The following is a 72,089-nucleotide window of genomic DNA, read 5'->3' on the forward strand; positions in this document are numbered from 1 at the left end:
TGTTTCTTTTTTATTTTTTACCTTTTGAGGCTGCCTGCGGTGGTGGTGCTGCGGTAGCATTGTCGCCTCACAGTAAGACGTTGTCCCGTTCGATTCTCAGCTAAAGCGTCTTCTGTGTGGAGACATGTGTGAGTGGGTGTACCTTCATTGAAGGTTGTGCATCAGAGCTGGCATCTCGGCATGTAAAAATCTTATGCCAATCATTAGCGGTCCGGAGTTCCGCTGTGGTGACCCCTAACTGGGAAAAGCCGAAAGACACAAAAACAACCTTTTGAGGCTGCCTAACTCCTTGTGCAAGTACTTTTGAGAGCATATAGGGGGAGCTGCCATTTGTGATAAGAACTTCAACATCACATGAATTTGTGTGCTTTTGACTTTGGGGCAGAGGCTACACTTTGCACTTACAATGACTTCTACAAGTTTTGCACACTGCTGTAAGCCATGTTTGTGCATTTTTGAGCCTATATTATAAACTACTATAATAAGGTCTGTAATATTCAAATATATGTAGAACCTGCTCAGTAACTGTGATTAATTTCTTCTTTGGCCTATATCATTTGTTTTCCTTACTGATTTGTCTTTATAATTGTCTAATAAGTATACTAATGAAGATTTTTTAATAATATAATTTACTTCTTTAATTATTATTGTTGTATATGTAATTTTTGACTACTCCCAATATTCAATATTTAACACATAAGATTCATAACTCATAAATATTACAATACATTGTTAATTATCTATAAAAAAAGTTGTGTTGACAGTGGTGTAGATCACTGAGTGCATTGTTCCTATTCAGCCACTGTAGCTAGCACATGCATATTTATTTTATTTTATTTATTTATTTTGCATTTGTTTACCGGGAAAGTCTGACTGGAATGAGGTTCATTTACAGCGGAGGCACGAGGAGAAAAGCCCCACATCAGACATTATGTACAGTGGTAAATGTACAATCAAAAAATATATATCATGCAATGGTTTGTTCCAAGCAAGCTTAAATTACACATAGTAGACTCTGGATGGCAGTATTTGGGAGAAAAGTCTCACATTAACTGATTCAATCAAAAGACACATCACACAAGATATAATAATTTACACATAGTAGGCCCTGTATGGGAGTATTTGAGTACTGTATAATAGAGATAGTAAGCAGTGAGGACAGCAGGAAAGCATTTATGTGATGCAAGGACAGAGCCAGGATTGCAAGAGGTGTGACTTCAGTGACTTTTTGAACAGTGAGATAGGTGGTGCTGAAGAGATATTTGGGGGGAGGTTATTCCATTTCCTAGCGATGGTATGAGAGAAAAGAGCTTTCCCTGCATAATTGTTGGCTTCGGATGTAGAGAGCAGGGTTTTGTTGGATGAGAGTAGAGGACAGTTTGCTGAATATTGGTTTAGTAGTTGGTTTAGGGCTGGAGTTTTGTGGGGATTCTTTAGTATGTTGAAGGTGAGCGCTAGTTGGTGGTAACCAATTATTTTATTTATTTATTTATTTTTATTTGTTAACCGGGTTAGTCCAGCTGGACTTGTGGCCCATTTTCAGTGGAGACCTGAGGAGAAAAGCTCCGATACATAGTATAAAATCAGCATTGCAAATATAAAATTTTTAAAATACAGACATTTACAACATTACAAAATATAAGTACAGAGTTTTGTAAAACTTGGAATAGGCAAAAATACAGAAAGCTGCCACATTAGTGATAGATAATGTTAGTATCTTATGTCAAAATTATTATGTACAGGAAATAACAGTTTTACATTAATATATACACTGCTTAGCAATTAAGAGGGTGTCAGTTTGAGAATATGTGTAAGGCAGGCTAGAGGGTGGCATGCAAATGAAATAGGAAAGCTGTATAATAATAAGAATGTATAATATAAAGAATAATTTGGAAAGGTGTAAAGAGAAAGACCTATGACATATTGTTAAATTTTTGCAAAGAAAAATGATTTAGGAGTGTAGTTAGTGGTGTGGGTGTTTTAGGTGGGAGCATGTGAAGGACATTCCCATTTGGAGGCGAGATGGGAGAGAAGCATAGATTTGTAGTTGTTATGGTTTGGTATGTTACATAGTGGTGTGGGGAGAGCGTTCCACAGTTTGGCTATGGTGTGGGATAGCAATAGTTTGCCAGGTGGGTGTAGGGGTCTGTGTACATGTAGGAGGTTTTGGCCTTTGGTTCTCAGGGTGCGTCCAGGTGTGTAGGGTGTTAGAGATTTGGAAAGAGAGGGGCATTCTGTTGATTTAAAGATGAGTTTGTGGGCTGTTGTAAGTTGTAGGTATTTTAGGTGGTTGTGGAGTTCAAGCCAGGTCAGGGTGTGAAGGGAGTGGCAGTGATGGGAGAAGTTCTTAGAATTGGTTGCAAATTTGCAGATTTTGTTGTAACTAGGCCAAGTTGTAGGTTGGGGAATAGGGGAGCACCGTACAAGAGAGAGGGGAGAAGGAAGGTTGATGCAAGGGTTTGACGGGAGGAGGGAGTAAGGTAGCAGTTATGTCTGTAGAGGAGACCGATTTTCTGGTTGGTTTTTTTTGATTGCAGAGAGGATGTGAGAATCGAATTTTAGGTTTTCATCAATAGTAATGCCAAATAGCTTGGTACTAGGAATGATTTCTAGAGGGGAGTTATTGTGGCTTTTGATGGAAAATTGGTCCTTGTTGAATTGGGAGGTTTTGGTAGGAGTGAAAATCATTAGTTTTGTTTTGTTGGAATTTAGGGTTAGGTGATAAGACTGCATTCATGATTCTATTTTGGAGAAGGCTATTTGGGTATTAAGTAGAAGTTTGGAGGGGCAGGAGGCTGAGCAGATGATGGTGGAGTCATCAGCATATTGGATGACTGAGGCATCAGGGATGGAGTGGTGGAAATTGCTGATGAATAAGTTAAAGAGGAGTTGGCCCAGTACTGATCCTTGAGGAACTCCTGTGGGTGTAGGTAAGAAAGGGGAGGTTGATTCTTTCCATTGTACAGCCTGTTGGTGCATGGAATAGTAGCTGGAGAACCAGGCTAAGGCTGAGGGAGATAGGTGCAAGTGTGAGAGCTGGGAGAGGATTAGGGAATGGGAGATTGTGTCAAATGCCTTTGAGAGGTCAAGAAATAGAGAAGATACATATTTGCTGTTGTCACGTGCTAGGTTGATTGTTTCAAGGAAGGGGAGGAGGGCTGTCATGGTGCTGTGGCCGGTGCGAAAGCTGTGCTGGGTGGCAGAGCGGAGTTTGTGCTGGGTTAGGTAGGGCATTAGCTGAGAGTTGATGGTTTTCTCAAGAATTTTTGAGAGAGGAGAGAGTATAGCTATGGGTCTGAAGTTGGTAGTGTCTGTGTTCTTACCACCTTTGTGGAGAGGGATTATAAAAGCATGACGCCAGATGGTAGGTACATAGGATTCCTGAATGGATCTATTTATGAGAATGGATACGGGATAGGCTATAGATTCAGCTGATATTTGAAGAAAATTTGCTGGGAGGTTGTCAGGGGCATTGTGGCATGATTTTAGTTTTTGGAGTAGACGTTTAATAGTTTTGGTGGAGACAGGTTTAAGGGAGAACACGGGGGAGAAGGAGGGTGAGAGGGAAGGTTAGGGGGCAGGGTGGGGGGGTAGCATTGTTGGGTGGGTTGGGGAAAGTGGAGGATAATTTAGCTATGCAATGTATGAAAAATGTGTTGAATTCAGTGGCTGTTTCAAGGCTTCAGAGGTTAGGATTGGGGCTGGGATTGGTATTATTACCAGGGCTGAGTATAGAGGAGATGGATGTCCAGAATTTCTTTGGCTTGTTTGAGTGCTTGGATTGCAGGTTGCAGTAGTAGTTTTTGCGGTCTTTTGTTATTGATTTTTTGGCTAGGTTATGTAGATGTTTATATTCTTGGAGGGTGCTGGTGTTTTTGTGTTTTTGGTATAGTTTCCACTTTTTGTTTCTTTGATTCATTATTAATTTAGTTTCTTGGGATAGCCAGGGGCAGGGATTAGTTTTGATGCATTTGGTTTGGAGAGGGGCTAGTTTATAAAGTAAGGTAAGGAAAGTTTGGTTAAAATATGAGACAGCGTTGTCTAGTGGGAGGCTTTTTAGTGGAGACTAGTTAGTAATATTAAGACATTCAGAGAAGATTTTGGGGTTGAAGGAAGCTAGGTTATGGGAATGCTTGAATAGGTATTGTTTTTCTATGTGAGAGGGTAGACGGTCTATGAAGGCTGGTAAGTGGTTGCTTAGGGGGTCTTGTATTAAACCGGCTTTGGAGATATTGTTGGGGTGGGTTGTTATTATCCAGTCTAAGATGGTACCAGAGGTACCTTGTTTATTTGGCCTGGTTGGGATGTTTATTAGTTGGGTAAAATTGTAGAGGTTGATTGATTGAGTTGGGGTATCTAAGAGGAAGGGGGCCCAGTTAATATTTATGTCACCTAGAATGTAGGTTTCCTTTTTGATGCTTGAGCTAAACCATGAGAGGATGTCTTCTAGAGTTTTGGTATTGTCTCCAGGTGGGATGTAGATGGAGCAGATGCAGATGAATTTGTAGTTGTTAAGTTTTAAGAAACCCACGGTCAATTCTGCATTGGAAAAAGTTAGGATGGAGTTGGTCAGAGGAGTAAAAGTGAAAGTGGATGGGGTAGATAATAGCTACGCCACCTCCTTTTCTATGTGGCCTATCATTGAGTATGATATGATAGCCTGGGGGGTTCATTATCTCTGATGGTGGGTTTTAGCCAGGTCTTAGAGACTGCAGTTATGTCTGGCTGGTTGTGATAGAGCCAGGCATGTAGATTTTATTACGGAGGCTTTGTGCATTTAGGGTTGTGAGGCGGATAGCCTTGAGTTTGTGTGGATTTGAATTTGGATTAGGGTGGGTAATGTTGGGGCTTGGTCCTGGGTTAGGGTGGATGTCACCTGAGAGAGAGAGTGAGATATGGGGGAGGAGCTGACTGAGGAGGAGTAGAGAGGATAGAGAAATATGATTTTGCTGGGGGAGGGTTTTCTTAGATAAAGCAGTTAGAGTAGGGTGAGGTGTTGGTGGAGTGGGGAGTATGGTGGGCTTGAAACGATGGGATGGGTTGGAGGAGTAGAGTTCTGGGGAGATGTGTGAATATGGGTGTGATGTATGTGGAATGCTTAAGGTGGTAGTATGTGTGGTTAGAGGTAGGTGTGTATTGATGTGGAGGTTAATTTGGGTAATATGGGTTAGGGATAATAGAAGTGTAGTTAATAGTAGAGTTTGTAGGGGGAAGGTAGGCATTGTTGCATGGGTGTGTGAGGAGTGGAGTGTGTATGGGAGAAGGTGAGGTGTGTGTGAATTGGTTTGTGTATGGGAGTGGGAGGGGTTTGGTATAGGGTGTTTATGATTGGTGTAGGTGATTGAGAGGGTGTGGTGTGAAGAGGTATAACAGTAGGAGCAGTGCGGGTATGTGGGATTTGGGGGTAGGGTAGGGGAGCGGAGTGAGCCCATAGCGTGAACGTAGCGGGATAGAGCAGAAGGAAAACCAGAAAAAAAGTATCAGCAACTGCTGTTTAAGTAATAAGGTAAGCAGTGGTAAGTGGATAAGAAAATATAAGAGAGAAGTAATTTACAAAGATAAATGTTCTAATTCAAGTAGTTTGTGCTTTGCAGGGGGGGGGTGGATTATTACCAGCCTTTTTGAGAGTAGTTGCTGGGATTTGAGATATTCAGTCAGTTTCAGAGAAATGAAGCCCTACTGAGAGTAATGTTGAACTGACTTGAGGTTGTTAGGTGCTGCCACCTGGTGGTAGTAGGGAGATAGCAGGCAGGAAAGGTGAGCAGGTTTTATTAATGGTGCACTATGAAATGTCCTAAGACACTATTAAACTATCTAGGACATAGAAGACCTGGGGGGAGAGTAACTATTGGTCTGCGGTAGGCTGCTGAATCACTCACACAGGAAGGCAGACATATAAGGTGTAGTAGGTTGTTACATTAATTATTATAAGGCAACATACATTCATAAAAGTTAGTCCTGGGGAGTCCTCACAGTAGCTCTATTGGCTCAGGCTAGCAGGCAAAATCCAGGGAAACTGCTGATGTTTTGCAGAAGGTAATCCTTTGATAGATTTAGAGGTAGGAAGGGAGCTTCCCAAGTGAAGAAATTCATAAAAGTTAGTTCTGGGGAGTCCTCACAATTAATGGAGGGAGTTCTAACCACTGAAGCGCCTTTAGGGCAAGACAGTGATGGCTTCTAAAAAGTGGAGTTATTGGTGAATTTTGCAATTTTATTGTAACATGATTCTAGTTTGTTTAGGTCTGTTTTCCTGATGTGGGTTAGGATTGTTGATGCATACATTAGGGTAGACAACAGATGGGTTTGGGCTAGGGTGATTTCTGCTTGGTCTGATAGGAACTGTTTGTGTTTGTATAATGTTCCTAATTTTGTATGTACCTTTTTAATAGTTTGAGAGATATGGACATCAAAGTTAAGATCCTTATCTATTTCAACACCGAGGAGCTTAGTATGGGGGGAGGGAGAGATTGTGGTGCCATTTTTGGAGGCGATAGTGAAGGAAGGAGGTGTGGTTCTGGAGTAATTTGGTCTTGTTGGGGTTTAGAATCAGTTGGATATCAGTAATCCATTTTTCCATGGAGCAGAAGGATTCTTGGGTAAGCTTTTGAAGTGTGGTTATGGATGGGGCTGAGCAGATTAGGGTTGAGTCATCTGCTTATTGTATAAGTGATGCATGCAGGGTGGACGTATGTAGTTTGTTGGTGAAAATGGTGAATAGTAGAGGACCCAGTATTGATCCTTGTGGAACGCCTATAGTACTTGGTAGTAGAGGTGATAGTACACCTTGCCATTTGACTGATTGTTTTCTATCAGAGGGATAGTTTTTGAACCAGGAAGTAGTGGAGGGAGCAAAGGACATGGTGGTTAGCGTGTCTAAAAGTAGGTTATGTGAGACCATGTCAAATGCTTTAGATGGATCTAAGAATATGGCTGATACGAAGTTGTTGTTGTTTCTGAGTTGGTTAACCTGGTTGGTAAAGGAGAGAAGAGCAGTAGTTGTATTGTGGTTTGGATGGAGAAGTACTGAGCGCTTGCAACAATAGTGACATTTTGTACAGTCAGTCAGAGTGAATGCAGTCATGACTGGAGGTTATTGTATTTGAAATAATGAGTGAATCAGTTAGCTTAAATACAAGTTCTAATTACAGTTCATGACATGTTTATATACAATAAATGTCTTGAACCCATACACCACTTCATTGTCTCTTTTGAATGCATGAGACAAATGACATGGTGCCAGAATGAGATCTGAAGTTGAAAGCAACAAACAAGCCTTGAGGCATGCAGTTAAAAAAGGAGGACTATACCGGAGTGAACTCACAAACAGGTCAGTGGTTATTCAAAGGTAATTAAATTTGTTTAAATGATTTTTCAGTCGCCAAATAAGTGGCGTAGCATTCAAAACATTCAAAATAATTACCAAGATTAACAAAATGTCTGAAATTGTGACATACTATTAAAAGTATTCAAAATATGTACAAAAGTGTTTCAAATAATTTCTGAAGTACTAAAATGTATGAAAAGGCTAAAATGACCACATTTCTTCACAATGTACTACTTTCTCACATTAATTAAACCTATTCAAAGTGTCCAAAGTTTCTGGAATGTTTGCAGTGTTTGCAGTGTCAAAGTGAAGTCTTTTCAAACTCTTTGTTGCATTCAAACATAATTACAAGTACCAGGTCTATGCTTATGTTCAAATGTATTTTATTGTTATGGCAGAGGGATTTTGAAGACCTGTACCACTGGTGTTTGATAACGATATTGCTGAGAATTGGAGAGTGTTTGAGCAAGAATATATTTTCATACAGGCTGCTTTTTCTGATAAAGACACATGCACAAAAGCCTTCATATTTCTTAATTTAGCAGGCTCAGAAACCATTGAGAGAAAATGCTCATTTGTGTATGCATCTGCCACGTATGCAGGGGAAGGGGAAAACTGCCATATTGTGATACAGGCTGAAATGCAGGAAGACCCTGAGTGCTTAAAACATAAATTTAGAGAAATGTCTAAACCTCAACGAATATTACAATGGAAAGGCATATGTTTTACAAAAGAAAGCATAAGCCTGTTGAAACTATAGCAGCATATATTACTGACGCTAAATAAAGCAAAAATGTGCAGATTTGGTGATTTGCAAGATGGGTTGATAAAGAACAGTCTTGTGCGTGGTGTTAATAAGGATGCAGTGAGAAAGATTTTGCTTTGAGATAGTGATTTAACATTGAGCAAAGACATAGAGATTTGTCAAATATATGAGTTTATAGAAAAGTACTCAAATATGGCTATGAATGAGAACAATGAGCTTGCATTAACTAACAGTGTGAATGTTGATAGTATGCAACTTAAAACTGGGTGCAAGCGGAGATATAAACCAAAGGGTGTGGCAGCTACTAACTCTATCCATAAACTGAGCATGGCCGCAACAAACAACCTTATTTTTAACTGTTGTAATTGTGGTGGCTACATTGAACCTAAATGAAAAAAGTGCTTAGCTTTTTGTCAGCAATGTCACAAATGTAAAAAATGGAAGCATTTCAAAAGGCTTTGTAAATCTAAAGTGGCACATACTTTTATTAAAAGAGATCATCCAGAGAAGCAAGTAGATTATATAGAAACCAATGATAAAGATGTATGCAAGTCAAAAATAACCAAAACCAAAACTATAGACTTGCAAAGAGTGCCGAAATGAAGGTCGGAAACCGAGACCACTTGTGTGGTAAAAAGCTCTTTAGTCACGAAACACCGTTGGTGTTTCGTGAATAAAGAGCTTTTTACCACACAAGTGGTCTCGGTTTCCGACCTTCATTTCGGCACTCTTTGCAAGTCTACAGTTTTGGTTTAGATTATATAGAAAGCCGTGAGTAAACTTTCAATGTTGATGGTGTCTCTGTGATTGATGAAATTGTTAATGCAGTAGATTATCAGTTGGCAGCAAAGAGTGAAAATATTTTGTACTGTTCGAATTAATGGGAAACTTGTAGAACTTAAAGTAGACACTGGTTGCAAATGCAATGTTATATCAGCACAAATGTTTGCCAAGGTAAAAGCTGGTGAGAAACTTCATTCAACAAAGTGTGAGAACCTTGCTGCTTATGGTGGTGAAGCGATTCAAACTGATAGCGCAGTAGTTCTCACATGCCATTCTGCTGGAAACAGCTATGACTTGCAGTGTTATATAGTCAAAAGACACATTCACTCACTCCCAGGCCTCAAAGACAGTTTGAGAATGGGGACTGATTTCATTTAATAAAGAGGTCCAGCATATATGACTGAACCACCAGAAAGTCTTACACAAAATATTTTTTATGAATATGCTGGTATTTTAAAAGAGGAGCTTGGTAAACTACCAGTCACATATTCCATGAAGTTAAACCATGAAGTAAGTCCAGTTGACAGACCAGCTAGAAAGGTTCTGGTATCAATGCAGAGCTAGACAAAATGGGGAATTTAGGTGTGATAACTCCAGTAAAAGAATCAACTGAATGGGTATCTTCCATGGTTGTAGCTGATAAGAAAAACTCAGATGATATTTGAATATGTATTGATCCACAAGACTTAAACAAAGTGATTAAATGTCTTCATCATCCCATGCCCACAGTAGAAGAAGTAGCAGCTTTTATGCCAAATGCCACTATTTTTTCAGTCTTAGATTCAAAAAGTTAATTTTGTCAAATTTCGCTGGATCACAAATCTTCATTGTTAACCACTTTCAGTACACCGTTTGGTAGATACAGATTCTTGAGAATGCCATTTGGGATAAATTCTGCCAGTGAAGTATTTCAGTGCTCCATGGTACACATTTTTTTCAGGTTTTCCATGTGCTATTGTAGTAGACAACATTATGGTAGAGGGCAATGGCGAAGACGAACATGATAGAAACCTCAAGAAAGTTCTAGACTGTGCATGTGAAGTCATTCTTAAATTGAATCCTCAGAAATGTAAATTCAAGCTCAGAAAAGTTACTTATGTGGGTCATGTGTTTACTAGTTCTGGCTTACAATCAGATCTATCTAAACAAATTCTTCAGATGCCAGTTCCAGACAGTGCCACATCTTTGCAACATTTTCTAGGTATGGTCAATTATTTAGGAAAGTTTATCCCAGACTTGAGTGAGTTTTCAGCTCTGTAACAAGAGCTGACACACAAAAATGTAAATTGGTCCTGGTTAGCACAACAACAAAGAGCATTTGATGTTCTGAAAGAGAAAATTGACAGTCCACCCACACTGAGATATTATGATGTTCACAAACCAGAAACTCTTTCATGAGATGCAGCATGCCTTCAAGAAGGCGTACCAGTAGCCTATGGTTCCAGAATTTTAACCCACACTGAGATGCAGTATGAGCAAATTGAAAAAGAGCATTTGGCAGTAGCGTTTGCATGTTAAAAGTTCCATGATTATATTTATGGCAAACCTGTTCAAATAGAGACTGATCACCAATCTCAAGGGACAATTCTGAGAAACCCAATACATTCAGCCTCAGTACGTTTGCAACACATGATGTTAAAACTGCAAATGCACAATTTCAATATTGTCTGTACAAAAGGCATGTATTTATACTTTGCAGATGCTTTGTCAAGAGCACATAGGCAAACAACTGAACAGCATGCTGTTGAGAAAGCAGACTTTGAAGTCATGGAAGTCAAAAATTTTTCCTCATCACATCTTGATGAACTCAGAAATCACACAGCTTTAGACCCTATTCTCCTGAAGCTGAAACATTTTATCAGTCAAGGATAGCCAGTGCGACAAACCAGTTTACTATTTGATGCACAGAAGTATTTTTTTACCGAAACGAGCTCATGATGGAAGATGGAATCATCATGAAAGGTCTTATAGTGGTAATTCCTAAAGCACTACAACAGGAATATATTCAGATTTTGCATTGTGGTTATCCAGGTACTGATTCTACAAAAAGAAGGGGAAGAGGCATAGTATTTTGGCCTTCTGTGTCAAAAGATATAATGTTCGATTTGCAATAGTACTAGATCGCACCAACAAAAAGAATGACTTCAGCTAAACCAGATTCCTGAATTGCCATCATTGGCAGTTGCTATTAATATCTTTCAATAGAATGGTCAGCATTACTTAATGTTGTTAGTCTCTTACTTTAATTGGTTTGAAATTGACCTTTCTCTTAATATCTAGCACTGCCATCACAAAATTGAAGAGACATTTTTCTGTCAATGGTAGTCTGCACAAAGTTGTATCTGACAATGGAACTATGTTTACAAGTCAGCAGTTCAAGACATTTCCTGAGTCTTGGCACTTTGTCCATGTTACTAGTAGTCCAGAGTATCCACAGTCCAATGGATTAGCTGAACGTGCAGTTCAAAGTGCAAGATATTTGCTAGAGACATCCCAGAGAGATGGTAAAAATGTTTTCTTAACCTTTTCAACCTCAGAAACATTCCCTGAGATAATTTGCTTGGTTCACCTGCTCAGAGATTAACATCTAGACAGGCAAGAAACACCTTGCTGATCAGTAAACAATTATTGATTTCAAATGCTAAGAACAACAGAGTGATCAAGACTCATCTTTTGAAAAAATGTCAGTCACAAAAGTTGTACTACAATGACTCTAGTAAACCTCTTAGGCCATTAAGACACGGAGAGATCGTATGGATGCAAATATCTAAAGGATATGACTGAGTGGAAATTATCAAAAATATTTGTGAATAACCAAGATCTAATGTTGTACAATTGGAAGGAGTGGATTTCTGAAGGAACCAAAGACATACATTTCTAGTCTCCGAACCAATGATGCAGCAGATTGCCTGTGCCAAAGACTGTATTTCTCAGAGTGACCCTACACTTCATCATGAAGTTCCATTTGTACTGAGTGTGAATAAAGGGAACGAAAGCTCTTATTACCTTACCCTGCCTGGTGTCTGGTTCTTTTCAAGGATAAGGTGAATCAGACACCAGGCAGGGTAAGGTTATAAGCACGATGAAGTTCCATTTGTACTGAGTGTGAATAAAGGGAACGAAAGCACTTATAACCTTACCCTGCCTGATGTCTGGTTCTTTTCAAGGAGAAGGTATCCTGTGACATTTTTGTTGAAACAAACAAACAAACAAATAATTGCAAAAATGAACACATGCTTAATGGGGCACAGTTTTTAAGTCCATGGTAACAACCATACAGTACTGGTGATTGATATAAGAGTGAAAGCAGATAGTAACAGATAAGAGGCTCCATATAATGAAGCAACACATTTCTAAGCATGCAATGAAGAGATCTTCCTGACTACATTGTACTATATATACAGCATTTTGGAATTACCTGAAGAATACTGGTGCAGACCCTGTCCCAGGAAACATTACAGTTTCAAAGTGGAAAAATACATAAAGCCGTGTGTGAGAAAAATAAAGGATTTGCGTTGGTCTTGATAACTTCCTTAAAAAAAAAGAAAATGCAAACAGGTTTGAAAATTGCCTGGAGCACTATATGTCTCCATGTTGTGTAGGCATATGTCTGTGCTCTGTCTAGTAGAGTGAGTGAGTGTGTGTGTGTGTGTGTGTGTGTGTGTGTGTGTGTGTGTGTGTGTGTGTGTGTGTGTGTGTGTGTGTGTGTATGTGTGTATGTTTGTAAGCATGGATGTGCTCAGTGCATTTATGATGGACAGACTACTACATTGAATATTGCTGTTTTCAAAGGGATGAAAAGATGATCATCCTTCAGTCCTTGGTATGTTTGCTCTGCCAGAATTTTTCAATAAAGGATGCATGTTTATCTATGTATGTATATGTACATGCATATATATATATATATATATATAGAAAGAGAGAGAGAGAGAGATATATATGTATGTGTGTGTGTATATGTATATTATGTATACATATGTGTATATGTATATGTATATGTATTGTACGTATACTGCAAGTTTTATTATTTTATTTTATTTTACATTTGTTGACCGGGCTAATCTGGCTGGATACATGTCCATTTTCAGCAGAGGCCCGAGGAGAAAAGCTCCACTAAATACTAAGTACATTACATAGAAGAATCATTACTCTTAAGAAATAGCAAACATTGGAAGTCAAAAAACCATACAGAGGGAAAGATAATTTTAAAGAGAAACAAGTTTACCATTTGCAGTTCATTTACTGTATGCAGTTCATTACATATTAGCATTACATATTAGTAATTACTTATTAGTAATTATACATAAATTATGCATAGTTAGATTAGAACAGTTAAAAGAGGGGAAAAAGAGACAGGTAGAGATAAGAAGTGTGTAAGAGAAAAGGTTAGTCAGGTGTACTGCAGGAACAAAGCCAATGGTTTAGGTAGTAAAGTTTGATTTTCTGTTTGAATTGAGGCAGGGATGTAGTCAAGGTTATGTCACTAGGTAAGAGATTCCAACTTCTTCCTATAGTGTTAGTGAATAGAGAACCACCTGCTGTATTGTTTACCTTTATAGATTTAGTCATGAGTTTACTAGAGGAGCGAAGTGAGTTGAGATTGTTGTAAGGGATTAGAAGTTGAGAGAGTATAGGGGTGTTGTCAGGAAGGTGTAATATGTTGTGGGCTATAGTGAGTTGAGGGATTATTAGGTAGTTTTGAAATTCGAGCCAGCCAATTTGTTTTAGGTTTGTACAATGGTGGGTCCTAAAGGGGTTACCAGTGGCGAAACGAGCTATGTTGTTATAGCAAGTTGCAAGTTTATTGAGATTGTTTTTCTTAAGGTTTGTATAAATGGGGGAAGCATATAGGAGAGTAGATAGGAGATGAGATTGTGCAATTTTGGTTCTAGTTGCTGGGGTTAGAAAAAGGTTTGATGCGATATAGGGATCCAATTTTCCTGTTAACAATCTTTATGGTGTTGTTAATGTGCTGATCGAAGGAAAGATTATTGTCAATGGTTATCCCTAAGAGTTTAGTGGTTGGTTCAGGTGAGATGATAGTGCCATTATTTGAAGAAATGGTAAAGTTTAAAGGAGGGACCGAGTGGTGGGGAGAAGAGGAGGAGTTTAGTTTTTTTGGCATTTAGTAGGAGAAACCGTTTAGAAAACCAATTTTCTACTGTGTTAAAGGTCTTTTGGGTCAATGAGGTCAGTTCAGTAGAGGAAGGGCTGTGCAGATAAGGGTAGAATCATCTGCATATTGTATGCAGGTAGCTTGTGGGATAGCAGTCTGAAGGTCGTTAATAAAGAGGGAGAACAGGAGTGGACCCAGAATGGAGCCCTGGGGAACTCCGATGGAGATAGGCAAGAGTGAAGAGATATGGTTTTCCCATATTACTGCTTGTTGTCTGTTGCTAAGATAGGATTTAAACCAATTAGTTGCTAGTTTATCACAAGGGAGAGATTCAAGAATGTGAATTAAGAGTGAGTGGTTGACCATGTCGAAAGCTTTAGAGAGATCAATGAAAAGAGCGGAAGAGAGAGTGTTGATGTTTCGATTTTTGTTGATAGTATCTACAAAGGATAGAAGGGCAGAGGTGGTACTATGGTGGGGTCTGAAACCATGCTGGCAGTTTGCTATTATGCTGTGAAGAGAGAGATAGTGTACAAGTTGTTGATGAATACATTTTTCCATGATCTTTGCTAGAGGTGAGAGAAGGGCAATTGGTCTAAAGTTGGAAAGGTCAAGGGAGTTACCGCCTTTATGCAGTGGGATAATATAGGATACTTTCCAGATATCAGGGATGGTTCCTTCTTGGATAGTTCTGTTGATAAGTAAGGATATAGGATATGCAATTTCTTTGGCAGCTTTCTGAAGGAACAGAGAAGGGAGCTTGTCAGCAGAAGGGGTACATGGTTTCAGTTTTTGAATGAGTTTATAGATGAAAGAGGTAGATATAGGTTTTAGAGAGAAGTTGAAAGAGGAGGTAGTTATGGTAGTTGGTATATGAGAGTTGCTAGGGTTCATTTGTTTGGCTAAGGATTGAATAGTTTCAGAGAAAAAAGAGTTGAAGACATTAGCAGTCTGGAGAGGGGTTTCTGGGTCAGCATTTAGAGGGGAAGGAGTTTTAGCAGTCCCTGGGGAGAGAAGTTTATTTACTGAGGACCAGAACTGTTTGGAGTTGTTAATATGAGTTTCCTGAAGTTTACAGTAGAAGTTTTTCTTGTCAGAGATTATTGATTTTTTGCAAGGTTTCTAAGCTGGCGGAAATTAACTAAATCAGGGTTTTGTCTATCACATCTCCATTTTGTCCATGCTTTGTTTCTAGCATGCATAAGTTTTTTAGTACTGGAGGTCAGCCATGGGGCCGGTTTGGTCTTAATTCTAATAGAGCGCTCAGGAGCATGTGTATCAAGTATGGATAAGAATGTAGTATTAAAAAATAATACTGCTTCCTCCAGGGGAAGTGATTTTAAACAATTCCATTTACATGCTCTCAGATCAGCTTTAAAGAGGTCTATGTTAAAATGCTTTTGAGATCGAATTAGTCTTGTATTTGGGAGGTTAACATATCCTGATTTTAGTCTAGTAATGTAGGTTAGGGAGTGGTCGCTGATGTCATCTGGCAAAGTACCTACTTTATATTGTTTGTTAACTTTATTTGTGAGTATCCAGTCTAGTATACTCTCTTTCTTACTGGGCTTATTGACTCTTGTAGTTGAGGTAATAGTTTGTGAGAAACCATGTAGGTTAATATGAGAGGAGGGATTGTCATTATTAATAGAGTTCCAGTCTATGTTAACGTCGCCAAGAATTATGGTTTCTTGGGGGTAGGTGGTAGAAACCCAACTTAGAAAGTCTTCTAATATTGGGATGTTATTACCAGGGGGAAGATATAAACAAATAATGTAAATAGATTTTTTGGTATTAAGTTGGAGTTTAATAATGATAGCTTCTGTTTTGCTATTTTGGTTTGGGCATGCTGGTTGAGTAGTGATGTTAAGTTGATTTTTGAAAAGTATTGCTACTCCACCACGCTTATGCTTTTAAGCGGTCGTGTCTTACTATGTTATAACCTTGAGGAATAATCTCTGAGTCTTTAGTGCCTGTGTTTAGCCAGGTTTCAGAGAGGCAGAGAATATCAAATGAGTGGGTATCTAAGAGGGCATGGATGAAGGGTATTTTCTTATTTATGCTTTGGATGTTAAGGTGCCCTATAAGGAAGTTATTATTGAGGTTAGGTGAGTGGTTATGGGGAGGTGGTGAGTTAGGGCCAGGGTTTGGGTGGATGTCTCCATCTTGTAGGGTAGGATTAACTAGTTTAGTTAAGTAGTTCCTCTTTGACTTGTTAGGGTTTTGCTATTGTGTTAGATAGTTAGGGGTAGGTAAGGTGATGTTGCCTGTGGTATTTAGGTAGATGATAGCTAGGGGTGGAATTAACATTAGGGTATGGCGTGAAAGTGAGTATAGTAGAAGTGTGTGTTTGTGAGGAGATAAGATAGTTGTTAAGTGAAATTTCAAAAAAGGTGAGATGGTACATTGAGATAAGGGTAGTTATGATTAAGACTGATAGTAAAGGCATAGTTTGTGTGTAGGGAGTCATGATTTAGAATTTGAGAAGTGAGGAAGCAGAGAGGAAAGTATAAGGGGAGAGATATGAGGGTAGAAAGAAATAGGGGGGGTAGTAACTTAATTTAAAGCAGATGGTAAGTAGGAATAGGTTCTATAGGGAATAGAGAAAGGAGGCTAGAGAGGAAAGATGATGTATAAGGAGAAGTGTAGGTAATGGAGAGAGGTAATAGTACTAGTAAGGTCTTAGGGCTAAGAAAGAGAAGGGCGGAGTGTATGGGGTGTGTAGAGGCTAGACAACAATTTGGCGGGAAGGAGAGGAATAGGCCAGGACGGATAGGGGTGTGGCTAAGGAGCTATAAGAGTAGGACCCCTGGGGGTGGGTGGGAATGGGGGGTAGGGGGGGGAGCGGAGTGACCCCGCAGGGCGAACGGAGCGGGTAGAGCCAAAGAAGAGAGGTAGAGTGGAAAACAATCAGTAAGATGCTGATAGGACAGGTAAGTAATCCGAGGACATAGAGGATTGCTAGGAGAGTGAGGACTAAGTTGGGCAAGGCTGAGACAGGCAGAGAAAGGAAAAGGGTGGAAAACACAAAAGGGTAGCAGAATAGAGGGAAATATAGGACTTAGTATGTGGAAAGAAAAGTCTGCAAGGATAAGCAATTGAGGTGGTAGGGAGCCACCTAGTGGACTCAGCAGGTAATTGCTACCAGGGCTATTGACTGGGCTAGTGGACGTGGAGAGTCAGAGAACTGTAGTTACTAATGGTTGCTGGTGATCAGGGGAAGGGAGAAGCTAAGGTTGGCTGCTGGCAGAACTTGCTTAGAGATTAACAATAGCTGAGGGTTAGAAAAGCTTACACAATGTTGAGAAACCTTGAAGAGCTGAAGGACATACTTTCTTGCGTCTTTATGGGAAGAGGCGTTTTCCAAAAATGTTAAGATTTGGTCCCTAGGTAGGGTATGTGGCGGGAGACTTAGGTAGGGTACTCAATCCCAGACCTACTGGTGGTCACTAGGCAGAAGAGCTTTTCCTTGTTGATGTCAAATTTAAGAAATATAGATGGACAACAGGACCTTGTTTGCGAAGAGATTCAGGCCTCTGCTGCTAATCTTGATATAGTAATCCATTGTGTACAGGCTGAGATGTGTGTAAGATAGTACCTAAGAAACATCAAGTGGGCTCTTTCAAGAAACCATGATGGTTTCTTCATGAACAATGAAGTTCCAGTAAGACACTGCAGGCAGGACATATGTAATAACACAGCTTTATTCAACATCCACGAGCCAAAATAGCAGCCCATTCAGGTTTGCAGTTTCACAGTAAACAGCACCGTTATGACAGTGTTCAGCTGATGCAGTCATCCCAGGACACAGGCTGTCTTTTAAGTAAAAGAAACGGCTAAGGCCACAGGCCTCTCCCAGCCCAACATTCAGTAGTGAAAACAAATACTTCCACTGGGCATAATCTACATGTTATACTTCACAAATTAGCCCCATTTAGTCCTTCTTCCACTACATGATTTCAGGTGTTCCTTTCTGTTGAACCTCTATGTAAGGAACTAACTTGTTTAATTTAACCCTCTAGGCTACACATTTATACTGCTACATTGACAGTTAAGACCTTAGAATTTAACTAATTGCTATGAAGATATTCCAGCATTCCATAGTGGCAGAGTGTGAAGGCATATTCATATTATCCATAATGACAGCTGTGGAGACCCTTCCTTTAAAGCAAAGACAAGTAGAAGGGAGGAATCCAAGGAAATAAGGGTGGAGTAAGCTGAAAAACAATACTTCTGTCCCTTTAAATAAATCTGAGTTTCAAAATCTTTAGAAATGGCTTGTATATGTTCCCTTGTACTGTATGTGAATCTACAATGGCAGCAGGATTCCCTTGGCAGAAAAAAAGCTTAGATTTGAGACTGGTCTCTACCTCTTAGCATACTGTAGTTGTCTCTGCTGGTGTCCACAAACAAACTGAAATGCTGCTTGAGACTTTGATAAAAAACTTTCACTTGCTTTCCTGGATTAATGTGCATTGACAGACCAGCATCTAGTAAATCTGCTGCAGAAACTTAACAATCTAGTAAGCTAATTAGCCATTTCTCCAAAGGTTTATTTTATTTATTTTATTTGTATTTATCTTCCATGGTACATCACTGATCCCCATGGACAATTCTCAGACTAAGACCCCCTAATCTGGGCGTTTCATTGAAAAAATTCAAATTCAAGGGCAATGCTAACAAGAAACAGAAGCAGAACTCAAACAAACAGAGCAGTATGAAACTATTACACTAGGTAAAACAAAGCTGCTTGCACTGCATGACAGAAGAAAAAAAATGACTTTCATGAAGTGCCCTATTTTTAACAAGGATGAATTAGATGAAGGGAAAAGTTGTTCCTGTCTTTGTAGTTGAAAAGCCTACACCTTCCACTTTACATTAGGTTACTAATAAAAGTAACAATGAGCTGGCTTAGTTACAGATAATTGCATAACTTTTATGAGGGCCTGGTAGGACGACAATGACCTAAGTTGTGTTTCAAACAATATAGCTAGAGAAGAGAGGGATTGCATTAACAGAGCCCTTCTTCATATCCAGACTTTGAACTATGAAAAGACTTGCTGTATAGGATAAATATAAAGAAAAAAAGAACTAGTAAGCTATTGGTTTGTGACAAAGTGTTTTAGAGCACTAGTAATGATGCTTAGAGATAGCCACATTCTGGGCCGCTAGGTCTTGATGGATAAGACAAAGGACAAGATGTTATCCCAATTTTCTGGCCCAGTATTGTGAAGGTAATAAAAATACTTTATACTGCTTACCCAGAAATTAAAAGGCAATGCCTTTCCATGAGTTCAGGAGCATCTTGATGTCATTTCCTAAAGCAGAAATCTCCACATAAGTGAATAGCAATAGGCATTGTTTGTTAACTAATCAAGATGAATTAGTGCCAACATTATATACTGGTAATAATGAAGTATGCGATAATATTTCCAGAAGCAATATCCTTAGGATGAGCTAATATCAATAACCACAAAAAGTAGCATATGCCCATGCAGTAGGGCTGCCACCTCTCTGTTTTTTTTTTCCTTGACTATCTGGAAATCACATTGATTCTCCAGTAGTCTGGAAAACGCTGTACAAACTCCGGTATTCTGTTTCTAAAAAGGAAACAAACTATCGGAGTTTGTTAAATTGGCTGATTTACTATTTTTTTTTTTTTACAGAAAAGCATAGTAAATTCGCTGAAAGAAGGCATCTGGAATGGAAAAAGAGGGTGTTCCCATCCGCTGCTGCAATAATGATGTCACAAAATGGGCAGAACATGGGACGGAGAGGGTTGGGAATGGGTGGAGTTATGGGTGATGCAAGGGGTGTGGCCTTATTCCGGTTCTAGCCACAACGAAAGGTGGCAACCCTACCATGCAGCAAAAATCAAGTAACAACCGAATAAATCAAAAACCCTCACTTAGTGTTCTCCCAGTCTTGGTAAATCACTCAGCTGATGTTAAGAAACAAATGACCATCAAGGAGCATATTAAAACAAAAAGAATAGTTTTCATTTGTTCAAGAAATGTATCTTTCAAACAAAACAGTTAAAAGTTAGTCACTTTCATCCTTGTTGGTAGGACTTCATCAGAACTAGTTATCCATTACATAATGTAGTTGTTACATAACATTGTTCAGTTGTCACATGACTTTAAGGAACCAATCAAAATTTAGTTGTCATGGAAAAGTGGTGGAAGCATAGGATGTAATGTGATCTCAGTAGTCATTCAATTGCCTAACAAAGAAATCAGTACCCTCCACTCACATAAGAAATGAAATAAATATGTCAAAAATATATGTTAGTCATACCAATAATGATTCCTAATACTGAAGTCTTATAACTGTCTTAAAATCTTATATAAAGCTTAAGAAACAACCTTAAAAAAGCTTGCAAAAAGCTGATAAAAAACATAAAAAAGTGTAATAAATGTGACAGTGTTCAAAGGATAGCACTCTTCATCTTCAGTGTAGATGTAATGGAAATATGTTCATTGCGTCTGGGAAGTTGGCAGCATTTAACTTAAGTTGCCATTTTAACTCTATATTCTATAAGGTTTTAGGTTCATAGGTTTATAGATTAGTACTAGGCTAACTGCTCTTGTGGGCCATTTTAAGCCTAGCTAATTATCACATATGAGAATCAAACCTTGCACCTTGTATTTGTAAGGTAAACATCTTAACCATTATGCCAACCTCCCACCCCAGTTTCCTCCTCTTTCCCAGTTTCCTCCTCTTTCATCAACAGGAATGATCTCTAGGATGTCAAATACAAGTTTCTTAAAACCTCAGCATGCCACAGAATGTTTATACAATGTATTGTTAGTGTTTTTGTTTTTTATATTGTAGCTGTGTTCATACATCATGCGGTAGTGGTGCTGCAGTAGCTTTGACGCCTCACAGTTAGACGTTGTCCTGTTCGATTTTCAGCTAAAGCTTCTTCTGTGTGGAGACATGCGTGAATGGGAGTACCTTCATTGAAGGTTGTGTGTCAGAGCTGGCAACTCGGTACTTAAAAATCTACTGCCAATCATTAGTGGACCGGAGTTCCGCTGTGGCGACCCCTAACCGGGAAAAGCTGAAAGACACAACAAAGCTGTGTTCATGCATCCTTTTATGTAAGGCCAACTCAGTCTTTCTGACATAAAATAAAGGACAATTGGTGCACTTTGATAGATAAATCACCCCCTTGGTGTGATGCTTCCCTTTAACTAAATTAATCTTAATACATGTGTGACAATCCAAAGTGATATTGGCGGTATCCATAATACAGCTGCATTGATTACAACTCCCACATTTATTGGTGGCAATATCAGTATTATGTCTACCAGATTGATTGTGTTCTAGAAATTTCTTAATGTTCATACCAGTTTGGAGTATGAAGTTGGGTTTCTGTCCAGATTTATGGCAAACATTATCATATATCTGAAATATACTCCAGTTGTTCTTAATAATGTCTTTAATATGCTTGCTTTGTTCATTATATTGGGGTATAACAGCCTGTGAAAATTTGTTTGCAGAGTTAGTTTTTGACACAGTGGTTTCCATTGTCACTAAATGTCCAGAATGGATGATAGGTTTGTTTTTGACCCCCCCCCCAGATCTCCTTCAGTATTTGTTTCCCAATGTTAGATAATAATTTTGTCTGGATAACCCCTCTTTATAAGCATGCTGTGAATCCGCTCATGTTCTTGCTTAAAAAGCTTGAGGATAGAGCACATTGTGGCGGTTCTAACTAACTTCCCCTTAAATAAGCTCTTTTTAATATGGCAGGGGAAAATAATCTACTCAGACTGCTATCCTTGTAAATGGTCACATCTAGATAGTTTACACAGTTCTGAACAGTTTGGTATGTAAACTTTAAAATAATCTGTCATTTCATTCAGATATGTGATAAACTCCACTATTTTGTCGGGGGGGAGGGGGGGGCTGTTCTATACAATAAAAATGTCATCCAGAAACCTAGAATAAAATTTCCACTGTAAATTAAAACTTGAGTTTAAAATATATTCATGTTTCCAGCTATATGTCACCAGGTTTGCATATACTGAGGCACATGCTGAGCCCATAGCCAGTATTCTCCAGGTCTATATTAGAACATTTACTTTTTAAAATGTCGAATGTTCTAATATCGACCCCTATTCAGCAAACACTGACAACATCGAACATGCAGAACAGCGAATTCTTTCCCAGGGAAAAAATTTGCTGTTCCGACACACATACACACAACACAAGCACACCAAACAAACATCAATCCACACACATACACCTAAAATCCTATATCTAACCCTAAACTAAACTGTACATACACCACTAGCTATCCACTTACCTTAAGCCAAACCCTAACCCTAAGGTCCGTCACTATTGCACACTCATCTCACCCGCACCCTAACCCTAATTCACCTACCCCGTTCTAAACCGCACGTCCACACAATCGCACACTTACCTGACCCACGCCCTAACCCTAACTCACCTACCCCGCGCCCTAATCCTCACATCCACACAATCGCACACTTACCTGATCCCGACCCATAACTTTCCACCACAGTGCTGAAAATAGTGAAGCCACAGGAACGGCCAACCAAATTCCTTCCCTAGGAAGAAATTCAATGTTCCGCAGCTTCGCTATTTTCAGCGTTCACTGAATAGGGTCAATATTAGGACATTCAAAGTTGTGAAACTTCGATGTTCTAATATAGACCCATATTCTCTTTTGAAAAAAAATAAAATTGTTATGTAGAATAATTTCCATTAAATCCATAAGGAGGTGTACACTTATTTTATACACTTGTAAGTCTTAAAAGAGCTGAGTGAAACTATCTGAGTCCCTGTATATGTGGTATGCAGCTGAATAAATCCATTACATATATTGTTACAAAAGTAACACTGTCACTGTAAAATTCTTGTTAAATCTTGTGTAAAACATCCCAAGAATCTCTTAAAATATGGTTTATAAGTGAAAATATCTCTTTCAATGTTCTGTCCACAAAGATGGCCAAGGAGAAAGTTTTGGAATCTTGTGCTGCCACTATTAATCTTAAGGGGGGCTCTATGTCTTCATGTATTTTTGCGATCCCAAAGATGGATGGTATAATGGGGTTCTTTATTCTATGAAATTGGTGCTCATGGGGTAAAATGTTTCCTTGTATCAAACAATCATCTAAAAACAGGACAATCTTACTGTATGCCATAAACATTTTGTTCTTTGATACTGTTTCATATTTGTCATGGTCTAAAAGCATGTTCGAAACTTTAATGGAATAGTCAATCAAGTCCATGAAAACCATGACCCCTTCTTTATCTCATTTTATCTGTTAAATATAAGAGTTCAAAATATTGTTCTCTTCCCTGGATAGGTTTTGTGTATGAGTGTTTGAGTGCTTTTCCAGCTAATATAAATCCATTTCACAACACTTTTCAAATGTTGCCACTAGGAGGTTTAAGGGAAGGTTAAAAGTATTGTTTTTCTTCCATAGTCGATCGTGTTCCTTTAGTACTACATCTAATTCATTAGTGTTAACGAAAAAGTAAAAATTTTTCTCATAAAGAATTTCAACTCTAGTAAAGTGTCTCTTATGTCTATATGTTTGTGGGGTACAAATTTGATACCCTTGCTAAACAAAGAAAAATGGCATTCCTGTATATCTCCAGAACTGTAATTAAAATGTTAAAACCTTTGAAGGTGTGTAAAATATTGTTGTCTGAGGTATCTATTCTGTTGTGTGGATTAATATCAATTACTTTTGATTGCTTTGGTTTTTCTAGTAGTTTTCTCTGGTTCTTGCTCCCCTTTCTTGTTTCACCCTCCACATGTTTAATGTTTCCATCTGTTGTTGTTGTGTCTTTTGGCTTTTCCGGGTTAGGGGTCACCACAGCGGAAATCTGGTCCGCTAATGACTGGCAGTAGATTTTTACGTGCCGAGTTGCCAGCTCTGATGCACAACCTTCAACGAAGGTACGCCCATTCACACATGTCTCCACACAGAAGACACTTTAGCTGAGAATCGAACAGGGCAACGCCTTACTGTGAGGCGACAATGCTACCGCAGCACCACTGTTAAACTTGCTAAAAAGGGTGGGCTTCATGGTGGGGTATAGATGGTTGTAAAAAAGTATCTGCTGATATGGTTAATTATGAATTCTCATTAGTTTTGAAGAGTGGGGGAAATTCATCCAAATCCATCTCTGTAGCTTGTGTTATGTTAGTATATACTTTGTGTGGAGGGTTAAGTGGGGAATGTTTGCAGGTTTCAAATCTAGAAGGAATGTAATTTTTGGAAGCATGCTTAGGTGCCTTAGGTAATGGATGTGCAACATTGCTGTGGTAATCGTAATCACATATCAGTTGTTTCTGTTTAATTGGCCTTTAACATGTTAAACAGCAAGTCATTTGTAATTCTTTGCTTTAAGGTATTAATTTCATCAAATAAATCAGAAATAAAATTTGTATTTCTCCTTATAATAAAGCCAATCCGTTCACAGCCATGTCTATTGAACATGGTTCTAAATCGTCTTTGGTTCCTGAAAATATTCCATTGTCATTTTTTTGCCAAGGCAGTACCATTCCTTCTGCTATCTAGTAGAGAAACTGATTCCTGTTGGTGTCCATTCATTTTGGGGCATACTACTCCATCTCCATTAAACGGGATGGTGGAAATTTCTTCCATTTTGTTGGACAGGTCCGCCACTTGTTGGGTTAAAAGTAGTATCAGTTGAGTAGGGTCTACTTGACTAATGTCCATCCTATTAATATTGTTTAGTGGAGCTCCTTCCACCAGTGGAGCACAAAGATCAGGTTGAGAAAAGGATTCTACACCAAAAAAGGAGTGGTTTGCTCTAAGAGAAATCACTGCCACACTGGAAGAAAGACCAATGACCACAAAAAGTAGCATGTGTCTATGCAGCAAAAATCAACAAATAAATCAAAAATGCTCATGTTGTGTTCTCCCAGTCTTGGTAAATCACTCAGTTTAAGTTAAGAAACAAACAACCATCAAGCAGCGTATTAAAACAAAAAGAACAGTTTTAATTTGTTCAAGAAATGTATCTTTTATCCAAAACAGTTAAAAGTTAAACGGTTTCATCCTTGTTGGTAGGACTTCATCAGATTATCCATTACATTATATAGTTGTTATATAACACTTTTTCAGTTGTCACATGACTTTAAGGAAACAATCAAAATTTAGTTGTCATGGAAAACTGGTGGAAGCATAGGATATAATGTGAATCTGATCACAGTAGTCATTCAGTTGTCTAATAGAGAAATCAGTACCCTCCACTCATATAAGTAGTAAATGAAATATATATGTAAAAAATGCATGTTAATCATAGCAATAATAATGTCTAATACTGAAGTCTTATAATCTTAAAAAAAATTATATAAAATTAAAGAAACAACTTTAAAAAAGCTTGTTAAAAGCTGCTAAAAAATTAAAACTATTCTTTTGTTTTAATATGCTCCTTGATGGTTGTTTGTTTCTTAACATCAACTGAGTGATTTATCTAGACCATGATAACACTATGTGAGCATTTTTGATTTATCTGGTTGAGTTAATATCAAGTCTATTGCTAACTAGTACTGGTTCTTTTCACACTAAGAATTCTCTGAGCAATTCTTTCTGACTAAGGCACCCTGCTTATATTCAGAGCAATGAATGAACGCAACAATTTTGTAAAGAAAATCAGCTAAGGACCTCTGCACACCAACAGCAGGCAGATGTTATTAATTCATCATTTTATTGAAAATGTGATGTCTTTGTTAAGGAAGTACACAAAGCAGGATGGAAACAAATGAGAACATTTCTTTCCTGACCAAATCTTTAACATGAGGAAAGTACCATAAGCCTCAAGTAAATTGATACAATTTGAACTGATTTATGTGTGCAATCCCTGATGCTTAATAGATACATCATTGGAAGAGAAAAACAGCATCTTAAAACTGTGATAGAACATTTCCTGGATTACAGGAAAGGGTAAGAATAAGTAATATCTATAGTTAAACAGCATATAGAAAAAGTGAAGGAAGCACAGCAAAAAACATATAGAAATGTATGGCTTCTAGAGTCCAAAGCAAATGAGAAAGTGGTTATGATAGTGCTATAGCTGAGAACTCCTTCATTGCAAAGTGGCAAGGAACTTTAGAAGTTATTCAAAAAAAAGGATAAGTGAAACACATTCTAAAGTGAGATAACCTGGGAAAAAAGAAGCCAGAGCATATACATCACAGAAATCTTCTGAAGGCTTGTGTAGAAGCTAGTGGCAGTCCAAGGCTACAGTGCCTTCCATACATTTAGACCAACAACAACATGGACAGGGAATAATGGTAGAAGTCTTTCAATCTACATAAGCAACAAATGGAACTCCAGGTTAGCTAAACAGGATCATACTCTAGAGTTCATCCATGTCCAGGTCTCCATAGTCAACATTCCATACCAAGTCCTGGACAGCTAAAGGTCACCTTCTAAGACCAATGAAGCTCATGGCTTATACCTGGATCTACAGGAGGTGCTCAGTATCCAACTAAACATCCTATTTATGGAGACCTTAACCCTCTATACACTGGGAAATGTAAATGTACACTGCCTGTAACTGACATGCACAATGTTTCCTGGACTTTGTCAGCACAAACACCCTGGACCAGATATACTGGACCTGGTATTCAACAACATGGTAGTACATTGCCCCCCCCCACCCCCACCAAATGTCATGTCCTCACTGCTGATGTCATATCACAAAGCTTACTCCCTAAAAAAAAAATCAAGCCAGAAAACCCAACCAAACCTGTAATAGTTAGGAACTATTCTAAAGGTAATTACATCCTATTAAGCAATGGTTTGTCAAAATTCAAAGCACATGCACACATTGAGAACACTGCTGCCTATGCAGAATTGCTCACAGAAACTCTGTACAAATGTGAAAATGGTTGCACTGAGGCTGCTGTACCTACCAGAAGCAAACCCAGATATAACACAAAAAACAAACTCCACTGGTAGAGTCCTAATCATAACAGGGTGTATAAAAAAAGGAAAAAAGTTATTGCCAAAATCAGAAAAGGCAACTCTTACACAGACAAGAACTCTCTGATTCAACCAAACAAGAAGAGAGGTCTAATAAGGTCCAACAAGACTAATTACAAAGTCAGGATACATCTGAGGCTATGGCCAATCACAAGGCCTTCTTTAGTTATGTCAGGGATCTTAAAGGTAGCACACAGCAGTGTGCAGAACCAGCGGTAAATGACACAACCCTCACTGATCAGGTTCACAAAGTGAATCTTTTAGCTGATAAATTTAGATCTAACTTTACCCACTACCCTCTGAGAAATCCCTTCTAGCATATCTCCTGCCCCCAACTATCAACAGGAAGCAGGTCTTGGCAGTGCTTTCTACGGCCAATGCTGCTTCAATGAGCCCTGACAATATCCCTGGATGCCTTCTAAATAGCTACAACAAGACATAGCAGAACCACTACAAGCACACTTCAACTACAGCCTCAAAACAGGTTATGTGCTAAGTGAATGGAGGGCCACAGTGGCCATCAATCTCCACAAGGGTTGACTATCATGTCACCCCAGGAACGACCTATAAGTCTGACAAGTATAATATGCAAATCCACGGAACAAATTATCATGGAAATGATTAACAAGGACATTGGCAGCATATGAACACTGGACCCATCCCAGTTTGGCTTTGACAGGGAAATGTCTTGTCGACTCAGATTGGTAGATTTCTTCAAGAACATCACCAAGGCTATGGATGATGGGAAAATAGTGCACACGGCCTACCTCAACCTGGTCAAGGCATTCCGTATCTCACTTCAGATATTACTGACAATCTCTCCGAACTAGGCATAAATCCCTACATAACTTATTGGATTGCTGGCTGGCTCACAGATATAACACAAGAAGTCAGGATTGGTGAGATCACTCCCACTAGGAGACCAGTCAGCAGTGAAGTACCCCAGGGTTCTGTGTTAGGCCCATTCCTGTTTGCCATCTACTGTTCAGAAATCAAGGCTAATGCTGAAGGCCTTTTACTTACTAAATCTGCAGATGAATGCAAATTAGGAGCTATCATAGATTATCCCCATGACACCGACATCCTACAAGAGTGTCTGACACAAAGAAATTATTGGTGCCAGAGACACCAAATAAAACTCAACTTGAAGAAATGCATTACAGTTCCCTCTGGGAAGTCATTCGTCCAAGTTAATTACTGCATTGATAACCCCCCCCCCCCAAGAGTTGAACTGGTAGTTAGTGATTTGTGGCCATATCAAGACAGTAATTTCACCTTTGACCAACATGTATACAAGATAGCAAGGAAATCATGCTGTGTCACCCAACTGATAAGCCAGGTTATGGCATCCAGGTCCAAGGAAGTTACAGTACCACTCTACTCGGCCCTTATTACACCCATCAATCCCCCGATGGCATGTACCTGACCAGGCACATGCAACAACTGGATCATCTTCAAACGTTTCTCAAAAAAGGGAATAAATAGCTTCATAGATTAGTTCTAAGCTAACCGCCCTTGCAAGCTATTTTAAGCCTAGCCAATTATCCCTTGTGATACTCAAACCCTGCACCTTATGTTTGTGAGGCAAACAACTTAACCATTAGGCCCACCCTCCCAACCCTGTCCTACACAAATCACCTTAAGCTCTTATTTCTTTACTCATTCTACTGCAAGTTAATGAGAAGTAATCTTTGCCTGGCATAGAAGGCATCCACAGACCCGTTCTGATGGATCTCTTGCACATCCACAAAACAAAGAGCACCACCAGCACTAGATCCAAGGACCTAAACTTTGCCTGCAACATAAAAAAAAGATGTTGGAGAAACCAATATGTGTCTGAAAGAATACCCACACTATGGAACAGGCTCCCCATCCATGTGAAGCACAGTTCATCCCTTTCTCTTTTCAAGTGAAACCTTGATCACTGGATGGTAAATTTGCCCCCAGTTTGACCCTATGTTTCTGATGGACAGAAGCTGACAGTAAGTCAACTAATCCCAAACTAACGTACCCTCCTGCATAACCCTTAGCTACCTGCTTACTAATATACTCCCACCATATAGGCATCCAATGTACTCCAGGATAAAACTGGGCTTGGTTGTACAACTAGGCTTATAAAGAACTGGTGGTCAATAGCCTAGTACAAACCTATAAACCTATAAATATGGGACTGGCCTAGAACAATTACAAAAAGCCAGGTTAAGGGTTTAATGGGCTTCGCAAGCTATTACCACAAGTTTTTTCTAGACTTTTTCTATACTGCCTGCTCCTTACCTGATCTAATCACATATAGGGCCTCAATGAATAGCAAATTATTGTCACTAGTAATGGCAGATTCCTGAAGGATTCTTGAAGGAGATTGTTAAAAATAGTCTGCAAGGTCTGACAGGAAACCATATTCATTGTAAGGAGGATAACAATCTTTGTTGAAATAACTTATCCTGTGCTATAAGAAGTTGTCCTCTTGGATAAGGAAAGAGAATTGCTTGTGTGAGAAATCCTGCTACATGATGGAGTAAATAAAACAGTATATGTGTTCCTTATGTACTGATTGTTTTATCCAACAAGTAAAGAGAAGCTGCATCATCTGTATCTGTCTGTGTGCATGTGCCTGTGTGTCTGTGTGCATGTGCCTATGTATAGGAGCAATTTCAGTGGTCAGTATATGTTTAACCAACTCAGAACTCAATGAACAATTTGCATTGAGTCCAAACTCCCAATGTGTTAACCATACAGAGAAGGAAGAAGAGAACTGCCTAAAGGATTCATTGTAGTGTCCATTTTAGAATCACCAAAATGGGACAACTAATCGTGAGTTAGTTGTTGCTGTAATAAAGAAATGATGATGCATGATATCTGCAGTTCAAGCTGTCAGACTATTTTTTGCTACATGTTGAACAAAGGTATCTCTCTTTTAATTTCTCCAAATTTTTTATGTTTCTAATACCATGACAGGAATAGACCCCATTCCTAAGTCAAAGTATGATTAAAGTTCATGAAATTGGTTTTGTTTCAGTCTTTGATATCAGCCAGAAGCGCTGACGCCAACTGTACAAAATATCACAAAAGGTACTGTGTGCTTGTGGTGGTGGTGGGGCAGGTCAAGAGAGCAATGTATGTTTAGTTGACTCAGAATTCCGTTTTCATTGAGTTCTGATGCATTGACCATACAGAAGAGGGAGAAAGGAATCACCCTACAAAATTCATGATAAAGCCTATTTCAGTGACTCTGATTTATAAATCCTCAAACTGAGACTGAGACAATTAATTGTGAGTTAGCTGTTGAAATAAAGAAATGATGATACACTCTTACCTATGTCTCAGTATAGAAACAGCTATAGTATCTATCTATCTATATATATATATATATATATATATATATATATATACATATGCCTATATATTTAGATATACATCTATATGGATAGATACATATCTAAATATGGGTCTACCTTCTTTGAATGAAAGTAAGTTTTATCGACTGTTACTTACACAACCCCACTTCTCCAAAACTGCATTCAACCGAAAGCATGGACTGCCAAAATCATGGGGTGAGTGGGTTTACATTTGGTCCATTTTGATTTTTTCTCCTGGTGCCTAAGTGGTTCCCTTCACAGGGGAAGGGTTTTGCAGTCCATGCTTTTGGCTGAATGCAGTTTCGGAGAAGTGAGGTCGGGCAAGTAAAATTCGATGAAACATACTTTCTTTCAAAGAAGGTAGACCCATATATATATATATATATATATATATATATATATATATATATATATATAGATGTAGATATAGATAGATAGATATAGATATCTATATTTATTTATCTTTTTTAATTTCTCCAAATCTTTTTGGTAATACCATGGCTGGAATGGACCCCAATCTTAAATCAAAGTACGATTAAAGTTCATGAAATTAGTATTGTTTCAATCTTTGATGTCAGCCAGAAGTGCTCTTCACAGCACCCGCAATGTGCCCAGTATCTTCTGCAATTCATACAGAGTTACATGCATTGGTAACATATCTAAATATGATTGTAGATTCTCTAAGACCCATTGCTCCTACTACTATTAGAACTATCTGGGTATCTTTTTTCCACATTGCTTTCATTTCTGCCTGCAAATCCTGATATTTTATAACTTTATGTCTCTCTATATGCAATACACTGTAGTCACTGGGTGTGGTGATTTCAATGATCAGTGCTACTTTTGTCTTCTTTTCATGGACCACTATATCTGGTTTTCTCGCATCTATCTTTTGAACTGTTGGTAATGGATTATCCCATGTGATGTAGACTTTATCATTTTCTGTGATGCTTTGTGATGTTTCCAGTGCTTTTCAGACACTTTAATACCATAATGTTTGCACAATCCCCAGTGCAACAGTCTTGCCACATTATAATGCCTTTCAGTATACAGTCCTTCTGCCATTAGTCTGTCGCAACCAACAAGGAAGTGTGCAACTGTTTCCAATTCTGTTTTACAAAACCTACATTTGTTGATTTTGCCCACATGTTCAATGAACTTTGTAGACCAACATGTACATAGCCTACTATCTTGTGCTGCCAATATTAACCTTTAATCTCTTGGTTTTAATTCCCCTCTCCTTAACCATTCCTGTGTTCATTCCTGATCAACATGAGGTTCTTCCAAAAGTTTTCTATACTTTCAACTATATTTATGCATTTTCCACATTTCTTGCCTTCTCATCTGGTCCTTCATAATATATTCTTTCTTTTGTTTTTTGGCAGGCTGCCTGATTTTTATCTACATTGTGCTTTGGTTTCTATTCCTGCTTGATGCCGATATGCTTCTGTTAGCCTAAGCAGGGAAGTCATCTTAGATTTATTCTTCTCATGTTTAGATAGATGAATAGATAGATATAGGTCCATAGGTTTACACTAGACTAAAGACCAGCAGGGCCCTTATTTAGCCTATTTATTTTATTTTTTATTTTACATTTATTTTATATTTGTTTACCAGGAAAGTCCAATTGGACAGAGGTCCTTTTTCAATGGAGGCCCAGGGAGAAAAGCTCCAGTACAAACAAATTAGAGTTTAACAAACATGCAGTAAGAATACAGAAATAGTCATTACAGACAAAGCATAAGTTAACAAATATTTGGGAAATACTACATTGATATCAAATAACAGGTACATAATGGAAACAAAGCTTTTTCTCAAAGCATTCACACTTATACAGCATGAGTAAAATACACTTTTTTGTGAAAGACATTAGTTGGTAAGAAGACTAAGGGATTTCTATCCTGGTGAGCTGCAGGAACACAGCCAGGTGTCTGTTAAGTGTGCTTTATGGAGCTTTATGAATTGTACGATAGAGCTGATTTATGTTATCTGGGTTGGCAGCTTATTCCATATTTTTGGGATGTAGTTAGAAAAGATGGAATTCTCTGCTGAGCTGTCAGCTTTGGTGGTGTCAAGAAGGGGCAGGCTGCTAGAGTGAAGACATCTAGAGGTATTATATGTGTCTATAGTATTTTGGGGAGCAGAGGTTTTCTCAAGTTGGTGGAGAAGTTTGCTTGCAAAGGCAAGTTGATTAAAGCGTCGAAGTTGAAGGTGTTCAAGACAGTTTAGTTGCTCGAGATAAGTACAGTGATGTGACCTATAGGAGGCACCAGTAGCAAACTTTGCTAATTTGTTTTAGCAGGATTCCAGTTTGATTAAGTCTTGCGGAGGTTAGTTAGCATTGGGCAGACATAGAGATGATACAAGGTGTATGTGGGCTACAGTAGCTTTTGTATTTTTAGTAAAAATGTGTTTGTTCCTATACAAGAAACATAGTTTCTTGTGGACCTTCTTGATGGTTTGTCTTATGTGAATGTTAGATTTCAAGTTATTGTCAATTTCTACTCCAAGCAGTTTGGTGTGGGTTATTGGGGTAATCATAGTTTGATTTTTGGACATGATAGTAAAAGACTGGGAAGATAAGGGGGATCTAGTTGGGCTAAAAAATAGGAGCTTAGTTTTGTTGGGATTCAGAATGAGTTGGGCGCTAGTGAACAATGTTTCTACAGATAGAAATTAATCTTGGGGTATAGTATGGAGGTCTTGTAGAGTGGGGTCTGCACATATTAAGGCTGAATCATCTGCTTATTGCACTACAGAAGTGTGGGGTGTGGAGGTGCTGAAGTGGTTGGTGAATAGACAGAATAGTAGAGGTCAATGGATAGAGCCTTGTGGAACCCCTAAGGCAACTGTGAGCAGTGGAGAGAGGTGGTGTTGCCATTGGATGGCTTGCAGTCATCCTGCAAGGTAGCTTTGGAACCATGTGATAGATGAGCTGCTAAGGTTTAGGGTGGTGAGAGTGCTGATGAGTTTATTGTGATTTACCATGTTAATGGCTTTGGAGAGGTCCACAAATATAGTAGATACATATTGTCCATTGTTTCTATGGTGGTTAACTGTATTTGTAAAATACATTAGTGCAGTGGTGGTGCTATGAAAGGGATGAACACCATGTTGGGTATGTGACAGTAGTTTGTGCATGAGAAGGTAGTTCATTAGTTGGGTGTGTACTACTCTTTCTAGTATTTTGGATAAGGGGGAAAGGATGGCACTTGGGTGATAATTTTCAAGTTCAGTGGAATTACCTATCTTGTGTAGTGGCAAAATATGGGAGGTTTTCCAAATAACAGGGATCTGTCCTTCAGATATTGACCGATTGATAAGTATAGCAACAGGATAGGCTATTGCTTCAGCTGAAATTTGTAGAAAGTCAGATGGGAGGTTATCTGCAGCTACAGTGGTTGGTTTCAGTTTTTGAAGTAGTTTTTTATGGATTTAACAGACACTGGGTGTAAGTTAAAGGGGAGGTGTCATCTTGAGAGCTGGTGCTATGCTGGGGTGCAAAAGGGGTAGATATGCTGTCAATGCCTTGAGAGTTTGGTAGAGTTTGAATAGTTTCTGTAAAGTATTTATTGAATTGCGTTGCAATATTGTCAGAATTATTAGTCAAGGTTGGATTGGGGGTAGCTGATTTACCTGGATGAAGTATGTTGTTAATAGTGGCCAAGAATTTTTGAGAGTGTTTTGCTTGTTTATTCTGGATATTGTGATAGTAATTGATTTTGTTTAATCATACTATTTTTTTTGTTTGCTTTGTTACACCTAGCTGTACAAATGTATATTAGATTTAGCTATATGTATCTATATACATAGTTAGATGAATAGATATAGATGTATCATATATATATATATATATATATATATATATATATATATAGAGAGAGAGAGAGAGAGAGAGAGATAGCTATACAGATGTAGATACAGATATATAGAAAGCGAAAGAGAGACAAAGCTTCCCTGCCTATGTTAATAAAGCATGCTAACCCTAACCCTTCCCCTACACTTAACCTTACACCTTATTTTAGAAAAATCCTTTCTGTAGCACTACCACTATTCAGAAAAAATAGATCCGAATGTTGTGATAGGGTTATGGTTTGGAGAATGCAAAAGGAAATTGTTTTGCTTTTGTGATCTTTTGTACACTTGATGTTTTGGGTCTGCAGTAATATGAATGTTCAAGAAGATTTTGTTGAGCTTCTGTGTCTTGACATTGTGACATTTCAAACATTCATTATTTATTATTTATTTATTTTATTTTATTTTACATTTGTTGACTGGGCTAGTGTAGCTGGATATATGTCCATTTTCAGTAAAGGCCCGGGGAGAAAAGCTCCACAAGGATCAGACAAGATTAAAAATATTTAAAATTACAAAATTTTAAGATTAAAAATACAATAACTGTTACAAAACATTAAAGTTCAGTTACAGATACATTAAAGTTCAGTTAAGATAAAATACAGATAAAATACCCCTTCACCTATTTTCACTATTAAGGTTTTCTTTACACTGTGGGAAAGTAAAAGAAGGAAGATGGAGATTCCCAGAACAACACAGTCATTAGTAAGGAATGGGAAAATAGACTAGTTATAGAAGAGAAGAAAATCAGGAATGGGACAGAGTAGTAAAGGGGAAGTTACCCCTCTAGCAGTAGCAGGTAGGATGTCTGTTAAGTCTATCTTGGGTATGCTATTCATGCTATAATTCTTTCACACATGCCAAGTGAGAAGGGGGCCTGTATAACTGAATGCCATTATTTCTGAGTACATATACTTTGTTTCTATACTGCACCTGAGGAATGGTGGACAGTAGCCATCATTTAATATGTTGCTGATGACTGTATTGAGCAATAAAATATCTGTAACTGTAACAGGTTGACAATTGTTTAAGCAGGGATGTGTGCAGTGATGTTCTCTCTTGCTAGCTGAGTGCATGAATCTAAGAATTTTATTCTTGGCCAAGTTAATGAGCACAGTAGTATGATTAGACAAAGGTACAGTTACAGGGAGGCAATATTCCAATCTGGTGAGGAGGACATTTATGGTAATTTTTCAGCTAACCTCACAGGTCAGCAAATTATATTTTTTATATATGTGTGTGTGTGTGTGTATATATATATATATATATATATATATATATATATATGCTGACCTGAGCTTTTGTGTATTGGTGGAACCAAGGGTTTTGGTCTAACTGGATACCTCCGTTGAGTAATAATAGCAACAGGACTGTCCAGATAGTCAGTAATGCTAAAGTTAGAGGTGTTAGTTAGTTTTATAGCATGAGTGTTTTTTTTTTTTTGTATATTGATGGACAGTCTATTTTTACAAAGCCCTTTCTGTAGAGCTTCAAACTGCATCTGAAGTTCCCTTTTGTATTAACTTGTCATGACAATGTCAACTACATATATTATATAGTTAATTTCAGGCAGATCCTGCGTTAGATCATTAATATACATTAAGAATAACAGAGGGCACATGGTTGAACCTTGTGAGACCCCTATATCATGCTTCTAGTTTTAGTGGTGGTGTAAGATCCAGACACTCAGAAAGTTCTATTTTCAAAATAGCTCTAAAACCACTGTACCACTTCCATTGAGAACATTATAAGACAGTTTATGTAGCAATATTACTACATGGCTAACAGTTTAGAAAGCTCTCTTAAGATAAAAGATATATATATATATATATATATATATATATATATATATATATATATATATATATATATATATATATATAATATATATAAGACCTGGAATTTAAACATGACATGGGCAATGTTTGTAAAAAATGTGGTCTGTCAATAAAAGTATATCTGTTAGAATACTAAAATTAGGACAGAAACTTTGTTGTCTATCTGTGAGGATGCCATATTTTAGTAAGTACTCAAGAATTTGATCATAGACTATTTTGTCAAGTATTTTAGCTATTTGACAGAGATATTGGCAACAGAGCAAAATTCACTGGGGAAGGACATTTAGCCCAGGAAGTAATCACAATGCATTTAAAGCTATAAAGGAGAATTTTTATAGTAAGTGATAGACTGAAAATGTGTGCCAAATGTTTAGTGAAAGTATGGCTAATTTTAGTATTTTCTAGTGTAAAGTGTGAATCTTGGAGATGTAACTTCTGCACCAGAATAGGTCCCTGCATGTAGGTAAATGCATGGCTCCAAAAATAGCAAAGTATCCAAACAAAAATGAGCCAGCAACTGTAAGCTGTAGAATATATAACAATATATTTAGTAAGTTACATATAAAGAACAAAAACAACAGACCGATTTTGGCTAGAACAGTTTCTTAGCCTTCATCAGTGTTGAAAACAGAATCATTCATCTGTTTCTTTTAAACAAAAATACAAATTGGTTACATCCAGTGATTGGTTGACTCATAAATATTCATTTAGCCCGGGTAGAAAAAGTCCACCCAGTTTAATGATCCATTTTTTCTCTTTTGCATCCAATATAGAGTGACATCCTCCTTTTTTGGATCTGTCACCCAATATTCGATCAATAATCATAAAATTAAAGGAAGCTGTGGGTTGTTTTATAGTGTGCTTATATGAGGCATTACTGGTTCTCTTTTGTCTTATGTCACTTAGATGTTCAGAGATCCGCAATCTAAATGGCCTGGAGGTCTGTCTTATGTAAAATGCAGAACAACTGAATGAAGCCAAATATACTAGCCAGTCACAACTGCAGTTGGCAAAAAAGTCAATATTAAAAACCACACTGCAATTTCTGCTAGAGAATTGCTTAGACTTGGTAACCTTATTACAGTGGCTGCAATTGCCACAGGGCATGCATCCAGTCAGTCTGTCCCCCAAGATTGTTGTTTGAGTGGTATTTGTAGAGGAAGTTTTGTGCGGTCATTTGTAGTGACTCAGATGTGAACCCAGGTTCTTGCCTTTATGAAATGAAAAGCGACATGTGTCTCCAAAATATCGTGTTAGGGTGTTGTCGGCCAATAGTATGTTCCAATGTCTCAGTACACTGTCCATGAGTGTGTTAGTGTTCTTGCCATAAGTGGTCGTAAAACAAATAACATTGCCAGTACCCCAATGTTTTTCATTATATTTGAGCAAATCCTCCCTGTTGAGATTAGCAGCATAATTGTTTTCTCCTAGAACATAACCCATTTTATAATCCCTATTTCTAAACCTGTTAACCAAATCCTTACGAAAAATTTCAAAAGATGAGTCTTGTGAGCAGATACGCCTCATCCGAATAAACTGGGATTTGGGAATGTTCCTAGTGATATGGGGAGGATGAAAGCTGGATTCATGGAGTAAGGAATTATATTGAGGATATTTACGGAAAACTTCAGTACGTAGTGTATGGTCCTCATTTCTACTGCCCTGAACATCTAGATATGTGATGTGTTCTCGGTGATAGTTTACCATAAACTGAAGGCCCCATTTGTTGTCACTGAGGTCAGTCAACTCATGTAAGCTGTCCATATCAGTCTTTGAGAGATTGTTAGCCATAACATTAGATTCCCTAGAGATGAAATGTAGATCTTTGAGCACACAGGATTGAAAAAGATGAACATTATGGTGCATAGGTGGTACAAAACTGGATTTGTGATACGTAAATGTTGTATCAAAGTCAGAATTGGAAACATTGTCATGAAAATGCAACTTAAGGTTTAATAATCAACAAAATGCCACAACATCTTGTGCTAACACATCCTCAGAGGCAATAAAAATGGGAATAAAATTAAATCATTTATTTAGCAAAGAAACTTGGGTATCAGTTAAAGCCACATTTGAAATATTCAGCACATTGGTCTTATTACAATCAGTCATTTCTTCATAAGACAGCACATTGGACTTATTACAATCAGTCATTTCTTCATAAGACAGCACATTGGTCTTAATACAATCAGTCATTTCTTCATAAGACAGCACATTGGTCTTGTTAGAATCAGTCATTTATTCGTAAGACAGCACATTGGTCTTATTACAATCAGTCATTTCTTCATAAGACAGCACATTGGTCTTCTTACAATCAGTCATTTATTCGTAAGACAGCACATTGGTCTTGTTACAATCAGTCATTTATTCGTAAGACAGCACATTGGTCTTATTACAATCAGTCATTTATTCATAAGACAGCACATTGGTCATGTTACAATCAGTCATTCATTCGTAAGACAGCACATTGGTCTTATTACAATCAGTCATTTCTTCATAAGACAGCACATTGGTCTTGTTACAATCAGTCATTTATTCGTAAGACAGCACATTGGTCTTATTAGAGTCAGTAATTTCTTCGTAAGACAGCACATCCGTCTTATTACAGTCATTTCTTCGTAAGACATTGGTCTTATTACAATCAGTCATTTCTTCGTAAGACAGCACATTGGTCTTATTACAATGTAATTTCTTCAGAAGACAGCATATTGGACTTATTACAATAAGTCATTTCTTCGTAAGACAGCACATTGGTCTTATTACAATCAGTCATTTCTTCATAGGACAGCACATTGGTCTTGTTACAATCAGTCATTTATTCGTAAGACAGCACATTGGTCTTATTGCAATCAGTCATTTCTTCACAAGACAGCACATTGGTCTTATTACAATCAGTCATTTCTTCGTAAGACAGCACATTGGTCTTATTACGATTAGTCATTTCTTCGTAAGACAGCACATTGGTCTTATTAGAATCAGTCATTTCTTCGTAAAACAGCACAGTGGTCTTATTACAATCAGTCATTTCTTCATAAGACAGCACATTGGTCTTAGAGTGAGTCATTTCTTCGGAAGACAGCACATTGGTCTTATTACAATCGATCATTTCTTCATAAGACAGCACATCGGTTTTATTACAATCAGTCATTTCTTCGTAAGACAGCACATTGGTCTTATTACAATCGATCATTTCTTCATAAGACAGCAAATTGGTCTTGTTACAATCAGTCATTTCTTTGTAAGACAGCACATCGGTCTTATTACAATCAGTCTTTTATTTGTAAGACAACACATTGGTCTTATTACAATCAGTCATTTCTTTGTAAGACAGCACATCGGTCTTATTAGAATCAGTCATTTCTTCGTAAGACAGCACATTGGTCTTATTACAATCAGTAATTTCTTCGGAAAACAGGACATTGGTCTTGTTACAATCAGTCATTTCTTCGTAAGACAGCACATTGGTCTTGTTACATTCAGTCATTTCTTCATAAGACAGCACATTGGTCTTATTACAATCAGTCATTTCTTCATAAGACAGCACATTGGTCTTATTACAATGTCATTTCTTCATAAGACAGCACATTGGTCTTATTACAATCAGTCATTTCTTCGTAAGACAGCACATTGGTCTTATTACAATCAGTCATTTCTTCATAAGACAGCACATTGGTCTTATTACAATGTCATTTCTTCGTAAGACAGCACATTGGTCTTATTACAATCAGTCATTTATTCGTAAGACAGTACATTCGTCTTATTACAATCTGTCATTTCTTCGTAAGACAGCACATTGGTCTTATTACAATCAGTCATTTCTTCGTAAGACAGCACATTGGTCTTGTTGCAATCAGTCATTTATTCGTAAGACAGCACATTGGTCTTATTACAATCAGTCATTTATTCATAAGACAGCACATTGGTCATGTTACAATCAGTCATTCATTCGTAAGACAGCACATTGGTCTTATTACAATCAGTCATTTCTTCATAAGACAGCACATTGGTCTTGTTACAATCAGTCATTTATTCGTAAGACAGCACATTGGTCTTATTAGAGTCAGTAATTTCTTCGTAAGACAGCACATCCGTCTTATTACAGTCATTTCTTCGTAAGACATTGGTCTTATTACAATCAGTCATTTCTTCGTAAGACAGCACATTGGTCTTATTACAATGTAATTTCTTCGTAAGACAGCATATTGGACTTATTACAATAAGTCATTTCTTCGTAAGACAGCACATTGGTCTTATTACAATCAGTCATTTCTTCATAGGACAGCACATTGGTCTTGTTACAATCAGTCATTTATTCATAAGACAGCACATTGGTCTTATTGCAATCAGTCATTTCTTCATAAGACAGCACATTGGTCTTATTACAATCAGTCATTTCTTCGTAAGACAGCACATTGGTCTTATTACGATTAGTCATTTCTTCGTAAGACAGCACATTGGTCTTATTAGAATCAGTCATTTCTTCGTAAAACAGCACAGTGGTCTTATTACAATCAGTCATTTCTTCATAAGACAGCACATTGGTCTTAGAGTGAGTCATTTCTTCGGAAGACAGCACATTGGTCTTATTACAATCGATCATTTCTTCATAAGACAGCACATCGGTTTTATTACAATCAGTCATTTCTTCGTAAGACAGCACATTGGTCTTATTACAATCGATCATTTCTTCATAAGACAGCAAATTGGTCTTGTTACAATCAGTCATTTCTTTGTAAGACAGCACATCGGTCTTATTACAATCAGTCTTTTATTTGTAAGACAACACATTGGTCTTATTACAATCAGTCATTTCTTTGTAAGACAGCACATCGGTCTTATTAGAATCAGTCATTTCTTCGTAAGACAGCACATTGGTCTTATTACAATCAGTCATTTATTCGTAAGACAGTACATTCGTCTTATTACAATCTGTCATTTCTTCGTAAGACAGCACATTGGTCTTATTACAATCAGTCATTTCTTCGTAAGACAGCACATTGGTCTTATTACAATCAGTCATTTCTTCATAAGACAGCACATTGGTCTTATTACAATCAGTCATTTCTTCGTAAGACAGCACATTGGTCTTATTACAATCAGTCATTTCTTCATAAGACAGCACATTGGTCTTATTACAATCAGTAATTTCTTTGTAAGACAGCACATTGGTCTTGTTACAATCAGTCATTTCTTCGTAGGACAGCACATTGGTCTTGCTACAGTCAGTCATTTCTTCGTAAGACAGCACATTGGTCTTGTTACAATCAGTCATTTCTTCATAAGACAGCACATTGGTCTTGTTACAATCAGTCATTTCTTCGTAAGACAGCACATTGGTCTTGTTACAATCAGTCATTTCTTCGTAAGACAGCACATTGGTCTTATTACAATCAGTCATTTCTTCATAAGACAGCACATTGGTCTTGTTACAATCAGTCATTTCTTTGTAAGACAGCACATTGGTCTTATTACAATCAGTCATTTCTTCGTAAGACAGCACATTGGTCTTATTACAATCAGTCATTTCTTCATAAGACAGCACATTGGTCTTATTACAATCAGTCATTTCTTCGTAAGACAGTAAATTGGTCTTATTACAATCAGTCATTTATTCATTAGACAGCACATTGGTATTGTTGCAATCAGTCATTTCTTCGTAAGACAGCACATTGGTCTTATTACAATCAGTCATTTCTTCGTAAGACAGCACATTGGTCTTGCTACAATCAGTCATTTCTTCGTAAGACAGCACATTGGTCTTATTACAATCAGTCATTTCTTCATAATACAGCACATTGGTCTTATTACAATCAGTCATTTCTTCGTAAGACGTTCCAGTAGCCCTTCCATGCTGCTTATTTTTGCTGTGCTTCCATCCTGCTCATTTGTAAGGCCTAAAGGGGAAACAGTATGATTTCTTGTAGGCGTCGGTGAGTCTGGGGTTTGCTGCATGTCCAGGTCAGTGCCTGATGAGGACTCCACCCCTGATGAATCAGTATGTAACCTCCATTTTTTTTTAAGTATAGCTTCAGGACAGCTTACATGAGTTGATTGACAACAAGGAATTGGTGATTATTTCTGCAGATAAGGGAGGGGCCATGGTGGTAATGAACTGGCAGCAATATGATGCCGAAGCACAGAAACAACTGACAGATGCTAGATATTACACCAAAATGCCTTTGGACACCACATTTATGTTCAAAAAACAAAATTATCAATTCTTAGGGTCAGTATTGCAGGAGGGCATCATTACTGACAAAACCAAATTCCATCTCACAGTGTCAGATCCATGCAGCCAATACATACATGTTCTTCTCAAAATTCAGAAGGATCCCCTCAACCCACCTGGAAGACCCATAGTTGCTGGAAACGGGTCACTTACTGAACCTTTGTCCCAATTCCTTACATTACATCTTTAGCCCTTGCTGAAAAGGGTTAGATCTAGGATTCAGGATACTACAGAGTTTTTGGGCATTGTTTCTGAGATGCAACTTGAGTAGAGTTGGTTCCTCTATACGTTGAATGTTAGTGCACTTTACACAAACATCCCACATTGGGCAGGCCTCGATGCAATTGGATACTGGTTATACAAATCCAGTCTGTATGAACCAGGCTTTAATACCTTGCTGATATGCTTAACAGAATATGTGTTAACCAAGAATGTTTTCTTCTACCAAAATCAATGTTACTGGCAGGTACAGGGAACAGCTATGAGGGTGTCTTTTGCCCCCCATTTATCCAGACCTCTTTATGACTTATGTTGAGGAGCATATCATTTATGATATGACACATAACATCTATTTGGGTGAAACTGACATATGACGGAGATATCTGGATGACTGCTGGATGGTGTGGAGGTCAGATGTTGATTATCTCATGGAATTTTTTGAATATTTAAATGACAACAAATGGGGCCTTCATTTTACGGTAAACTATCACCGAGAACACATCACATATCTAGATGTTCAGGTCAGCAGAAATGAGGACCATACACTACGTACTGAAGTTTTCCATAAATATCCTCAATATAATTCCTTACTCCACACATCCAGATTTCATCCTCCCCATATCACTAGGAACATTCCCAAATCCCATTTTATTAGGATGAGGCGTATCTGCTCAAAAAACTCATCTTTCAAAATTTTTAGTAAGGATTTGGTTAACAGGTTTAGAAATAGGGATTATAAAATGGGTCATGTTCTATGAGCAAGCAATTATGCTGCTAACCTCAACAGGGAGGATTAGCTCAAATATAAGGAGAAGCATCGGGGCACTGGCACTGTTATCCATTTTATGACCACTTATGGTAGGAACACTAACACACTCATGGACATCGTACGGAGACATTGGAACATGTTATTGGTCGACAACACCCTAACACAATATCTTGGAGACACATGTCACTTTTCATTTCGTAAAGGCAGGAACCTGGGATCACATCTGAGTCACTATAAATGACCACACAAAACTTCCTCTACAAACACCACTTAAACAACAATCTTGGGGAATAGACTGACTGGATGCATGCCCTGTGGCCATTGCAGCCACTGTAATAAGGTTATCAAGTCTAAACAATTCTCTAGCAGACATTGCGTAGTGGTTTTTGATATTGACTTTTTTGCCAATTGCAGTAGTGACTTATATTTGGCTTCATGCAGTTGTTCTGCATTTTACGTAAGACACACCTCCAGGCCATTTAGATTGCGGATCTCTGAACATCTAAGTAACATAAGACAAAAGAGAATTAGTAATGCCTTGTATAAGCACACTATAAAAACCCCACAGCCTCCTTTAATTTTATGATTATTGATAGAATATTGGGTGCCAGATCCAAAAAAGGAGGATGGCACTCTATATTGGATGTATACAAAACAAAAAGCAATTTCCCTGTAGATGGAACAAGATGCTTGGAATCAGTATTGAATTAAAGAAAATATTTCGTCTTTATTAAATTTTGTTAAGCGCTTTCATCTAACAATATCTAGACTTCTTCAGAACAAATGACTGCGTTTTGGCTAACAGTATATATAGGTTTCTTAATCAACTAATTAAAAAGTTAATTAGTTCATTTCAGAACATTTTAGAACATTTTAAAGTGCCTGTGCAGTAAAAGCATCCTATTCATTATTGCCATTTAAAAATACTGTTTATAAATACTGCTCACTCTAGTTAAAAACACTTGTTATGTTAACCATTAAAAACATTTGTACATGTTTGTAATATTTATTCATATGTTTATAGAAAATGCATGTGTATATGTATATTAAAAACAAATATGTATTTATATAAAATATGTATAAAAATAACATTGATTTCTGTAAATATGTGCCTGTACACTGATGGGACTTGTGTAAATAAATCCATAACCCTTGCTAAAAATGTCAGACTTTGAAGGAAATGACCCCTAATCAACCTCTAACATACACCATACAATTGAGTGCCCATTCTACCAACCTAAACATTATTAGCCAAAATAGGCTTCACAGAAATATGATCATTTAGTCCTGGTGGCGTAGATGCATTCAATTTTATTTGCCATCTAGTCTCTAACTCTCCCAGTTTTTTCCTTATATTTCCTCCTCTGGGGTTCACTGAGGCTATGTCTAATATGGCAAAATAAAACAATTTGCAACTAGTACTTTCTTGTAAATGCCTCCACAGGGCATTTTTAACATCTTTCTTCTTAATGCAATAGTAATGGTCATATATCCTTTGCCTTAGAGTCCTATCTGTCTTTCCTACATAGTAACAATGACAATTGGCACACATAGCTAGATAAACTAAATGAGTAGTTCTACAATTCCCTTTCCTAAAACATATCTCTGTCTTGGTGACATTTTCTAATTTTGTACTATAGTCTGAGCATATGTACTTACACTGATTACATGTGCCACATTTAGTTGTACCTTTCATAGCTCTTTCATTGTTAGTTGTTTGTGTTTTTCTTTCTAGTTCCCACTTTAAATTATTCCCATTTCTAGATACAAACCGGGGAATGTCTCTGACTGTTTCAATAATTTTCCTATCCGTCTTTAATATGTTCCAATTCTCTCTCTAATAATTCTTTTTATGTCTGTGGTCCAAGGGGTGTGCTGCAAGATACAAGCTCTAATATAATCAACATCTGTCTCTCTATTGTCAGCTTCCGACCTTTGTATATTTACCAACGGGCCTTTTCCTAATAGGGGTACATATTTGTTCCCCCATTCTTTTAACACATAACTAGTCACATCCTTTACTAGCCAGTTGGGATATCCTCTTTGAATAAACATTTCTCCTATATTTTTCAGTTCACTGACAAAATCATCATAATCAGATGTCATCCTTGCAGCCCTAATGCATTGTCCCTTGATTATACTCCTTTTCTGTTTTGTGGGATGGGAACTACTGTATTCTAAGTAGCCGTTACTGAACGTCTCTTTCCTGTATATTTTACTTTTTATCTTTCCATGATCCACAGTAATAAGAGTGTCTAAAGAAGCTATTTTGTACAATTCCACACTATATGTGAATTTCAGTTCATTGCTCTTTGAATTCAAATCCGTCATAAATAATTCTAGTTCTTTTCTATTCCCCTTCCAAATCAAAAAAATGTCATCCAAAAAACGGTAGTAACATGAAACAAACTGATATCTGTTGTTACTAAAAATATGTTCTTCTTCCCAATCACTTAAATAAATGTTGGAAAAAATGGGGGCACATGCTGCCCCCATTGCTACTCCTTTTATTTGAATATAATATTCTCCTTCAAACATTATATAGTTATGTTTCAGTACAAGTTCCATGAATTCTACCGTAAGTTGAATTTTGTCCCTTGAGAAAATGCCTGATTTTTCCATAGACCTTTCCAACCTAAGCAAACCATCCTCTTGTGGAATGCTTGAGAATAGGTCAATCACATCTACAGTCACTAGGAGAGCCCCTGGTGTAACTATATCTTGCTTCAGTCTCCCTAAGAAATCCCAAGAGTCTTTAATGACATGTTTGTAGGACTTGTATAGTGGTTTAAGCCACCCATCCACCACTTTGCCTAAGTTGTATGTTTTAGCTTTGTTACCTGAAATTATAGGTCTAAAAGGGGGATCTGTTACATTCTTGTGGATCTTGGGAATGCCCACCATAGTGCTGATAATGGGGGAGTCCACCTTTAAGTAATCATACAACTCTCCACTTATTCTTTCGTCTATCAAAAGATCTTCTAGGTATAAATTAATTTTATTGCACCCAATGTTCACTTCATTTTTTTGAGGAAATTTTATACTTCCCAGACTTCAGTAGGATTTCGTTGATTTTGTTCTTATATTCCTCTTGACCATATAGTACTATTCCTCCCCCTTTATCTGGTTTCATTACTCTTACCATTGTGTTTTGCTGAAGTTCTTTTAAAGCAGTGGACTCAGGGGTAGTCAAATTATATCTAATTTTAGTTTGATTAATTTTGTTACTAAATTTATATATTTCGTCAATAACCATTTTTTCATATAACGCTAATACATTGTTGAGTGGTGGAGTGTAAGTACTTTTCTTTTTAAACATAGATTTATTTGTCATATTATTTTTCTCTTTATCAAATAATATCGCTAGATTTAATTTTCTCAAATATTTTTTAACATCTATAATGCAGTCCTCTACCCTAAATCTTTTGACTGGCACGTACTTCATTCCTTTACTTAACAAAGTGAAGTGTTCTTCCTTTACTTCTAATCCCATATAATTGTGTATAAAAAAATTGATTATATTCACTGATTATATCATTAATTTTCACTATCCTATCTTTGCTTGTGTCAAGTCCAATCTTGTGTGTCCCTCTCCTATTACCCTTCTCGGTTGTGGGTGTAGGAATTCCTTTCTTCCTACCTGATTTGTTCCTCTGTGTCCACTGTTCTTCCCTTTCTTTACCTCTAAAAAATCATTACCATCACAAAAATTATCAAAATTAACTTTTTAATTAGTTGACTAAGAAACCTATATATACTGTTAGCCAAAACACAGTCATTTGTTCTGAAGAAGTCTAGATATTGTTAGATGAAAGCGCTTAACAAAATTTAATAAAGACGAAATATTTTCTTTAATTCAATACTGATTCCAAGCATCTTGTTCCATCTACAGGGAAATTGCTTTTTGGCTTTGTATACAGTTGTGGACTGTTTCCCTTTATTGGACTCTATATTGGATGCAAAAGAGAAAAAATGAGTCAACCAATCACGGTATGTAACCAATTTGTATTTTTTTAAAAGGAACAAATGAAGGATTCGGTTTTCAACACTGATGAAGGTTAAGAAACTGTTCTAGCCGAAACCAGCCTGTTGTTTTTTTGTTCTTTATATGTAACTTAATAAATATATTTGACATATTCTACAGCTTACAGTTGCTGGCTCATTTTTGTTTGGATATGTTGTAACCTCTGCCACATTTACAAGAGCCTTTGTATCTCTTTTATTTATTTATTTATTTTGGTAATGGCATTGAAATCAAATAGGGAAATGTCAATAATCTTGTGACAAAGAAACACTTTTTGAGAATGCGTTGACATGAAGTAGAGGGAACAGCCACGTCATTTAATAATACAACTTTAGGGCTTTCTTTTCTTTTCTTTATTAACAAAAAAGCATTTCATGTCAGAAATTTTCATCTGCTCTTGGTTTTAGCAATTTATTATCTTTTGCCTTAGCAAATTCTGTTTCTGTGAGGAGTACACTGATAACTGTGTATCCTTAATCGTCTAACAGGCTGATACATCTGCCCCACTCATTTCTTACCTGGGGTATATTCAAGGTACAGAGTATCTAAGTGTGGTCCCTTCCTCCATAATTCCTTCAATACTTGCACTGGAAGAAATCTTGACCTATTAAAATATCATGTGTTAATCTGTGAACTAAAGCTAAAGGATGCAATACTTTATCCAAAAGGCCCTGAATTATAAAATGCTACTTATTACTTTCATGAAAACATATCAAGTCCACATTTCTCTTGTCAGAAGTTTTATGTTTACAGACATAAGGTTACTTAGCAACTGTGACCATGTTCACAGAAAAAAAATCCTTTCCGTTCCTTCCTGTAGGACCAATGCAATTTAATGCTAATTTAGTCATGATGCAGAGACAGTAAGCTGACTCTACTGGTCTATCATTTTTATCACATTTTATTTGTATAGTTTCCTGATTCATGTTACGTAAAATGCCTTTTCTGAAAGGCACACCATCACACTCTCGTAATCTAGCACTGTGATTAAAATCATATTTTTTTAGCAATAGCATTACCAGTATCCCCCAGACCACCTTACTAATCCTAGTGTGCTAATCCTGAACCAGACCCTAACCATAACTTTGGAGCTAGTTCTATCCCCAGTCAAACACAATAATTAAGAGAAAACCCATTCCATAGTGCTAACAATAGAGAAGACACTCGGACACTTATCACATTTGGCACCACACATGCAAAACACTAAATATATCACTTTCCTAACTAATACCCTAACTATAGAATGTTTAATCATTAAAAACCCAAACCCACACTTACCTTACCCTCAAATAACTACCAGCTTACCACCCTCTGCATCTGTATCCAACATAACACATTTCAGTCATTTGTACATTCAGTGAAATGCACACTCAGCCAAACATGACTACATTTAATGAATTGATAGCTTCCCAGCAGTTTCTTGTCTTATATAGGATGGATTCTTCTTTGTCTGACAGTGTGCCTAGACTGGAATTGATTTTCATCAAAACTAAGCCGATTCTTTCCTCCTCCTCTTTAAGAGTGCATTTATTAAATACCCTGATGGCATACTTTTTTTGCTGTATGAAGAAAAATGACACACTGGGCTTTCTATGGTTTGTCAGTGACACTACTCACAGTACGATATGGCTAAAATCTCATAATCTGGGATTTTTATTTACCTGATAGGTTTTTCTGCAGCTTCATAGTTATTGGAGGTTGCATTCATGCCAACCTGAGCCAACAACTGAAGATAAAACATACAAAAAAAAATTAAAGTTTCAGTTATATATACATAACACAAGGGCATTATGTATATTATGCAGTTTGAGAGTAAGAGGCGTGTGGCTGTCTGAAAATAAATTTACTACACAGGTTAATTTTGTGAAAAAATAGAAAACAGAACATATTAACAGTAAAATGCCATTCATACCAATGTTGGTGTGAAAAGCAACGGACATCCATACAGCAGTAGAAGCAACAGTCAGTGGAAGATACTTTTGCATCTGATATTTCAGTAGTCAAAAAACAAAAACAATGTCTACTTCTGCCATCTCAGGTTTAATTCTGACATGATCTTCTGGCTTGCAGACTTACGTTCTGACATTCCTGTAACAGAGTCGTTAAAGGTTAGGAAACCAGCAGTGGAATAAGGCCTGCACATAAATGAGCCTTAAGGACAGAAGCATTGTTCCATAGAAGCTTTACTCAAGCCAGTACCTGGCCAGATAGGACTTTTCTGAAGTACAGGCTAACACAGAAGGTCTTTGGCTAATGAAGGTCACAGATGACTGCAAACTAGGAGCCATAATCGAAACTCCTAATAATGTGGACGTCCTACAAAAGGAGCTCATGGAGACAGATGTCTGGTGTTAAAGCCATGGCCTCAAGCTCAATGCCAAAAAGTGCATTGTCATCCCCTTTGGTAAAAACTCTGTACTCATGAGCTACCACATAGGTGGTAGTCTACTTAACACTGAAAGTGTGATAAGAGACCTTGGGACACAGGTGGACAGTAGTTTCTCCTTTGATAATCACATCACCACAGTAGTCAGGAAATCCTTCTACATGGCACACCTCATCACAGAAGGTTTCTCATCCAGGAAAAAAGAGGTCATTGTTCCCCTTTACTCATCACTCATTAGACCCATTATAGAGTACAACACCCCTTTTGGTATGTACCTCACAAGACATCTACAACAACTGGAAAGGCCGCAAAAATACCTCACAAAGAGGATTACCAGCCTCAAACAGATGCCCTATGTAGACCGTCTCAAAAAACTACAGCTTTACTCCATCGAATATCGCCTACTCAAAGGCAATCTCTCCCTAACATACAAAGCTATGTCAAACCCAGAGCTGTTGGACATGCTCCACTTAAAGAAATCCCAATCCCTCTGAACTACACACTCTGGGGACCTAAACCTTGTCACTACAAGAAACAGAGTATGCTGGAGGAATAGATTCCTGTCCCAGAGACTTCCCATACTTTGGAACAAACTATCTATCTATATCAAACAAAGCTACTCATTAGCACTCTTCAAGAAAAATCGTGATGACTGTATGGGAAACAAGAAATTCACCCCAAGGATCACCTCTGTGGCTCTGCTCGACAGGAGTACAGGAAAATAATTTTCTTGGGTGGCGAAAGCCAGGGTACCATTTGGCTAGGCTTATATAGGCCCTAAGGCCAATAGCCTAGTACCTACCTATAAACCTATGAACCTATATAAGGAAGTTATTTCTAACCTCACAGAGGTATACAACAGTGGGCTTTAATCACCGTTCTTGTATTAATAATTTATTAGCCACTAATAGATGGATAATGTACTGAAACAGCTCAGTCAGTTTGTGCTGTAAAACCTTTGTTGGATGAATCACTACTACTATATTCCACTTTTTTTAACTAACCAGGGTAGAACATTGAACCACATGGTCTTTTACAGATTCAGCCTTGGAGCACTGTCAGGTAAAGCCATTTGCTTAGAGTCACACACACTGGGCAATTGATGGATGAGGGGATCAAACTCTGGATTATTGAAAACAGCTCATTGCCTTAATTCCCTATGTTAACTTTCAACCTGGTCTTGAATTAATTTACCATTTGCTGCACTGAGAAGTAGATTTATATTGTATATGTTGTATGAAGTCACTTAATCACCCTAAAGTTTACTAGGTTCCTTTAGAAAAAAAATGTATTCATCTAGTAAGTAATTCATAGCTCCTGCATATTTAAAAGAAACTGAGGAAAATATTTTTAGTAGCTGTTGTTATTTGTACTGCAAAAGGTAGTTTTGATAAAATGTTTCCTTGAATTAAGCAAGTATTATTATTTGGTAATTTATTATTTTATTTGACAGTAAACGTTTATTTAGTGAAAATAAGGTAATGTGAAAAATATTCTCACTAGAAACCAAAATACTTGGACCCAGCACTTAAGACAAGACTTGTGTTGGGCTCATAGCTGAGCAGCTGATCAGGTGACTCATATAAGTTGATGAAGCTTAGCATGAGAACACTGATAAAACCTGCAAGGTAGACTTACTTTCTATAAGGTGAATGGGAGGCACTTGGTGTGATGCCTGTTAGATATGAGATCTGTCAAATGTCCACAGTACACAAGTTAAGAATTCAAAAGAAATATAAAGGAGTCGGAATTCTGACTTGTAGCATCCAGTTTACTCTCTCCTCAAGCAAATAAGTAAGGGTAAAGAACTTTTAAGACAGTGAGAAATTTCATGACATGAAGATGTAGCAAAAGTGATGAGGATTGCAATCTTGCTGGCTTGCAATATAAGAATGTTCTACAGCAAAGACTTGATTTCTTATCAACTCAACTGATGATAACCAGAAGGCTGAAAGACTGATTTCTCTCCTTAAGCTACATTGCTGATACTAAAAATGAACATATAGTGAAGAAAAAGCTGGAATTAATTTAGCAAAGACAGAAATGCTGCAGTGAAATGCTACCATGAAAGACACTTCAGAAGATTACAGAACTTGCAAACTGAAGAGAATTAAGGAATCCAAAAGCCATCACAAGACCTGCAGCCTAAATATTAATTTGTTGATAGGACCAAGCGCCTATGTAGTTTCATTGAAAAGATGGCAATACATGTATACACACACACACACACACACACACACACACACACATGCACACAAATGCAAATACACGCACATTCATATGCACATGCATAGACCCACACATAAACACACACACACACACACACACAAACACACACACACACACACATACACACACACACACACACACACACACACACACACACACACACACACACACACACACACACACCTTTCTTTTATGCAAAAGCTGCCCTCAGGAGAGACCCTTAGCTGATATGGAGATATGCATAAGCCCTCACCTGGTGATGTATGTTTTGATCATTTTAGTGTGTTTGAAAACTGCATAAAAGGAAAACTCTATTGTGTATGTTTATACAGCTTGGAATATCCAGCCTTTCTGGGGAATGTAGATACAATGTTTTAATACAGCATTATTTAATGAGCTTGTGGTTCTACTCGGGGACTTCAGCACTTACTTGTGGAATGATGGAGATACCTACAGGGATGTGTTTGGACAAAAACATCTGCCTGATGTCAGCAAGTAAATTATTTTGGACCTCTGTACTAGTTAGGGACTGTCCACAACAAACTCCATCTTCAAATATAAGGAATCTTACAAGTGTATCTGATGCCAGAGCACCTTGGTCCTTGGTCTAAAGCTGTTGGTTGAATTTGTAATTGTGCTATGAGATCTAAGACCCTGTATTCTATACATTTGTTTTAGGAGAGGTGTTGTGATCTCTAGTCATTAAACGTTGTATTGGGTTGACTTAGATAGCTGAAGTAACAGCTAAATAGGCCTAGGAAACCCAATGTGCACAATGGGTGTTCTGCGAGTTTCTCTTAGATACACCTGAGTAAGATAGCTTCACTTACCTCCTCTGAAAGGGGATTATTTTTAGTATACTGCAGATATTTGAGATGTAGAGTATAAATGTACCATGTGCCAGACCTCAATATATGAGATAATTGTGTGGAACTGTTGCTGAAAGGTGATCGGTTTTTGGGAAGTGTCTGTGGAACACAGGAACAGGGAAGCAGTAGCCACTGCAGTCACCAAAACAAAGGCCTGGGGGTAAGCAGGAATAGATTGTGCCACAGAGGGACTGAATTTTAAACAGCCTGAACGTGTACTAGCAAACCATCTTCTAACTCACTAAGAAGCTAGTACATTACCCAGGCTGTTCTCAGTAGTGCTGGAGTAATGCTGGTCTTGAATTGTTTGGAGAAGGATGGTACACTTTCAGGAACTCGTGTACCTAATGAACATACACTCTTCAGAAGAGGCAGACAGTCCCAGTAGCAACTGATAAGACTGGGTTGCTTATTGTAGATGATGTCACTGTTACAGCAAGGCTGCAGAAATTGATTAAATATAGCAATAAATTCTAAAGTCTCTGGATGTTCCTGGTTGTCACAATTAACATGTCGTGAAGGGTTGAAAAGAAATCAGGGATAGCACCATTGATTTGACAAAGCAGGTCAACATTCCCCTTCGGCAGAAAATAGGCCAGAAACATTTGTTCTACTTATAGTTGAATCATGCCCCTCAGCATCCTGAATAAAACCTGATACAGGGTCCTGCAGTAAAACTTTCATCTAATAGCTGAACCTCTGATTCAGTTAAGATTCAGCCATGGCTATGGAGGAAAGGATCAGTTATTTGCCTTTACACATGTATTTTAAGGGTATTGGCTATTTTCTCATAAACTGAAAGTATTTAATGGATCTAAAGAAGGCATACACTTGCATTCCCAGGATTGCCTTATTGGAAATGCTACAGCAGTGTTTGGTCCAAGGGCTACTATTTTTGAGTTATTCATTTTTTGCATTTGTGGGACAAAAGCTGCAGCCACTGTTAGCATTATTCTGAATAGGTTCAACATAGGTATACGGCAATGGCAATTATGTGGCTTTTTCCATACTGTACATTATTTTTATGAGCAAGATGCCTTGTATCCAAGAAGTAGAGAGTATTTATTCTGATGATATGATGATTGCATCACTGGTATCAGCACTTACAATTTAGAGATCATGGGTGCACTGTTACACAGAATACAGTGCATTGCCCTAAGCAGGTAAGAGAAGTTCAGCTGTCCAAACTGGATGATGTTAAGTTTCCTAGACTGCTATTCAGGATTGAGAGACTGACCCATGCATGGGTGCAGCAGTGCACCTATGCATCCAAGGGTGCAGCAGTACACCATTGCATGCCTTGTACCAAGCTGTAGTGATGAAGTGAGAGGGGAATTATAAAACAAATCTATCAATCTACTGGTCAGTCTATGTCGCAATCCACACTTATGGTCATGAAGTTTCAGGGTGACTAAAAGAGAATGCTGTCAGTGCAAGTTGTGGAAATGAGGTTCCTTTCAGGGTTGGTGGGATCACTCTCAGTAACTCTCTGTAACTGAGTGAGGTGTTTACCAGTTTAGAAGGATCTTGGCTTAGAACCATTGTGCCCCTGGATTGAGAGGACTCAGTTAAGGTGGCTTGGGCACCTAGTGAGAATGCCACCTTAAATGCCTCTTTGGCAGGTTTATTAGCCATTGTCCATTGAGATGAGGTCCTTTGATAGAGCCAGGATATGCTAGAGAGGTTATATCTCTCACATTACCTAGGATCATCTAAGAATTCCTCATGATGAACCAGTACCTTTCCTTCTACTGACACCTTTGCCAGTACAGCTGGCTTAGAAAATTTATTGGACAAGTAGATGCATTGATCGAGAAATAGAAGTAATGTATATTTCTTAAATATTGCACACTAAAAAAAAGTGTTCTTTATTTTGTAGGTCACTTAGGAGTTTTGGTGTGGTTAACTGGCTTGTTCAGTGAGAATTAAATAAATACACATTGAGGGAAGCAATTGTAAATAGGACATTTTATGACATTGCTTTAAGGTACATTACAATTTGACATGGTTATGCAAAACTGCAAGTTGTCATAAAATAGATATGGTAAAAATGCACAAAGAAAATTTCTCTTCCAAAATTCAAAACAGAAGTGAAATATACTGTCATTTTCAGATCTTTATTCTTGGAGATTCTAAACCAAAGTATGTTCAAATGACAAGTCAATATACAGACACTATCACTAAAAAACAGCTTTCTCAGATTGGAGCATGTTTATCCTTTTCTCATACCATGTGGTCAGTGAAAACATGACTACATTTTAAAAAATTATTATTGTGACAACCCATTTATTTTGCATTATATAGTGATACAACTATTGGGAAAATTATCAGTGTATCCTTAATAACAGCCTTCTGTCTTGTAAACTGATGGAACTGCTGTTAAATCATTATTGCTGTAAATAATCTGAACTGATGCTCTTGAAAAATCAGTAGGTAAACATGAAAGCGAGCCAACAAAATGTCCCATACCCTACACCTTGCCCCATGCTCCTTAAAAAAAAATCAATGTGTGGATAACAGGATTATAAAACAAAACAAAAAGAAAACATTAAGCCTTTCTGATTCAGAGACTGATAGAATGCTATGTATTTCTCCTCTCAGTTTTACTGGGGAATCTGCATGCTAATATGGCACTCCCAGAGAGTGGTTATTGCTAATTAGGAATGTGCTCTTGTTTCAAAATGGTCACTGCAAACTCAGCTGAGTGGCAAAGGGGATCGCTGTACTGAGTTAAAGTCTTCTCTAGAAGGAAAAAGTGAAGACTGACCTTTGATGTCGTTTATCCATTCGCTTCTGTGGAAGACCTAGCAAGTAAGGATAGCAGATATTCTGTGTGTGTGTGTGTGTGTGTGTGTGTGTGTGTGTGTGTGTGTGTGTGTGTGTGTGTGTGTGTGTGTGTTTGTGTGTGTCTAGGAGTGTGCATTTGTGTGTGTGTGCATTTGTGTGTGTGTCTAGGAGTGTGCATGTGTGTGTGTGTGTGTGTGTGTGTGTGTGTGTGTGTGTGTGTGGTGTGTATACGAGTGTGCATTTGTGTGTGTGTGTGTGTGTGTGTGTGTGTGTGTGTGTGTGTGTGTGTGTGTGTGTGTGTGTGTGTGTGTGTGTGTGTGTGTGTATGTCTTTGTAGGGGGTGCCTATGTTAACACAATGCGTGGAATGGTAGGGAGAACACTAGCAAAATCAGATCTGACAGTGCAGTGTTCGATTTATATGCATTGTAATAAGCTGCCAATGTGATGCTTCTCTATGTAGCTTTACCACGTCTCTGAATTAAATAATTCCCTCCAGGCACTGATAGACTAACCCCTACTAGCTGATTAGCAGGGCCAAAGAAAATTTCTCTAAATCCAAGTCACATATATTAATTCTCAGGCCCAGCACTCCAGTTATTGATTTTAAAATGGATCTTTCTGAACAGCTGTAAATGCAGCAGCACATGTTAACTCATTATTGGCCATGATGGTGCATGTGATGCAGGTAGCTACAGGTCTGCAGTAATAATATCAATGTTCAGTCCATACTGAGAAGACAATTGTAACTTAAAACATTGTTTAGTAATACTACCCAACAGTAAAAAAAAGTTTTCAAAATGTTATTGACAGAGAATGAGCAGAATTGTATGGGGTAAGGACTTTGCCACTTATTATTTTTGATGCCATTATATTTCTTAGCTTTCTTAGCTTTTTATTTATTTTTTTTTTTGTTTTTTTTTTTTGTTTATTCGTAGGTTCATGGGGTTATAGGTGTTTAGCAGACTAACAACCACAAGGGCCTTTTTAAGCCTAGCCATGCATCCAAAATCTCTGACAAGTTCTGGTATCCTTGATAAGTGTAAGCAGGAGCTTGGGACATAAAAAATTTACAAGCTAGGGCCTGGGAGATGAATTATTTACAGGCTGCCTGAGTCCATTAGAGACATAGGTGACAAACCAGGAGTTAATTTCCTGTTCCCCATCCAATTGTCCATGTTACACTTGAATTGAGTTAGGGAGGAACTCTCCTTCACATGAATGGGTAGCCTGATCCAGAGATGGAGTAGTCTCTGGGATACATACCTGTCTCTCCATCAGGTCCTATTTATATCACAGGCAAGGCTGTTATATTAATGTTTAAGTTTTTTGTCCTGTCTATTATACTGTTTAGCAAGCTTAAGATGTTTTATAGTAAATATTTTTTTGTTTTTGTCAATTTAATGGTAATAATGACATCATTCATTGTTCCATAGTGTGTTCTTATTTATTGTTTATTAATGTCTCACAGCAAAATATTTAAAAAACAATTAACTTCTTCTAAACTTACCATGACCTTCAAACATTCATAGTTGTAGCATAACAAGCTCTGTGGTGTAAATCTGGAGGAAAAAAGGTTTAGGACCATCTTGTCCTACAGTGTTAAAGAAACTGAAAAGTGACTTGGACAGTCTTGCTAGAATGCTGGAGTGCAGAAACAATGGAAGGCCAATGTGTAACACTTGTGCTTTGTTGAGATGTCTTTTGGCTTTTCCCGGTTAGGGGTCACCACAGTGGAACTCCAGTCCACTAACGATTGGCAGTGGATTTTTATGGTGCCAAGTTGTCTGCCCGATACCCAACCTTCAAAGAAGGCACATCCATTCACGCACGGACCTACCTGCATGTTTTTAACCATCACTTGACTGCAGGGAGGACACACGGACTCCACACAGAAGGCGCTCCAGCTGAGAATCAAGCAGGAGAACCTCTTGCTGTGAGGCAACAATGCTAACCGCTGCACCACTGTGGCCTAACAGAAGCAATTTTTAAGCTATAGCTTACTTGGAGGAGCACTCTATTCAATACAACACTGCTCAATGAATCATAAGAAAGGATAACCTCTTCATCACTTTCAGTACCTATATATTCTCTGCCGATTTTGCAGTGAAAATCCCTGTGCCCCATCTGCCTGAGTTGGTGGTAGCTCAGGTGGATGTAAAAGATATAGCACTCACTGAAAAGAGTGGGGTAATTTCCCCAGTGCCCTTAACAAATTTCCTCTAGACAGTATGAATACCACCTCATTTCTCCCTAGAAAAGGGCTCACTGGCCTATTGGAGCTAACCCAATCAACAAAAGAAAAATGCATTATGCAGAAACAGCATTTATGTCAACAAAGACTGTAGATTTCTACACTGTGTAACAGTAGAATATTAATACTGATAGCAAAAAATACAGAAAAAAATGCTAAATGAAACAAGACTGTCAAAGAGAGAAAGATATGAATATGTTCCATGCAAGACAAAGGATAAAAGTTCTTTGATGGCAAATGTTAACAGTTTCTCAAAAATCAGCAGGCACAATGTAGCAGACTTCACATACGTAAACTACTTCCGCCATCTAGTGGCTTTACAGAGCAGAAGCACTTACTTAGAGATAGTGCTAGGAACTATGAACAAGAAATACACAAAAGTAGTCATGATAATTATGCAACAGTGAGCAATAAAGGCTTTGTGACTTAATTTCTCTTCTGCATAATTACAGATTCAGCTGTTCTTTTGGAAAAAAAATGCAAAAGGCATGGAATATATTCATACAACTGTAAATATTAGGTATCTTCAGAATGAGGTAATACTCAAAGGTCTTGATCAGCATTTCATTGCATTTAGTAAACTAAAATGTAAAATCTATTTTATTTGCAAAATATGGTGACAAAAAAAAAAAACAACAAAAGGCCAAGCAGAAAAATTAATAAATATAACTTGGGAAATGTACCTGCTCATAATTAAGTATCTGGAAGAATATTGCTCTGCAGACAGACTGCTTTTATCCACTCTTTTCAATTATTGGTCTTCTGATTTTGTACCAGTTTACAAGTGTAAGCAAGATATTAAGTCATATTTCACCCAATGTCAGCATTATCTGACAATATGGCCCAGGTCTTCATCATTCAAGCTGTAATGTATCAGTGATTCTGTGAGGCTATTATAGATCACTCAGCAAACATGAACTCACAGGATTAATTAACCTGTGAAATTAAAAGTAAATATGAGGATTAACAAACAAAATCTGGAATATATATTAAATACTCAAAGTAAATATCTCCTGCTTGCTATATTTTGTTAGTTGCATCACAAAAAGCTTTGTTCTACTTTTTGCTCTGGCAGGCTGTATAGTAATTTTATCTTTTTATCAGATTTATTTTCCAAAGGTGTTTAAATCTTTCTGCTCTCTATGTCAGCAATATAATTTCATCAGTGCTTTTATTTCTCCTGCATACAAGACAGTGAAGTCAGAATTCAACAGCCTTTGGCAATATTTTATGCATGAAATAAACTAAGCATTTATTATTCGTCCTTTTCTATTACTCTGGTAGTACAATGCATATAGCTAAGGCTATAAATCATTAATATGCTTTTTCCTACAGTCCTAATGACTCCTTCAATTTAACTTATACTCTGAACAGCATGCTTTGTAACAAGTACAGTGTCAGGTGTCAGCTCTGAAACACAAATTGCATCTAGTGGGTGTTATTTGACTAACATATAAAATGAGTGAAATGATTTTTCATTTTGGCCAGCTTTGGTGGTATAGAGGGTTAAAGCTCTGAATGCTGCCCAGGTGTCCCAAGTACATTTAAAAGTTTGGGTGCTTGAAGAAGCTCTCTGGGAAGCTGGGCATGGCAATCCTTAGAGGGTGAAAGAGGGCCAGTAGATGATTTAGCTGATCTTTGAAAGGAGGTGTCAGGCCTATGACAGAAGTAGGGGGTTGATGTGGTACATCAGGATGCCAATTGGTGGTAGCTGTCATTCAACAAGAGAATGGGAGTATGCACATGTATATGGGAAGTCATTGTGATCCAAGTCATTATATGGGTCACACATCCCTACCATTCCTGTCAAGATTACCTCCCATATTTCTAAAATTAATCTACATTTGTTTTTTTCCTCTGTTAATAGTATTTGCTCATAGTTTCAAGTGTATGCCAGTCCCTGAACCCCCTGTGATTATTCTGTGTTTGTGAAGTAGTTCTGGTTTGTTATTTTGTGAATTTCTTCACCATAAAACAAAATAAACCTCTCAGCAGAAGGATTCTGGACAAACCCCCCCAAAAAAATGGGAGAGAAAGGTTCAGAATCAGGGATAGATTTTAAATACTGTTCTAATAAATTTAGAAAGTTGATAGAATAACAGGTTTTGCATTATCGTGCATTTTCTGAAAGATATGAAGTCTTAAACTCAATTGCCTGCCACTTCTGTCCTTAATGATTTGCCAGAAAACCAGGAATTATATGAGGAATCAAACAAAAATATGAGGCAAAAATCTAGATATTCTGGTCAGTTGAGCTGTATGGTCCCCACAAGGTCAAGCCATATATCCTCCTTACAAGGATGCCAGTAATGACACTAGAAATACTCATGGCTGCCTGAACGATGGCTTAGTAGAGCCTAGTGCATCACCATCACAAAGAAACAAATGGGCTGAAGTCCAGTTGTGTCAGGCTTAATGGTCAGTGGGCACGGAAGCAAAAAAGCATATCAAAATACTGTTTTGCACTTTGACACTGATTAAATTGTTGTTTGGGCACCTAATGTTTTGAAAGATGAATTGCTTCAAACCATTATACATTTGTCAGCATTGCCCATTTATAGTCACTGTCTCCCTTTATTTGCTTTAATTACATTACAGACATGCATATTTTCTTTTCTTTCACATTCTTTTGCTATCTCTCACATTAGTGCAGTTTTATCATATGTATTAATATTTCTTCCATTTTAAATAACTGCATGTGACTAGATTTCAGCTATAATTTAGAATATGTTTCATAACAAAGTAGCAAGACACACTTTATCAAAACTCGAAACAACTTAACTAAAACCTCAGAAATTAAAAAATATTGCAAACTTAAAATGACTCACAACCTAACATCGTACAAACCTAAATATTGAGCCAGAAGATCTATAAACATAGTATGTAGTTTCATGCATGCATTCTGTACACTCTGCTTGGTATGCCATATGTCAATATCATGACTAGACATAGATTGTGGTACAGATATGTGTCATGAAACAGAATGCCTACTTTTAATAATTAGAGCACTGTACAAGCACAGTAGTATACTATGAACCCCAGTGGGAAAGACTTCCTCAATGACTGTGTCACAGTGAAGAGCAATACAACAGAGCAGGGAATAGAAACAAATTCATCTACATTGTTAAATAGCTGTTCCTTGATGTGTTGTGCTCCACAATCATGCCCAAGTATGATTCACCATGGTTTATCAACAGTGGAACAGATTAAATTACTATCTTCTTCTTCTTTCGGCTTTTCCCAGTTAGGGGTCGCCACAGTGGATCATCTGTCCACTCATGAGTTCATTACTATAAGTCTATTAATGAGACCATCTGGTGCTGTGCGAATTCCTATTGGCATGCGCTTATCAGTGTCACTTCATGTGGGTTTGAAACATTTTGACTGTGTAGCAAGTTTGGCTGCACCAGAGGGAACGCACTGGAGAGAGGGCTTATCCTACCATACAAAGGAGATTTTTTTCTCCCAGTTCTGCACTAATGTGCTGCTCAACTCTAGCATCTGAGCAACACATCAGCACGGGAGGGGGAGTACTGCAGTCAGAAGCACTAAACCATCTGAAAATCTACAATTGAAGTTCCATAAGTTACCCAGACAGTAACTTTCTATACATAGTCAGTGTACAGTTTGTAAATCAAATGGGATGTTAGGGTCAGGGTTTAAGTTGCATGAGTATTCTATGAGAACTATGGCTACAGAATGTGATGATTGCTTACAGGATCTTATCCCATTCTCTACTATTTTCTATATATTGCTTAGGGTTTTGGTATGCAGGTATATACTAATCTGCCTCCTTACCATCCATATGTGGGGACTCAGCCATAATACACCAGTTTCAAAAGCTATTGACTCTATGGTCGTAGAAACTCACAGACAAAAAGTACCAAAAAATCCATTATTTCCCTTTGTCCAAGTACCCTGATATCAGACACACCATTAAGGTCAACTGGCAGCAATGATACCTCTGGCACTAGTAGCATCAAAATTAGAAGAACTTTGCAAAGCATACACTGTAACCCAGCAAAACCCAATCAAACATTACTTGACAAACATTAGTGCAACCTCTTAATTATTTATTATTACCCGTTAAGGTAAGTTTCAGGCTTAGTAATCCAGTGAACATCCAGCGTTCCCTGCTTCCAGAGTTTATCTGATTCCTTCAGAATTAACACAGGCCAGAAAATTTGAAAGATAGAAAAGCAATGTAGTTTTCTGCTCTGTATTTCTGTATACTTTATTTTTATTTAACTTTCAAAGTAGAATAACATCAAAAGTAAATCATTATTTTTCTGAAATGGTATTTTATTGAAACAGTGTAATTCCCTGGACTAGCATCTTAACTACTGGTTTTAGGGTGATCTTAGACATTATTCAGGGTGACACAATGCCATAGCTGGTAGCATTGTTAGCTCCCAGCAAGAGATTCCATGATTCAGTTCCTGGATGAGTTATCTTATGTGTTGAGTTGGCCTGTACTCCTTGTATTCACATGAGTTTCCTCTGGTACTCCAGTTTACTTCCACATCTTGAATAGATGTCGTAGGTGAATCTGCAACTTAAATTGTTTGTAACAGTTAGTATGCATTTGTGTGTGATATTGAAGACAGGACAGGCAATCTGCTTTCATTCCCTTATTTGCCTAATAAACTCTATGGATTGCATTGGAATGATACAGTTGTCGGATGCAACCTGATTACTTTGGATAAATAGATGGATGGATAGTCATTGCTCATATCCATCTTGTTTCTCTTAGATAAGTAAGAAAACATCAAGAGATGAGTGTTACTTTTAAACTTTTGGCATTCCATGCTGTCAGGCTATAATTGAGTTATTCTCTGTTAAAAGTAGCAAGTCATTTGTTCTGTCTTCCCAACAGCCATCTTCTCCGAATAGAACAACATGGCATTTACAACAATAATTCCCTGTTTCCCATCAAAATTATAGTACTGCAGAGGTTTTTAACAGCATGCTGCAGCCTTAGTGACTAGGGCTCGAATTCAAAGACAAGCACTTCATGCCTGTGCAATGATAAATATAAGATGTATTACAGGGAAAAGGTGTACTAAACAGGTTTAATGGTAGAGCCATACAAACAAGGTGCACATTATTTTGAGTTGCCAGTCACACTGGAAAGGTAGGTAAGTTTGCCTTACTGTGCCCGATGCTATGTGTACTCATTCACACAATGGAGTGTCACATATCTGTCACATATGCAGAGGCAGATAGCCCAAGGTCAGACAGAACTGCAAAATGCCAACGCAGCTCATCTGTAAATGGGTGTAAATAGGAGAGAAAAAGGGGAATAACAAGCAGGTGAAGCATACAAATGTACCTGTAAGGAATGACAGCTGAGAAAGAATTTAAATTGTTATATAAGAAGATGAAAGGTAGCTTGGATTGTAATAAAGAATGGTTGTGGGTGGAATATAGGGAGAAGGGAAGGTTGTAGGTGCAGGTAAACATAAAATACAGGCACACACATGGGTAGAAGTGAAAAAAAGGCAGGAACAACACTATAGGGGAGAGTTGCCCAACAACAAGGTATAAGTAATGAAATGAAGTAATGAAGTAATGAACCTATGAAACATAAGGCAGGGGAACAACCTGGATTGGAGACAGAGCAAGATACATGGCAGATGACAATACACATTAGATGTCACTGTACACAGGAATCAGTCACCTCAATAGCTGACATCATGTGAAGGCTGTCTCTGGTGACCTGAATATTTGGTCATATCAGCAACATGGCTTAACAATCCATTCCAGGAGGTGCTCCATAGTAGTAAAGCAGGCATCCAGCATTTAGAGCTCATTGGATGACACCAATCTCTGTAATCACCACTGGGAGGTATAGGGGACATCTCCAGGCCACTTCCAGTAGTGGATCCTCCATCACCCTCCTAAGAAGCAAGTGAGCCTTTCAGGTCACCTTTAGCAGGTTGACCTCCATCTCCCTGCTCAATGGCAGAACTGGATGCCACTATCAACCAAGTATCAGAGGCACTGGACAGTGTAGACCAAGGTGACTGCCATCATTCCTATGCAACTAACATAAATGGATCTGCTGAAAGAAGGCAAAAAAAAAAAAAAACAATAACAATAAACACATTAGTGCACACATACCTTAAAATGACAACTGGACAGTACAGTAATGAATATAACATATACACCCACCTTTTGGCAAAGACATTCTTGCCTCTTGAAATTGTCCCCATGAACGCATCAGCCACAGTGTGCCTGAACACACCTACAGATGTCCATAGCATAGTATTGTTGTGCTATCGGCTTCAAAGGCTCCATGCAGAAGCATGGTGTGCTATGCATGTATAGCAAATCCCATGGTGAAAAAATAAACTTAAATAAACTAACTAGTAACAAAATAAAAAATAAAAACTGGAACAGACACTCCAAAACAAACTTCAACACACTTCAATGAATTTTAATAGAATAAAACCACAGGCTGAGTGCTGTCATCTTGCAAACATAAAGACTTTCCCCAGGATTCAGCAAGCTCTGCATGGCATGCAGGAATAGAGCAGGAGCTGCTGGAGGCAATATGGCCACCAAGAGATCCAGGAACAAGCTCCCAGGATGTGCATGAGCGCTCCTGCATTATTCCTGCATGGACATAGCTCCTATATGCAAATTACCACATTTGCAGGTGAAAACCATGCAAATGAGGTGAATTTGTGATCCAGGAAGCTGGCAGCTGGTCGTGCAGAACTAGTGTAATCTGCAGAAAAGTACTCGGTTAGTAGGTTCCATAGGTTCATAGGTAAGTACTAGGCTATCTGCCCGAGGGCCTCTATAAGCCTAGACAGAATGTGTTGGCTTTTGCTGCCCCCTTAGATTAGTTCCCTGTGCCTTTGTCCAGCAGAGCCACTGCAGTGATCTCGGGGTAAATTTTCTGTTTCCCATCCACTCGTCAAGGTTTCTCTTGAAGAGTGTTAGTGAGGGGCTCTGCCTATTGTAGATTGGAATCCTGTTCCAAAGCATGGGGAGTCTCTGGGACAGGAATCTATCCCTCAAGCACATCCTATTTATCATTGTGGTGAGGTTTAGATCCCTAGAGCATGTGGCTCTCAGAGATTTGTTTTTTTTTAGGTGGAGCATGTCCATCAATTCTGGGTTGGGCATGGCCTTGTACGTCAGGTAGAAATCACCTCTGAGTAAGCAGTATGCAACCTGGAGTTTCTTCAGTCAGGCTGCATAGTGCATCTGTTTGAGGCCAGTAATCCTCTTGGTGAGGTACTTCTGTGGTCTTTCCAGATGTTGCAGGTGTCTTGTAAGGTACATCCCAAATGGGGCAATGTATTCTATGATGGGTCTGATAAGTGATGAGTCGAGGGGCACAGTAACCTCTTTTGTTCTAGATGCGAACCCATTTGTGATTCGGTGGGCCACATAGAAGGATTTTCTAACCACCTTGGCAATATGATTATCAAAGGAGAGATTACTATCTACTTGGGTCCCCAGATCCCTTATTACATTTTCTGTATTTGGGGACTACCATGTATGTGGTACTTCGCGGGCACTTTGTTTTTTCCAAAGAGGATAACTATGCACTTTTTAGCATTTAGCCTGAGGCCATGATTTTGACACCAGGTATCAGTCTCATTGAGACCCTTCTGGAGGATGTCTGTATCAGCCAGAGAGTCAATTATAGCCCCCAGTTTGCAGTTGTCTGTGAACTTGGTCAGTCATAGCCCTCCTGTGCTTGCCTGTACCTCCGAGAAGTATATACCGAACAGTAGGGGCCCCAGGACTGAGCCCTGGGGGATGCCGCTTGTAACTGGTTTCGAATCGGACCTAGAGCCTGCAACTCTCACCATGTGGGATCCATCCATGAGCCAACTGGCAAACCATCTCATGACATAGGGGTTTATGTTCAGGCTGGTAAGCTTGTCTATAATACCAGAATGGAGAATGACGTTGAAAGCTTTTGCGAGGTCTAGGCAGGATGTGTGGACCTCCTTTCCCTCATCTAAAGCCCTGGCAACAGTCTCAAAAAAGTCCACCAGGTTTAGGAGATATGATCTGCCATTAACAAAGCCAAACTGGGTAGTGTCCAATGTTTTGAGGTTTCCAATGTCTCTGTTAATGAGTTCCATGATGATTCACTCCATAGCCTAGCAGATCAGGCTAGTCAGGCTTATAGGGCGATAGTTCCTGGGGTCTGTTATGGTTCTACCTTTGTGGAGCAGGATAACTGTTGCTGTGCGCCACTCTATGGGTACGTAGCCTGTAGAGAGGCTGAGTTTAAACAGTGTGTTTAGGTGAGGGGTTAGTTCATTTTGGAGCTTGTATAAGACACAGCCTGGGACACCGTCCAGTCCCATTGAAGCTGTGTTTTTGGCTTTGGATATGGCTGTTTTAACCTGTGTGTCAGTGATTGCCAGGGCTCTACATTCTTCTGGTATAGTTATGGGCCCTTTAGGGGGTGAGAGGAGGGTGAAGTTTGCACTAAACCTGTCTGCCAGAATGCTGGCAATATCAGTCGGTTCAGTGTATTTTGTGCCATTCTGCACTAACTCAGAGCAGATCTGAGAGTTTACACTTAGGTTCTTGACATAGCTAAAGAACGCTTTATGGTTATCTTTGGAGTCCTTGACAATTTTTCTTTTGAAGCTAGCCTTGAATTATTTTATCAGGGATCATAGTTTCTTGCTGATTCTGATCAGGGATGTCTTTCCTTCTTGGGATTTTACTTTTTTTCTATTACCTCCTTCTATTGTATAGCTTGTTTATGGTAGGGGTCCACCAGACTGGTTTCCTTTTCTTGGAGGAGTGAGTCTTGGTTTTGCTTGGGATAGCATGATCCATGCATTCTTGTAGGTGCTCATAGAGTGCCTTTGTAAGGGATTCAGCAGCTTGGACAGCATTGTCCTTTAGCATGGGGGTTGTGAACCTTTCCACCTCGGTCTTAAGTAATGTGAAGATTGCTTTTGAAAAGTTTTTCAAGGTGGTTTCCTTGATTAGGGGTGGGGGCAGAATGTGGTTTATCCAGAGTGATTAGTCTATGGTTTGATCTAACCCACGAGGGGTTGACCTCCGGTGTGGAACAATAATCACCCATGTTGGTGATGACCTGGTCCAATATGTTGTCTCCTCTGGGGGGGTGTTGACCAGTTGATCCAGGGCATTTGAGTTTATACATTCTAGGAAGCATTGGGCAAGGGAGTTAGTACTTGAGTAGTTCTCCGAGTTAATGTTTGGGTAATTGAAATCATCCAATATTAGGACATTTGGTAGGACCTTCATATTTTCCAGTGTCTCCAGAAATGCAGAGTGGGGGTCCTTGGTCATGGTGGGTGATCTGTAGCAAGCTACAATTTGAATTGCAGTTTTGCCCATTGTTAGTTGCACATGGATGATATCTGAGGCATCATGCTGTGCCACTAATCTGGAGGTGTGGGTATCCTTGATAAATATGAATACACCCCCACCTTTTGTATTTCAGTCCAGGTTCTGTGGCCGAAAAACATGGTATGAGTTATAGCCTGGTAGTGCTGGGGTGGTCTCTGGAGCCTTAAACCAGGTTTCTGTTACTGCACAGATATTGATGTTCTCCATACTGAGGAGTGCCTCGAGTGCATGCATTTTGAGGTTTAGACTTCTGGCATTGAGTAGCATTACCCTCAGTTTTTGGTTACTTGTGATATTTACGGTGGTGGGTTTGTCTTTTGAGCCTTGCCTAAAAAAAAAAACGGAGCCATGACAGCTCCAAATAAAGGGTGTATATGATGTGTAAAGCATGCCAATGGCCAAATATATGGTCATTGGCATGGGAAACAGTTGCAAAAATAAAAAAAAAATAACTTTTATTTTTTTGGCCAATTTCAGCCATTTAAGCATAGGGCAGCAGCGCACAAATGGAATCGTCCCAAAAAAAAAAAAAAAAAAAAACTTGAAAAAAGCATTCTATCCAAAATCACAATTTTTCCATTATACTCAATGGCAGGAAGAAGACAACATGGCCAGTGAATAGTGGTTGCTAAGGGGGAAGGCTCAGTGTCAGACTTGTAACTAGGCATTAGTAGGCAATCCTATGCAAACGAGGGGAATAATACTGAATCCCAGATCCCCCCTCATGGCTAGCCTGCACCCAACTGTGTAGGTGCAGGAAGACCATGGTGCAAGTCTAAGAGCTAGCTGACATCATAGAGGGGTGTGTCAGGCATACTGTAAGTTTATTGGAGCTCTGTGGCTCGGGTTTGCCCTTAGCTAAACAGAGCTAAGCAAGGGGTTGTGTCTGAAGCTGCCAAGCACCCATTACATTGCCTAAGCAGGTGTGCACGCTGCACAGTGTGTTTTAAAGGGAAAAAAAAGTAAACCAGGAAATAGCAGCTCACTGCACATCTGAGTACTGTGGTTGTGTGGTGCACCCCTGGGCTTAAACAGGAAGGCAATGGGAAGGGAAAACAGCAGTAGGAAGGTAATCAAGTAGAAGTAGCATAGCTGGCAGGTGAAATGTATCAGAATCAGCCAAATACACAGGCAGAAGCCCAGACCAGCACACTACTACAAACTATGCAAACACCTTTTCCTCTGGTTTATCCCACAAACTCTACTCCACCGGTGTACACAAGCGAGGAAATTTTACCAAACATAAGCAACAAAATGACAGGGGCTGCAGCAGCTATCATAAATAAGCATGTGGAAGTGACTGAGGGTGGTGAAGATGAGAATGCTGATGACCAACCCACAGTGAGGAGATGGAGAAAAATGTACAGAGTCAGGGTAACGTACCAGGGGCTAAATGAGTTAGAGATAGTGGAGCACTATAGGGTGGACAGGGACCTCCTACAGCAAATTGTTGAGCTGTGCTGGCAACGCCTCACACACACAGAACCAACAGAGGGGAACCCATCCCAGTGGATACCAAGGTATATGTAGGCCTAAGATTACTAGCCACAGGTACCTTCCAAGGGTCAACTGGGGATATCATGGGGATCTCAGAGGCATCAGCATCCAGGGTACTCCACCAGTTCCTGGATGCCATGTCAGCACATACCAGTGAGCATGTATATTTCCACAACAGTCCTAAGGCGTTGACCAGCAATATGCGCCTCTTCAACCAAATATCAGAATACTCTGAGGTAGTGGGTGCTATAGACTGCACACATATACACATTAATGCACCACCCGGTGAGCGGGGTAAGGTCTACATCAACCGCAAGGGCTTCCCCTCCATCAACTGCCAGGTCGTGTGTGATGCCCAGGGCATTATAAGGAATGTGTGTGCTGGCTGCCCTGGAAGCTATCATGACTCCCACATCTGGCATATGACACAGCTGTACCAGAGATTTGCCAGTGTTGACATCCCTTATGACCACATAGTGGGGGATGCTGGTTACACACTGGAGCCATGGCTGATGACACCAATTAGAAATGCACACACACCCGAACAAGAACTCCATAATGAGGCACACACACAGACCAGAATCATAATACAGCGTGTGTTTGGGATTCTCAAGTCACAGTTCCGGTGTTTGGACATATCCAGTGGAGCCTTGTAGTACTCACCAGTTACATGTACCCAAATTGTCATTGTATGTGCCATGCTACACAATATGATCCTGTGGAAACAGCTGCAGCAGGAACAGCACGGGGCAGGGCCACACAGCCCCCCAACATTGCCGAGGCCTGCACAGGCACAGAGTGACTCAGAGGAGGAACAACCTGTGCCCGCCCTAGTTGGGAGAAGGAGGTGTACCCAGTATGCCCAGGCCATGGCAAAGAAGCAACGTATAGTACATACATTGACATGGTGGGAACCCAGAGAATGACACCTCTCTCTGACTCACACATACAGCAAAAGGGATGCCAAACATGACACTAGCTGTGCTTAACCATGTATAGGGAGTGTACTATATGCATCAGACATAGTCAGCCCTCCAGCACCATCCTCAGTACTGGCACAGCCACAAGATAAGTCACTCTCCCTATCAACTGCCGAATGGACTAGTATGTTTTGTTACTTGTATCTTTGGTATGGATGTGAGCTTGCAAGGGAATCGGGTGGCTGAATGAGATGCCAGCAGGTAGTAGACACATATAGTGGCAGCATGATCTGTAACAAAAACTGGTGTTACCATTGTAGCCAGTACTAGACAAGGTAACAAAACTCACTGCAGGAAATGTGGTAGACCAAATGTGGGTCCATAGGACACACACATGCCAGTCAGGGAGGCTCACATACCCAGCAACAGTCTCAGCCATCAGGACAGGCATAGACAAACACAAACAAAGGCTGTGCTAAGGCCTCTGATTGATGGCTATGGGGAACATCCCCCCCAGACCTACACAGACAGACTACAACAGGTCAGGCAGTGGGATGTTAGTTCTGAAGGGTAAGAAGTCTGAAACTGAAATGTAGGCCAATCAAACCAAAGAACTGTAGTACACTGATATGCCTCTAGTCTGCATGATAGGTCAGCATACAGAATGAAATGGAGTACCTGAAATACCAGTACAGTCATAGCAAATGTGTACAAGTGTCAGGTGTGCCCTCCCCCACAATCCTATGTAGAAATGTAGTAACATGTATGTGTAGGTGTAATAACAGTGGGGAACAGATTACCTGAGCCGGCCAAAGTAGCAAGATAGATTGTAGCATGTGCACAATATGCAGTGCTGTATGTGTTAGGTTGGTGTGTGCTGTATATTATGTGAGAGTGGTCAGTATGTAGGCATGGTGAGGTTTGCCCTGGTGGCCATTGGCTGGTACTGCCAATGACAGGGCCAAGTTCTCACAACTGCAGTGCCAAACACAATGCATCCCAGCAAAACACATTCCAGCAGTAAACCATAGCAAATGTTTGGATATAATATCTGTCATTATCTGAAAGATGGACATGGCATGAATGTGGGCCCAGACATACAAACAGTACACAGGTGGAAGTACCCCAGACAGACAGTGTATAATATGTTACTGTCAAATGGACACACCTTTTGAATTGTATATACAGCTTAGCAGCACATTTGTTGGGTTTGTAGTATGGAATACCAATGTCATTTAGCCAAACACTTGCAGAACACAAAGGTCACAGGTATGAAGTAGTAAGAAACTGCTGATGTCCCTGCACAAGCCAGCATAAGTGGAATGCCCCTTGCATATCTGTGAGTCAGATGCAAGTAGTATCCATAGCACACATGCACCCAGCTCACCCCACCATCACCCAGAGGTACCTCACAGGTCTTATCCCTGCTTTTGACAATGAGTAATATATGACCCCCACCTCTGTATGGGAATAGCCAAAGAATGCAGCATGCAGGAGAGGTGTCCTAATGCAGGTGTTTCCTAAGTTGTAAGCAGCACCCTGCCAGCATCCACACCACTGGATCAATAATGGCAGAAAGTATTGGCATTAACACATTGTACACCTACCCTTTCAACCCAGGGTAATATAGTGTCTTGCAGTCTGGGACTGTAGGAGTGACACAATGCAATGGCCTGCTAAAGCTGTCTTGCATCACTACCAAATGCCCTACATTCCTCTGCCAAAGGCCTGTGTCTCACCCATACTGCCAATGTATGTTATGTCATGGACTCCCAAATAACAACATAACACAGTCCACAGGACCCAAATGCAAGGCCATGTCGAAAAATCCCCGTAACATGTCCACCATGTCCTACTGCATGAACTGTGGACCAATGCCAAATTACTGCTGGGGTGAGGTGATAACTATAGGGAACTTATCAGATAATGTTTACATAATGTTTGGAAGAGGGTAGAATAATAGACGGGGGGTAGGAGCATGGACGGCATGGAGTGTGTGACTTCTGAAACTCAGCTGTGTGTGCATATTATCCCTGCCTGCAAACACAGGAATGGGTGGCCACAAACCTGCACATAAACCACAATGTGAAGGGGTAATGTCCAGAATTATGACCCCTGCCTCTGGGTAACCTGTATGAATCTGTACAGCTGTGAGGTATGGCCACAGCAGGATATGGGCATACTGTCATGTAGATGGATGCACAAGCATGGGATCCTTAGCCACCACTGTACCAAAGTGCTGAAGCATTTACACAGACCCATCAGCAAGTGTTTGCAGCTTCTCCTCCAAAATGGCATGATTGTGCAAGAATATGTAGGCTGCAGACCACAATACTGGACACAGTTGCATTCACCCTGTGTTCCCCAGGACATTACTGCAAGCAAATACGTATACCTGACAGTACTTGATGATATAAAACATCACATTGTAAAACAGTACATATGTCTGAATATCTTTGCTAACACCAAGAACATGTAGCAGAAGCAGCACAGACACAATTA

This window comes from Protopterus annectens, chromosome 1.part1 (genome assembly GCF_019279795.1).
Source record: "Protopterus annectens isolate FY-2018-M chromosome 1.part1, PAN1.0, whole genome shotgun sequence".
Classification (NCBI taxonomy): domain Eukaryota; kingdom Metazoa; phylum Chordata; order Ceratodontiformes; family Protopteridae; genus Protopterus; species Protopterus annectens.